Here is a 72,089-nt window from a genome sequence, read left to right on the forward strand (position 1 = left end):
CAACGACCTATACTTGACATAGCTATTGTCCAATTAATAGCTTGTCAATCGGTCGCGAACTAATTTAAGGACTAAATGATAAAACCTCCTTTATCCACTAAATTAGTCCTAAGGACTTCATCACAATACACAGGAGTTCCTATTTGAAGATGCAACACTTGTGATGAAAAGAGTGCCATAATAGATTTTATTATTCATTAAATAAAACATATACATTATTCTTACAATAAAAATTGGCTTTGGGACACAATTCCCAACAACTCCCACTTGAACTAAAGCCAATTTGTACAGTATCTAATACCCATCTTCGATTTGTGATAATCGAACTCCTTTACAGAAAGGGCTTTAGTGAATGGGTCAGCTAGGTTCTCCTTTCCATCGATCTTTTGAAGATTGACGTCACCTCGTTCCACGATCTCTCGTACAAGGTGGTAGCGACGCAGAATGTGCTTGGTTCTATGGTGGGACTTTGGCTCCTTTGCTTGTGCAATGGCTCCAGTATTGTCACAATACAAAAAAACTGGACCGTTGATTGAGGGAGCAACACCAAGTTGATTTACAAACTTCTTGATCCAAACAGCTTCCTTTGCCGCATCTGATGCAGCAACATACTCTGCTTCGCATACGGAATCGGCTACTGAATGCTGCTTGGAACTTTTCCAGCAGACTGCTCCTCCATTCAGGGTAAACACAAATCCTGACATACTCTTACTATCATCATGGTCTGACTGAAAACTAGAGTCTGTAAACCCCACAAGTTTTAAGTCGGATTCTCCATAGATTAACCATTGGCCCTTAGTATTTCTCAAATACTTAAGGATGGTTTTCACCACCTTCCAATGGTTCTCACCCGGATTAGACTGATACCTACTCGCTACTGCTAGTGAGTAAGCAACGTCCGGTCTTGTACATGTCATGGCGTACATGATAGAACCTACTGCAGAAGCATATGGGATTCTACTCATACGCTCTCTTTCTTCGGAAGTTGTCGGACAATCTTTCTTAGAGAGAGAAATTCCTTGGCCTATCGGAAGATAGCCCTTCTTGGAATGCTCCATGTTGAACCGCTTCAACATAGTGTCGATGTACGTGGATTGGGATAATCCAAGCAACCTCTTAGATCTATCTCTATAGATTTTCATCCCTAGGATGTAGGATGCTTCTCCCAGATCCTTCATGGAGAACTGTGATGACAGCCAGAGTTTCACATTTTGTAATGCAGGAATGTCATTCCCAATTAAGAGAATGTCATCCACATACAAGACAAGGAATGTGATCACTGAACCGTTAGCCCACTTGTAAACACAAGGTTCTTCTTCGTTCTTAACGAAGCCATACGTTTTGATAGTTTTATCGAAACGTATGTTCCAACTTCGAGAAGCTTGCTTAAGTCCATAAATGGACTTTTGTAGCTTGCATACTTTGGACTCGTCTGTGGATATGAAACCCTCAGGTTGTATCATATACACCTCTTCTTCCAGCTCTCCATTTAGAAAAGCTGTTTTCACATCCATTTGCCAGATTTCATAATCCATATATGCTGCTATAGCTAGCATGATCCGAATAGATTTTAGCATTGCCACAGGGGAAAAAGTCTCGTCATAATCGATACCATAACGTTGACGATACCCCTTGGCAACCAGACGGGCTTTATAGGTCTCCACCTTTCCGTCTGCGCCTCTCTTTCTTTTGAAGATCCATTTGCACCCTATGGGTTTTATCCCTTCGGGTGGATCAACTAGTGTCCATACACTATTGATTTCCATGGACTCCATTTCGGATTTCATGGCATTAAGCCACAACTCAGAGTCAGACCTCTGCATAGCATCCATATAGGTGATCGGATCCTCATTGTTCTCATCGAGCTCAATAGGATCCGCGTCATGGACCAAGAAACCGTAGTATCTATCCACTTGACGCGGTACTCTACCGGATCGCCTTAATGGTGCTTCTACATTGGGCTCCGGGTTTGATCTAATCAAAACCGATTCTGTGGGTTCAGTAGATTGTGTTAAATCTTCCACCTGCTGAACTTCACTAAGTTCAACCTTAGAGGCAACAATTCCTTCATCAAGGAATTCCTTTTCCAAAAATGTTGCCTTAAGTCCTACGAACACCTTTTGTTCATTAGGAAGGTAAAAGTAATAACCCCTAGTTTGCTTGGGGTACCCTACAAAATAACACTTATCGGACCTAGGACCCAGTTTGTCAGTTTGAGAACGTTTAACATAAGCCGGACATCCCCAAACCCTAAGGTATGAAAGTGTCGGCTTACGCCCAGTCCATATCTCATATGGAGTCTTCTCAACAGACTTACTTGGAACCTTATTTAGTATTATACACGCAGACTCTAAAGCATAACCCCAAAAAGATAGAGGCAGACTAGTAAACCCCATCATGGATCGAACCATGTCTAACAGAGTTCGATTCCTCCTTTCGGATACACCATTATGCTGAGGTGTTCCTGGAGGGGTCCATTGTGAGAGAATCCCATTCTCCTCTAGATAAGTCAAGAAATCACCGGAAAGGTATTCTCCTCCTCGGTCTGACCGAAGGATCTTAATACTCTTTCCAGTCTGTTTTTCTACTTCATTACGAAATCGTTTGAACATTTCAAATGATTCCGACTTATGCTTCATCAGATAGACATACCCATACCTGGATAGGTCATCTGTGAAGGTTATGAAGTAGGCATAATCACCTTTGGCACTTACGTTCATAGGTCCACATACATCAGTATGTATGAGGCCAAGAACATCGCTGGCTCGTTCACCCTTTCCAGAAAAAGGTGACTTGGTCATTTTACCCAGTAGACAGGATTCACAAGTTGGCAATGATTCACAATCATTGATTTCTAAAATGCCTTGTTGGGCTAACCTGTTTATCCTGTTTTTGTTTATATGACCAAGCCGGCAATGCCATAAATAGGTTTCATTGACTTTATCTAATTTAGGGTGTTTATTAGATGTGTACATTACATTCACAGGCAATGATAGAGTATAAATGCCATATTTCATTTGTCCACTGAGAATTTTAGTATCATTCAAAATGATATCACAAAATCTTTCATTTATATAAAAGGTATAACCATTCTTGGCCAAAAAGCCTACAGAGATGACATTCATCAAGAATGCTGGACAAAGTGACAATCATCTAACATAACTACTCCAGACTCAAAAAACAACTCAATGACTCCTAAAGCTAGGACTGGAACAGATCTTCCATCACCAACATTTAGGAATCGATCGCCGTTCTTGAATCTTCTACTTACTTGAAGTCCCTGCAAAGAATTGCAAATATTAATTGGACTTCCGGTATCCAATACCCAGGTAGTAGAATCATAAACAGAAAAATTACAAGGTGTTATCATATAATTACCTTGTGCAGCAACTGTTTGCTGCATTTTCTTCTTTGGCCTGTTTGGATCAAGGGATGCTAAATAAGCCGGACAGTTCCGCTTCCAGTGACCCTGCTTCTTGCAGAAGAAGCATTCTGCCTTACTCTGATCAGATTTCTGCTTCATAGTCTGTTTGGGCTTAGAGACCCCAGCACGAGCTTTCTGCACCTTCTTCTTCTTTCCTTTCTTAAAGGAAGAAAGTCCTGCAGAAGTCCCACCTACCACATTCACCGACTCCTTTTTGAGTTGGTGATCCTTCTCATAGGTCTGCAGTAAACCTAGCAAACCATGATAGGATACTTCAGGTTTAGTCATTCTATAATGACTAAGGAAGGTCAGGTAGGACTTGGGAAGTGAATTCAAAATGGCATCCTTGCCCAATTGCTCGTGCAAAGGAAAGCCAAGTTTACTTAGGCGATCGATTTGTTCGACCATGTACAATACATGATCGGTGACCGATGCCCCTTCCCTCATGCGGGCATTGAATATAGCGCAGGAGGTCTTATGTCGTTCAACATCATCAGGTGTGCCGAAAGACTCCTTCAACATTTGAAGGATTTCCACTGGCTGCGCTTCCTCGAATTTACGACTAAACTCGTCATTCATCGAGGCCCTCATGATGCAACGCACTGTAGTGCGATCGTTGAGCCACTTCTGATAAGCATCTCTGATTGCACGTGGTGCATTGGCTGCAGGTTCCTCAGGTACAGGATCCGATATCACATACAGGATCCGCTCATGCTCTAATACTATTTTCATCTTTCGATACCAGCTATCGAAGTTAGGTCCATTAAGCTTATCATTGTCTAATAGTGTTCGGAGGGATAATGAGTTAGCCATATCTGAAAGGAAAAACCAGAGCTAATTAGTATATGATTTATTTTAATTCTAAAGACTTGGACTTCAGTCTAAAGATTTCTCCCACTATTTTAGTCAAATTTTTAACCTCTACCTTTAATTCGAGGAATTACTTTAATTCCTTAGCGGGTACTAGAATCCACATGGACTGTATACAGGCCCGAGGAAAGCTCGGCCAACCCATATGCATCTAAGGGTAGGTACATTACCAATTATTTCTCTAAATAATTTCTAGTATTTTATTTTGCCCCAGGTGGTAATCAGTAGGCGGAGGCCTCCACTGAAAATCCTGGTCAGATCCAACCATTAATGAACTAACTCGATGACACTACCTAATGTATGATCAGGCCCGAGGAAAGCTCGGCCAACCTAATCACTATCAGATAGCTCAAAGAGCTATCATATAATGAAGGATAATTCCAATATTCAGATGAACACCAGACGGAAGCGTCCTGCATGTCCAACTGAAATACTGGACCAATTATCATCCATTTTAATAGGAGGCTATGACCTAGTTATCTATATAACTATATCATTTTAAGGACCTAATAATTTAGAGGATTTTAGAGAGACCGATAATTCTATATCCTCCCACTGACTGCACTGAGTCATATAGAGAACATAGAATTTCATTGGTCTATGGACATCTAAATCAGTCATACTGATTTCCTTATTGACATGGGTGAGTACCAAGTCTCAAGATATCTAAATCAAAGCTTGAACGACCACATTGGCCAGGTAAGAGAGATCACGGGAGGGTTCCGCCATTAACCGTCTTTCCTAGACACCAACAGAGTTGGTCAGGAAAGAGGTAGCCCCAATTAATAACCGTAGATCCAACTTGCCTTAGACACCAAATAGTATGTCAAGTTGATTTAGATAGTCATTGAGAACTCAGGCTCGACCACTGAGCCACAATCAGATCCAATTGAAGTGTTTGGACATGATCAACTATACTATTGAGTTTGATCAAATTAGAAAAATGAATTTAGTCTAATACAACTATTGATTCCAATTCAATTCTAACATTAGGTCTAACCTAATCAACTAATCTGATTGTGCTAACCCATGCCCCAAAACCCATGTTCAAATTTAAATTTTAATTCGAATTTCAAATTTTGAATTTTAAATCTTTATTTGAAATTCAAATTTTAAATTTTAAATTCAACATTTAATTCTTTATTAAATGTATTATGATCATGGATTCAAGATGTCAATTTATTCCAAATATAAATTGTTGCTGGTGGTCCAAACCGAGAACGATTGGCACAGTGGTGTGAACGGGGTTCCGTTTGAGTTGCCTTGGTTGGTGTTGATTGCGCTCCACCTTCCACCGGAAAACCTGCGAGCAAGCCTCGCACCACCACTGGGGTAGTGGGGGCCCTCCGACGATCAAGTCAGAGGAGATTGGAGGAGAAGGAGAGATAATAGTAGCAAGTAGAAGAATGCTCTGGAAGTTCTTGCTTACCTCCCCCCTTCTCCCCCCAGCCGCATATATACCAGGCTGGGGGGTCCTTCTGGGGGGTTGGTCATCGTGTGGCACGATGGAGTTGCCACTGACATGGCCGTTACAGGGCGTCGTGGGGCAGCGCTGGGTACGGCCATGACAGGGCGTAGTGGAGCTCTGCTTTGTACGGCTGTTACAGGAGATCGTGGAGCAGCGCCGGATACGACCGTTGCAGGGAGTAGTGGAGCAGAGGGTCGCGGCGTGCTTCAGAGGAACAGCCTGTCGTTGTCGAGAGATTGCCGACTCGGGGTCGGATTGCTGGATCAAGGGGCAGCCGACTCGGGGTCGGGCTGCGAAGCCGAAGATGTCCGACTCGGGGTCGGGTTACTGGATCAAGGGGCAGCCGACTCGGGGTCGGGCTGCGAAGCCGAAGATATCCGACTCGGGGTCGGGTTACTGGATCAAGGGGCAGCCGACTCGGGGTCGGACTGCGAAGCCGAAGATATCCGACTCGGGGTCGGGTTACTGGATCAAGGGGCAGCTGTAGTCTTCTTGGGCGCGCGTGCCGGTCACGTGGGGCATGGTGGCTGAGTTCCCCCGTAACAGTAGCCCCCCACTTCCGAGCCTGGAACCAGAAGGGGAACGGGTGAAGGAAGTGATGCTTCGAGATTGCCGCCATCCCTCAGAGAGGCGCGCGCGCTTCGAGCTCCCCGCCTTCTTTATGGCGTATGGCGGTTGTTGCTGACCTGGCAGTCTGAGGATTTCGGCGGACATCCTTCCTTAATGGCGTCGATTCGCCTTTGGGGCGCGAGCGACCCTTCGGCAGCCAGGCGTCCTCTGGCGTCACCGAGGCGTCACCCACCTTTCCGCCTATTTAACCGGGGGTCCTCCTCCGTCCGCCTTTCTCTTTACAGACATCTTCGAGTTTCTCCTTTGCGCTGCCGTCATCGCCGTCGGACTGTTCGCTTGCTCCTCCTTTGACGCTCTCGGAGCCGTTCTTCCTTCTCTTCCGGTGAGTTGCCTCATTCTTTAATTTAGGGCTCTCCATACTCTCCTTTTGTATTAGTGTACTCCAGTCGTTCCGGTCCTTTCCCCCTTCTTGACCCTGTCCTGACCGTAGATTCACTGACCATTAGGGATGGGCGAAGTGAGAGCAGACCGCATTAAGTCGGAGTTGGTCGCCGAAGACCTAGATAGGTTCGTGGCTCGATACCACCTTCCCGAGGCCTGCAATGTTACACTCCCGGGGCCTGAGGAGAGGATGTCCCATCCTCCTCCGGGGAAGGTTGCCATCAATGAGGGCATTCTTCAGGCCGGGTTCCGCTTTCCCCCCTCAGACTTAGTCGTTCAGGTGCTTCGGGGTTTAAGAGTGGCGCCGACGCAACTGGTGCCGAACTCATGGCGCGCCCTGACGGCCTTTCAGGTTCTCTGCCGCATGCACGAGGTTCCCGCCACCCTGAATGTCTTTTGGGAATGCTACGGCCTGAGCGGCCACCCCCAGGATAAAGGGTGGTGGTGCTTTGCGGCGCGGCGAGGGTGCGGCCTCGTCAAGGAGGCTCCTACCTCCATTCACGGCTGGAAGGGGCGCTTCTTTTTCGTTGACGCAGATCCCTCTTGGGGAATCAGGGCAACCTGGGAGACGCCGATGAAGTCCCCGATTGGCCTATCGAGGTTGTCGAGGGAGGAATCCGATGGCGTCGCCGTCTTGAAGGAGTTGGTTGCCGAGGGCCGGCTCCCCCCGGTGGCTCGCCTTATTTCCGAGGATACCTTGGTGAACGTCGGTCTGAGCTCGGTCCCCACTGACCGTGAGCCCGCCACCATTTCTTTTTTAGCTCTTTTCTCCTCTTTCGTTTCGTTCTTTCCTTCAGTTTCTCAACCTCCGACCACCTCGTCCTTTTTGCAGAGATCGACGACGTCATGCGGTCGGACAAGGCAACGGCTGTTGGTAGGACGTCCCTACTGGAAGCAGTCCGGAGGAAGAAACGAGCTCCTCCGAGCGGGGCCCCACCGGCGAAGAAGTCCCGCCGGCAGGCGACTCCGACGCCGACAGACGGGTCCGGACCCACCGATCAGGGGGACGCCGCGGGCGCGGACCGGGAGTTGACGCTGTATCAGCCCTCCGATGCCGAGACTACCATTTCTCCGGAGGCATCACCCGGGCGCGCCCGAGATGGACGGGTCGGACGTGATCGGTCCCCAGCCCAGCCTTCGACTCGGTCGGCTCCGGATGATACGAGGAGGGACGCGCCGAGGCCCCGGCCGAGCGGGACCCTGTCAATTCCAGGGGCGGTCCCCGCCCCGAGCATGGTCAGCATGACTCTTCCCCAAGCGATGGGTAAGGGTAAGGCTGCAGAATCACCGTCCGACTCCGGAGAGAAGTCGGGGTCGGCCTTCACTTTCGCCGGCCCCCGAAACCTCATCGAGACGGTACTGCTGGAGAAGGACCGCAGGCAGGTCCGGAAGATGAGGGTCCCTGACGTTGGGGCTGCCAGCTGCGTCTGTCTCATGTCGGTGAGTGTTCTTTCGGTCGCTTTCATCATTTATAGGCTCTGTTGATCCCCGCCTGACGCCCTCGTTTTTCCTATCTCTTAGCTCGCCCAGTACATGATCCGCCTGGAGGAGTGCTACGAGGAACAGGCGAGGCTTCTGGCGAGGGCCGAGAGCCAACTGAAGGCAGTAGAGGAGGGAGGTCAGGCTGCGGCGGGGAGGACGACCAGGGACCTCGAGACAAGGCTCCAGGTGGCCGAAGAGCGGGCACTCGGCTTCGCCACCCTCGAGAAGCAACTGTTGGAGGCTCGGGAGCAACTCAAGGTTGCCTCGGGTCTCGAGGGCGAGATCAAGAAGGCGGAGGAGCGGGCCGAGAAGCAGTCCCGGAAGGCTGCCGACTACCGGGAGAGGTGGGAGAAGGCCCAGCGGTCAGCCGACAACGCCCGCAACCGAACCCGATCTCTTGAAGCCAAGCTGGGCGAATTGGAGTCGGCCTTGGAGAAGTCCCGCGCGAGCGACCAGGAGCTTCATTCGCGCCTGGAGGAGGCTGAGGCTGCTCGCATCGCTGCCGAGGCGAAGCACAAGGAGGCCCAAACTGATCTGCTGAGGGTCTCCTCCGAGGCGGATGACCGGATTGTGGCGAAGGTCTTGGAGGCAAAAGCTCAGATTATGGAGCGAGCAGAGGCGGCGCTGGCCGAGAAGAGTGCGGAGATCGGGCGTCAGGCGGTACAGGCTTATCGTCAGTCCGCCGAGTTCACCCGTGACATGTCGGGGGCGGTACAGGCCTATCGTCAGTCTGACGAGTTCGTCCGTGACATGTCGGACGCGGGGTCCGACTCCTTTGTCTTAGGCTTCGAGGAAGGCCTGGCAAGGGTGTCGGCTAAGTACCCCGAAATTGACCTGAGTGGGATCTCCCTTCTCGACTCCCCTCCGGCGCCATTGCCTGTTGATTCTCCAACCGTCTCCCTACCCCTTGCAGACGTGCCGGGCGTTCCCGACCCGGGGGTTCCTCCAAGCTGACCCTCTGTACTTTTCTTTGTGTGTTGGCGTTTTGCCAAGTTGTATGGGTCTCGGCCCTGAAACAATGAAAGTTAATGCAAATAGAGTTTCTTCATTTCACTTTCGTCCTTCTTCTTTCTAACTCTTGGTAGCGTCTCGCTGACTCCCGACTCTTGAAATTCTTCTGGCGCTAGGCCAGGTATCTGAGGGTTAGGCCTCAGAAAATTCTTCCGGCACTAAGCCAGGCATCCGAGGGTTGGGCCTCGGAAAATTCTTCCGGCACTAAGCCAGGCATCCGAGGGTTAGGCCTCGGAAAATTCTTCCGGCGCTAAGCCAGGCATCCGAGGGTTAGGCCTCAGGAAATTCTTCCGGCACTAAGCCAGGCATCCGAGGGTTAGGCCTCAGGAAATTCTTCCGACGCTAAGCCAGGCATCCGAGGGTTAGGCCTCAGGAAATTCTTCCGGCACTAAGCCAGGCATCCGAGGGTTAGGCCTCAGAAAATTCTTCCGGCACTAAGCCAGGCATCCGAGGGTTAGGCCTCAGGAAATTCTTCCGGCGCTAAGCCAGGCATCCGAGGGTTAGGCCTCAGGAAATTCTTCCGGCGCTAGGCCAGGCATCCGAGGGTTAGGCCTCAGGAAATTCTTCCGGCGCTAAGCCAGACATCCGAGGGTTAGGCCTCAGGAAATTCTTCCGGCACTAAGCCAGGCATCCGAGGGTTAGGCCTCAGAAAATTCTTCCGGCACTAAGCCAGGCATCCGAGGGTTAGGCCTCAGGAAATTCTTCCGAGGGTTAGGCCTCAGGAAATTCTTCCGGCGCTAAGCCAGGCATCCGAGGGTTAGGCCTCAGGAAATTCTTCCGGCGCTAAGCCAGGCATCCGAGGGTTAGGCCTCAGGAAATTCTTCCGGCACTAAGCCAGGCATCCGAGGGTTAGGCCTCAGGAAATTCTTCCGGCGCTAAGCCAGGCATCCGAGGGTTAGGCCTCAGGAAATTCTTCCGGCGCTAAGCCAGGCATCCGAGGGTTAGGCCTTAGGAAATTCTTCTGGCGCTAAGCCAGGCATCCGAGGGTTAGGCCTCAGGAAATTCTTCCGGCCCTAAGCCAGGCATCCGAGGGTTAGGCCTCAGGAAATTCTTCCGGCGCTAAGCCAGGCATCCGAGGGTTAGGCCTCAGGAAATTCTTCCGGCGCTAAGCCAGGCATCCGAGGGTTAGGCCTCAGGAAATTCCGCTCGTTGGTCGGCCAAGGCTGGCGCAAGCCGAGGCGACCGGTCGGGGCTTCAGGCTAGTCTGCTCCCGGGATGATCATCGGGTTAGCCTGGCATCCGAGGGCCGAGCCTCGGGAGATTCCGCTCGTTGGTCGGCCAAGGCTGGCGCAAGCCGAGGCGACCGGTCGGGGCTTCAGGCTAGTCTGCTCCCGGGATGACCATCGGGTTAGCCTGGCATCCGAGGGCCGAGCCTCGGGAGATTCCGCTCGTTGGTCGGCCAAGGCTGGCGCAAGCCGAGGCGACCGGTCGGGGCTTCAGGCTAGTCTGCTCCCGGGATGACCATCGGGTTAGCCTGGCATCCGAGGGCCGAGCCTCGGGAAATTCCGCTCGTTGGTCGGCCAAGGCTGGCGCAAGCCGAGGCGACCGGTCGGGGCTTCAGGCTAGTCTGCTCCCGGGATGATCATCGGGTTAGCCTGGCATCCGAGGGCCGAGCCTCGGGAGATTCCGCTCGTTGGTCGGCCAAGGCTGGCGCAAGCCGAGGCGACCGGTCGGGGCTTCAGGCTAGTCTGCTCTCGGGATGATCATCGGGTTAGCCTGGCATCCGAGGGCCGAGCCTCGGGAGATTCCGCTCGTTGGTCGACCAAGGCTGGCGCAAGCCGAGGCGACCGGTCGGGGCTTCAGGCTAGTCTGCTCCCGGGATGACCATCGGGTTAGCCTGGCATCCGAGGGCCGAGCCTCGGAAAATTCCGCTCGTTAGTCGGCCAAGGCTGGCGCAAGCCGAGGCGACCGGTCGGGGCTTCAGGCTAGTCTGCTCCCGGGATGATCATCAGGTTAGCCTGGCATCCGAGGGCCGAGCCTCGGGAAATTCCGCTCGTTGGTCGGCCAAGGCTGGGGCAAGCCGAGGCGACCGGTCGGGGCTTCAGGCTAGTCTGCTCCCGGGATGATCATCGGGTTAGCCTGGCATCCGAGGACCGAGCCTCGAGAAATTCCGCTCACTGGTCGTGCGCCTGTCGCTTGCCGCCCGACGGGATTTCTCCGTGGCCAGCTGCGATCGTGTTTCTCCTCCTCTCCAAGCGTCGCCTGGGGAACACCAGATGGGCATTAAATGCTAATTAAGGGGTTACCTGGGAAATCGGATCGCCAGTTGCTGCTTGCGAGGAGTGTCAGTTAAGCGGCCGCGATACGCGCGTTCTTCGAGGCGGATGCGGCCTGGGCGCGAGCGGAGATACGTGGACCTAGGGGTACAGGCCACCCAGAGTGTCCTGCACAAAGAATGCGATTAAGGAGAATGACGCTTAGGAAATCGCGGAAAGATACGCCTCGAGAGCCGGATCTGCTCCGGATTCAATGCGCCCGCATTTATTGGAGCCACCCGCATCGGAACGACCGGGGGGCCGCAGTTTGGCTATAAATATAGGTGTAGGTGCGATGGAGCCTGCCAAGCCGGAGTTGTTCAGGTTGCCATGGATCGTGGGCCTCCTCTCCGGTGCATGGTTGAGAGACCCCTACCGAAGGAACGGGAGGCGCGCCCTTCGCGACTTCCGCCCACTAGCCGTTTCATCTGGGATCAACAAGGAGGTTCTCCCCGGCGGAACTCCGCTCTAGGCGTTTCATCCGGGATCACGTCTCCCCTCCTTGAAGTTCGGCCTCCCGATTGAGCTCCGCACCAGGCGCTTGATCCGGGACCGCGCCTCCATATGCTCTTCCCCCTTGTATTCCTTCTCTCCCCTAACACTGGGGAGGACCAGAATATTCCTTGGAGGTGGCGTTCCCCTGGAGGCAGCGGGAGCTTCGTCTGCGGCGGCTCCTCGTCTTTTTCGTGAGGCGTGGATGGCGCCTCTGGGTAGGAGCAGTGTGGACTTCTCCTTCGTCCACTTCTTCTTCATCCGCGCCGGCTCTTCGTCTTCTTCGTGAGACGCCGATGGCGCCTCCGGTTGGAAGCACCCACTTCCGGCGGGATTGCAGCCGCTTCGGATGGAGGTTTCGGGATCCCAGATCTTCAGCTCCTCAGAGTCTCCGCCTCTTTTTTACTTTCTTTACACCCTAATTCTCCTCTGGGAATTCCTTGTAATCACACGAGCACGCCATTGTAACCAGAAATTATTGAAATAAAAAGTGTTATACATTTTTGAACTGTCTTTCTGGCATTGTCGTTCTACTGGTAATACATCCGCAGGTTAGCGGAATTCCAGCTCCTTGAAATTTCTCGACCATCTAGGGCCTTCAACTGGTAGGAGCCAGGTCGGTTTACCCAGCGAACCCTATACGGGCCTTCCCAATTTGGCGCTAGCTTTCCACCTTCCGCAGGTTGAGATGCTTTAGCTCGCCTTAGCACCAGATCTCCAGCTCTGAAAAGCTTCGGTCGGACCTTGGAGTTGTAATATCGGGCCACCCTCCGCTGATACATCGCCATCCGAACCTGCGCCATTTCCCTCGCTTCTTCCAAGAGATCCAGGTTTCCTCGGAGTTGCTCCGAATTGGCCTCGGGTCGGTGCGCGGCCACCCGAGGTGAGGGGAGTCCGAGCTCCACGGGGACAACGGCTTCCGTGCCATAGGTTAGGCTGAAAGGCGTCTCCCCGGTAGGGGTCCAATGCGTGGTCCGATACGCCCAAAGGACATTCTCGAGTTCTTCGACCCAAGCTTGCCCCGTCCGACCGATTCGCACTTTGATTCCTTGGAGGATTGTCCGATTTGTGACCTCGGCCTCGCCGTTGGTTTGGGGATGCGACACAGATGTGAACCGATGCTCGATCTCGAACTCCTCGCAGAAGTCACGGAAATGCTTGTTGTCGAACTGTCGGCCATTATCCGAGATGAGGACCCGAGGTACCCCAAATCGGACAATGATGTTCTTCTTCATGAACTTCCGGACTTGCGCCTCCGTGATAGTGGCCAGCGGCTCTGCCTCCACCCACTTGGTGAAGTAGTCGATTGCAACAATCAAAAATTTTCGCTGAGCTGAAGCGACGGGGAATGGTCCGAGGATATCCATTCCCCACTGGGCGAAGGGCCAGGGTGCAGTGATTGGTGCCAAGGGGACAGAAGGGACTCTCTGGACGTTGGCGTGGCGCTGGCAGGCATCGCATTTCCGTACATGATCCTTTGAGTCCTCCAACAAGGTAGGCCAATAATAGCCTTGCCTCATGATCTTGTGCGCCAAGGACCTAGCCCCCAAGTGTGATCCGTAAACGCCTTCGTGGACTTCGCCGAGGACGTAGGCCGCTTCCGAGGGGCGGAGGCACTTTAAGAGGGGGGCGGTGAACGAGGTCCGATACAGCCTTCCTTCATAGAGTACGTAGTGGGCGGACTTCATAACAAGTCGCCGAGCTTGATCTTCGTCTTCAGGGAGGATCTCTTCGGCGAGGTAGGCGACAAGCGGGTCCATCCAAGACGGCTCTGGATCAATCGCCATCACCGCTCCAGCCTCGCCGATGCTCGGGGTATCCAGGGTCTCCAGGTAGATCGCCCTCGACAAGTTGTGCGCGTCTGCGCTCACTAAGCGGGACAACCTGTCGGCCCTGGCATTTTCACTTCTTGGGACCTGCTGGATGTCGACACTGCCGAGGTCGGGAATGAGTGCTTGCACCTTCCGGACGTAATTCTGCATGGTCGGGTTCCGGGCTTCGAACTCCCCACGGACCTGCCCGACCACCAGCTGGGAGTCGGTGAAGACCTTCAGGCGCCGGATGCCGAGCTCCTTGGTGAGTTTGAGTCCCGTGACTAGGGCCTCGTACTCCGCCTCGTTGTTGGTCACTGGAAATCCGAACCTCAAGGCATACTCGGCTATCACTCCATCAGGGCTGGTGAGGACCAGCCCGGCCCCTCCACCTTCGGGGTTCGACGACCCATCGATGTGAAGCGTCCAAATCGGGAGGTCGAGGCTGGGTGTTTCCGGCGACCTAGGTTCCGCCTCCTGCACCGTGCACTCAGCGAGGAAATCCGCGAGCGCCTGGGCCTTGAGGGCGGGTCGGGGCTGGTAGCGGATGTCGAACTCACCAAGTTCTACTGCCCACTTCACCAGCCGTCCCGCATTCTCAGGATTGCTGAGGATCTGCCGCAGCGGTTGATCGGTCAAGAGGGTGACAGAATGGGCCTGGAAATAGGGGCGAAGCCTCCTGGTCGCGGTCAGCAGCGCGAAGGCGATCTTTTCAGCCTTCGTATACCGCGTCTCGGCATCCCGTAGGACCCGGCTGATGTAGTACACAGGCTTCTGGAGCTTCGCCTCTTTCCGAACCAGTACCGCACTGACTGCGGTTGGGGAGACCGCCAGATAGAGGTAGAGCATCTCCCCTTCTTGCGGCTTGGACAGCAGGGGAGGAGACGCCAAGTATTCCTTGAGCTGGTCGAATGCTGCTTGACATTCGGCCGTCCAGAGAAAGTCTTTCGGGCGTTTCAACACCTTGAAGAAAGGTTGGCAGCGTTCGGCCGATTTTGCCACAAATCGTCCGAGCGCGGCGACCCTCCCAGCGAGCTCCTGAACCTCCTTCACTTTGGTCGGAGGGGACATATCTTGGATGGCCTTGATTTTGTCCGGGTTGGCTTCGATCCCCCGCTGGTTGACAATGAGACCGAGGAACCTCCCGGCCGAAGCGCCAAAGGCGCACTTCGCTGGGTTCAGCTTCATGCGAAACTTCCGCAGGGTGGCGAAAGTCTCCTCCAGATCCGCGATGTGCTGGTCTGCATGGCGGCTCTTCACCAGCATATCGTCCACGTACACCTCCATGTTCCGGCCGATTTGCTCTTTGAAGATTTTGTTGACGAGGCGCTGGTAAGTGGCGCCAGCATTCTTCAGACCGAAGGGCATTACCTTGTAACAGTACAGCCCCCGGTCTGTTATAAAGGCAGTTTTCTCCTCGTCCTGTGGAGCCATCATTATCTGGTTGTAGCCGGAGAAGGCATCCATGAAAGACAGCAGCTGATATCCGGAAGTCGCGTCGACCAGTTGGTCTATCCGCGGAAGCGGAAAGCTATCCTTGGGGCATGCCTTGTTCAGGTCGGTGTAGTCGACGCACATCCTCCACTTTCCGCTCGCCTTCCGGACAAGTACGACATTTGCCAGCCATTCGGGGTAGCTGACCTCCCTTATGAATCCTGCCTCCAAGAGCTTGTCTACCTCCTGGTCGACCACTCGGATCCGATCCGGGGCACAGTGTCTCTTCTTCTGCTTTACTGGTCGGTGGGTTGGGTCGACGTTGAGGGCGTGAGAAATGACCTCCGGGTCGATCCCAGGTACATCGGCCGCCGACCAGGCAAATACATCGGCGTTGGCTCGGAGGAATTCCACCAACCGAGCCCGAGCTCCCGGGTCGAGATTGGTGCCGACCCGGACCGTCCGGTCCGGGCGACCTTCCTCGAGGGGAACTTCGATCACACCTTCGGCCGGCTCCCCGTGCCGCAAGGCCACCTCGTCTCTGGCGTCGAGGGACTCGACGCTTAAGGCTTCTACGGGCTTCTTCCCTTTGAGAGTTGCTAGGAAACATTGCCTTGCGGTCGGTTGGTCACCTCGGACCTCTCCAATCCCGGCCGCCGTGGAGAACCGCATGAGCAAGTGGTACGTAGAGACCACCGCGCGAAGGGCGTTCAGTCCGGGTCGTCCGAGGATAGCGTTGTAGGCCGAGGGAACGCGGACGACCAAGAACCCGAGCAGCACCGTGGCTTCTGCGGGTGCAACGCCCGCAGTCACAGGCAGCTCAACGACACCTTCGGCCGAGATAGCGTCACCAGTGAATCCTATGAGGGGGGTGGATGTTTTGTGCAACAATTGTCTGGACAAGCTCATCTTTTGGAAGGCCTCGTAAAACAAAATATCAGCTGAGCTTCCACTATCCACAAGAACACGCCTTACATCATAGTTTGCCATAGTGAGGGAGATCACCATGGCGTCATCGTGGGGGGTCTGAACCCCCTTTACATCTTCATCACAAAAAGTGATTACATTACCGACCCTCTGCCTCTTTGCGACGGCTGCCCCTGACGCTTCAGTCGAGCCCCCTGCGTTCCTCTCGGGCCGGGGGCAGCCCCCAGTGATAGTGTGGATCACGCCCGCGACGGGTCGATTCTGCTCCCGAGGCTCCTGAGGGGCCGGGTCGGCCGGACGCGGGTCTACGGGGGGACGTCGGTCGTTCACATATCGACCGAGACGCCCTCGGCGGATGAGAGCCTCGATCTCGTCCCGAAGCTGGAAGCAGTCTTCGGTGTCGTGGCCGTGGTCCCGGTGGTACTCACAGTACGCCCGAGAGGGCCTCCTCCCAGGAATCTTCTTCATCTGTCTCGGGACCGGGAGGTCTTCCCGCCCCTTGATTTCCATGAGGATCTGGGCCCGGGGAGTCAGGAGAGGAGTGTACCGGTTGAAACGTCGGGGCGGAGAACGAGGGCGTAGGGCGCCGTGGTTCCTCGCCGGCGACAGGCTTCTGCGCCGACGTTGAGGCGTCGGGCTCCTCCTCTGGCGTGCCTCTTTTCGCCTTTTCTTCCCGAGCTTTGGAGGGATCTCGGCGGCCTCCTTGCTCCGGTGGGCGGCCGCCTCCTCGGCGTCCGCATACTGGTTCGCCCGGGACAACAGCTCCTGGAAGCTCCGCGGCAGGCGTTTGTCCAGGGAGAAGGTGAGTCTGCCCTTTCGGAAGCCACGCTTCAGGGCTGAAAGAGCCACCTCCTGGCTTAGGTTCCGGACTTCCAGCGTAGCCTTGTTGAAGCGGGTAAGATAATCCCGCAAGCTTTCTCCCTCGTTTTGCCGGACATCAAAGAGGGAGTCGGAGACCAGTCGCCGCCGGCTACTGACGGCGAAATGGGTGATGAAGAGGCGAGTAAACTGGTCGAAGGACTGGATTGAGTTAGCCTCCAAACCGGCGAACCACGCCCTTGCCGGGCCACGGAGGGTCGCCGGGAAGGCCTTGCAGAGGAGTGAATCTGATGCTCCGTGGAGGAGCATAAGGGTCCTGAAACTCTCGACGTGATCCCGCGGGTCCGCCGCCCCGTCATAGGGCTCGATCGCCGGCATTTTAAACCCCGGCGGATTCGGGGTCCGCAGGATCCTCGAGGCAAGCGCCGGCTGGGAGGAGATCTCCAAGTCGGCGAAGAGATCTTTGGAGTGGCCCTTCAGGACCTGGAGTTGTCGGTGGAGATCGTCCACCCGCCGGTCCAGGGAGCGCGACCGATGGGTGGGAGACAAGGAGCACCGAGAGGGGGACCGACTGGAGCGCGGGTTCCTTGAGGACTGGGGGGTCTGGGAACGCGCCCGGGCCCGCCTCTCGTACCCCGCGCAGCTCCGATGGGAAGGTCCCGGCAGAATGGACCGTGCTCGAGAATCTTCCTCGCGCCGGCGCTCCTCCCCATGGGAGAGGAAGGAGCGCGGGTTGAGGAGGACAGGTGAGCGCTCAGGGAGCAGCGGCTCCTGGGCCCGCTGCGGCGCCCGAGACATCACACCCTGCAGGTTCTGCACTGCCTCCGCGAGGGTGCGAACCTGCTGGGCTAACTGGTCGAACTGAGCGGCTTCGACCATCTGAATGGGGGGTGGAACGGTGGAGTGTTGCTGAGAATGTGTTGGAGACGCAGCGGCCTCCCGGCCGGAGGCGCGAGAGGCCCCGCGACCGGAGGCATTGGAAGCTCCACGACCACCTCGCCGTGCCATTACGATCGCTCTGAGATTCGGGCCCTCCTTCTAGCGCCAACTGTTGCTGGTGGTCCAAACCGAGAACGATTGGCACAGCGATGTGAACGGGGTTCCGTTTGAGTTGCCTTGGTTGGTGTTGATTGCGCTCCACCTTCCACCGGGAAACCTGCGAGCAAGCCTCGCACCACCACTGGGGTAGTGGGGGCCCTCCGACGATCAAGTCAGAGGAGATTGGAGGAGAAGGAGAGATAATAGTAGCAAGTAGGAGAATGCTCTGGAAGTTCTTGCTTACCTCCCCCCTTCTCCCCCCAGCCGCATATATACCAGGCTGGGGGGTCCTTCTAGGGGGTTGGTCATCGTGTGGCACGATGGAGTTGCCACTGACATGGCCGTTACAGGGCATCGTGGGGCAGCGCTGGGTACGGCCATGACAGGGCGTAGTGGAGCTCCGCTTTGTACGGCTGTTACAGGAGATCGTGGAGCAGCGCCGAATACGACCGTTGCAGGGAGTAGTGGAGCAGAGGGTCGCGGCGTGCTTCAGAGGAACAGCCTGTCGTTGTCGAGAGATTGCCGACTCAGGGTCGGATTGCTGGATCAAGGGGCAGCCGACTCGGGGTCGGGCTGCGAAGCCGAAGATGTCCGACTCGGGGTCGGATTACTGGATCAAGGGGCAGCCGACTCGGGGTCGGGCTGCGAAGCCGAAGATATCCGACTCGGGGTCGGGTTACTGGATCAAGGGGCAGCCGACTCGGGGTCGGGCTGCGAAGCCGAAGATATCCGACTCGGGGTCGGGTTACTGGATCAAGGGGCAGCTGTAGTTTTCTTGGGCGCGCGTGCCGGTCACGTGGGGCGTGGTGGCTGAGTTCCCCCGTAACATAAATAATTTATATTTAAACTTTGTGGTCATAATAAATTTAAAACTGAAATTTCATAAACATCAATTATGCATAATTTCACAAAAATAAACTATTTACTTTATGATACAAATTAATCTCAATTTTGTGCTAGGACAACCTTTTCACTATAAGGGGTTAACCTTATAGCAGGACAACCTTATAATTCAGCACAAGATTGATATTTTATCAATAAATCTAGATCTAATCTAAATTTAAAAAATTAAATCATGCATAATTCTAGATATTATAGGCCAATTCCATCGGCCAACCTGGCTCTGATACCAATTGAAGGAAAAATCTCCCGCAAAATCCGATAAAATCGGATGCCAGGTCAGAAAATCAGTTTTAAAATTTTATCTATTTATTTATTACAGGTATAAATAAATAACATAACTATATTATGTTTACCATACCTCGGTCCCGTAGCGGAAGATTGATCGAGGTACTCTGGAACAGAATCTGGTACAGGGCCAAGTGCTGGATCAGATACTGGATCGGATGCTAGATCTGGTACTGGATCGGGAACTGGATCTGGAACTGCATCTGGTGCCGGATCTGGTACTGGTGGATCTGGTGCTATGCGAGGCCCGGATGTACGGACCCTCTACTTCACACGCACGCCAAGAAATGCAGGAAGGTAGGATGATGTCTGTATAGTGCAAAAACTCTTTTGCAAATAAACCCCTGGAAGAAAAAAATTTCAAAAATTCTTTCTTCCCCTTTTTTTTTCTTTTCTTTCTTTTCCTCTTTCTTCCCGTTTCCTTTTCCTCCCTTTTCAAGCTACTCAAAAGATCACGAATCTCCCCTCTCCCCAGATAAAATCTCTAGCAAAGAATGAAGAGAACCCCAGCCTATTTATAGGCAAAGAAAAGGCTGAACCAGGGAAGAGAAAACGCCAAACGATTCATGATTTAATTAAATTTTTTGAACCGTTTGATTTCATTTAAATCAGCACTACATTAAAGAGTTTTGAAAACCGAAGAGACACGTCTCTTCGGATCTTCAAATGGTTGCAGGATGAGGAAGATCAAGCGGTCAATTTATGTGTTTCGAAGAAGGGAAAAAACGTGGTTCACAGGAGAACGTTTCAGCAGAAAAGTGGTTCACAGGCTTGTGTGGACCGAAGAAGAAACACAGGAAACGAGTCATTTAATTCAGGAGGGCATCTAAGTAAATTCCCAATTCAAATTGATTTTTCTTAAATGGTTTAATTCAAATGGGCTGAATTAAAATGGGCTTGGGTCCATTATTGGTTCTAAACCAAATTGAAGACCAATTTGAAAGATTTTGGATCCGAAAAAATTCCACATGAATCTGATTCATGCGAACTCCAATTAGTTCAATTTTCAGATCAATCCGAGTCACACTTGGACTAGAATAAATATGGAATAAATCGTCATAAAGCCCAATTATATTTATTTGAATTCAATTCAAAGCCATACTCAACAAATGAGCCCAAATCAATTTCAATTACATTAATTGAAACTTGATTAAGCCAGAATACAGACATAATCAAATACACATCCATGAAATTCAGTATGTACCTCATGTTCAGTGCTAGCTGAACATAGACAAAACCAAATCTCACATGACCCACAATTTAATTCTCAATTAAATTGGATCAAGTCCTTCCTACTTAACTTGACTTGTGTGCGTGACTCCGATAGGTTCGAACACTAAGCCGGTAGTACATGAACCACTTCATGCACTAATCGAGGTGACCATCTAGCAATGATACCCGACGTCCGGATAGGTCGAATATGCAAAACAACATTCAAGAATCCATTCATATGGTTACCGCATAATTCATCCTTTTGACCAACGATGCTCAAGATGACCTAAAGTGAACTGTCATACTTTGGTCCGGTCATCCATATTGTATTTCAATTAATTAAATTCAAGTGACCAATCACTTGGTTTACCCTGGCCAAGGTTTTACTAAATTGAAACACAGCGAAACATCAACTCCTATAATCTGGAGCGGTCAATCCCTTCTTGACTCATACACAGACTTCGCGAGTACTTGACTGCACCCAGCAACTTTTCAATATCTGAATTAGAAATTCAGATCGTTCAGTGCCAAAGTACAGTGAGTTGCTTGCAAGTCACCGTGATAGTCTCAGGTCTAAGGGATACTTATGCCCATATGCTTTGTGAGCTAACTCCTGACAGTGGAGTGCTCAACAGGTGAGTCACTGTTCAGCGACGATGTACTCCTACATCTCACCTATATGCCATACCAGTGTCTCCACACTCCTTGGTTAAGAGGACAACCAACTAAATGGCATACAACGACCTATACTTGACATAGCTATTGTCCAATTAATAGCTTGTCAATCGGTCGCGAACTAATTTAAGGACTAAATGATAAAACCTCCTTTATCCACTAAATTAGTCCTAAGGACTTCATCACAATACACAGGAGTTCCTATTTGAAGATGCAACACTTGTGATGAAAAGAGTGCCATAATAGATTTTATTATTCATTAAATAAAACATATACATTATTCTTACAATAAAAATTGGCTTTGGGACACAATTCCCAACACAGTGGCGGCTTGAAAGAAAAGTGTTTTCGAAACGACAAATCTAGGGTTAAAAAGTCGGATCCCGACTGCGAGTCGACTCCACTGAGTCGCGAGTCGACTCGACCTCGAGTCGACTCCAGAATATGCGCGAGTCGACTCTCCTTATGCGCCTGTGGACCTCGAGTCGACTCCCGACAGTATGCGAGTCGACTCCCCCTTAGGAGCCGGCTCTGAAACTTACTCGAGTCGTCTCTAACTTTGGCACGCACCTAAAACTCATGCTATAATCGTGCCGAATGACGGAAAATCACTTAATTAAGATCTGATTTGATGATCATTGGAAAGAAACTCTATTTTTAACCACATTGTAATCATCAAAATCAAGGTATCTAGTGGAACCACTAGGATGGATCAATCACTCCTAATCCCCTCCTAAGCACACTAAACCTCTCTTCACTTAGGGGTTTTGTAAAAATATCTGCTAATTGATTATCAGTACAAACAAATTGGAGTGTCACATCACCATTCAATACATGATCTCTTATGAAGTGATGTCTTATCTCAATGTGTTTAGTTCTTGAATGTTGAATTGGATTTTTAGTTAGGTTTATGGCACTTGTATTATCACAATTAATGGGAATTTTATCTTGTTTAATGCCATAATCTTCTAATTGTTGTTTAATCAATAAGATTTGAGCACAACAACTCCCGGCTGCAACATATTCAGCTTCTGCAGTGGATAATGCAACCGAGTTTTGTTTCTTGCTAAACCATGAGATAAGGTTTTCTCCTAGAAATTGACACGACCCGCTGGTACTTTTTCTATCAAGCTTACATCCAGCGAAGTCTGAATCTGTGTACCCTATTAAGTTTAGGCTAGATTCTTTAGAGTACCATAGCCCTATGTTCTTAGTTCCTATTAAGTATTTAAAAATTCTCTTAACTGCAACTAGATGTGATTCTTTAGGATTAGCCTGATATCTAGCACACATGCACACACTAAACATAATATCAGGTCTACTTGCAGTAAGATACAGTAAAGATCCTATCATACCTCTATAAAGTTTTTGATCTACAGATTTACCTGATTCATCTTGGTCTAACTTGCATGATGAGTGGGGGTGCTGATTGACTTGTTTCCCTCCATGTCAAACTTCTTGAGCATCTCCTTGATATATTTGGCTTGATTGATGAAGATGCCTCCTTCAGACTGTTTGATTTGAAGCCCAAGAAAGTAGTTCAGCTCTCCCATCATGCTCATCTCAAACTCACTCTGCATCAAATCAGCAAATTCCTCGCAGAGGCGATTGTTAGTAGCATCGAAAATGATATCATCAACATAAATCTGTACTAATAACATATCCTTATTTTGCTTTTTCAGAAATAGTGTTGTATCTACATTTCTCCTAGAGAATTCATGTTCTAATAGGAATTTGCTAAGCCTCTCATACCATGCTCTAGGTGCTTGTTTTAAACCATAAAGTGCTTTATTTAGCTTATATACATGATTGGGGTATTGATGATTTTCAAAACCAGGAGGTTGTTCTACATATACCTCCTCATTAATATACCCATTTAAAAATGCACTTTTTACATCCATTTGAAATAGTTTGAAGTCCTTAGAGCATGCATATGCTAATAGTAGTCTAATCGCCTCAAGTCTAGCTACGGGAGCAAAGGTTTCATCAAAATCTATACCTTCTTCTTGATTATACCCCTTTGCTACTAGTCTAGCCTTATTCCTTATAACAATTCCATTTTCATCAAGTTTATTTTTATAAATCCATTTAGTACCAATAATTGGATATTCAGAAGGTCTCTCTACTAGATTCCACACTTTGTTTCTAGTAAATTGGTTTAGTTCTTCTTGCATTGCATTTATCCAATTTACATCATTTTCGGCTTCTTCTATATGTTTGGGCTCAAAGTGTGAAACAAAAGCTAGATGGTTATTCAAATTCCTAAGGGATGCTCTAGTCCTAACGGGTTGAGATGGATCATCTAGAATTAGTTCCTTAGGATGCCAATGAGCATACCTCCAAGCTTTAGTTAGCCCATGATCCATAATAGCCTCTTGGCTTGATGATTCTCCTTCAATCAACTTTTGATTATCATCTTGTAATCCCATCTCATCTATCTTTTCTTCAAGTATTTCCATATCATCATCAAAATTAACCTTCTTACTAGACGAGATGTCACTAGAGTCATCAAAAACAACATGTATAGATTCTTCTATAACTAAGGTTCTTTTATTAAAGACTCTATAGGCTTTACTAGTTGTAGAATAACCTAAGAATATTCCTTCATCAGATTTAGGGTCAAATTTCCCTAGATTATCTTTTCCATTATTATGCACAAAACACCTACATTCAAAACATGAAAATAATTAACCTTTGGTTTTCTGTTTTTCCACAGTTCATAAGGTGTTTTCTTTATAATGGGTCTCAATAGAACTCTATTTAGTATGTGACAAGAGGTATTAATGGCTTCTCCCCAAAAGTACTTAGGGAGGTTACTTTCACATAACATAGTTCTAGCCATTTCCTCTAGTGTTCTATTCTTCCTTTCCACCACTCCATTTTGTTGTGGTGTCCTAGGTGCTGAGAAATTATGGGTTATCCCCTTCTTACTACAAAATTTATTAAATGACTGATTTTCGAATTCGGTACCATGGTCACTTCTAATGGCTATGACTGAAGACTCTCTAGCATTTGTTACTTCCTTATGGAACTTCTTAAACATAGAAAATGCTTGATCCTTATGCACTAGGAACATGACCCATGTGTACCTAGAGTAATCATCTACTATAACTAGACCATATTTATTTCCACCTAGGCTTGTTGTTCTAGTTGGACCAAATAGGTCCATGTGTAATAATTCTAGAGGCCTAGAGGTAGAGACACATTTTATGGATTTAAAAGAGTTCCTAGATTGTTTGCCAAATTGATATGCTTCACATATTTTGTTCTTTTCAAATTTTAATTTTGGCAAACCTATCACGGAGTCTCTTTTAACTAGTTTAGTTATTGTGTCCATGCTTGCATGACCTAACTTACGGTGCCATAACCAACTAGCATCATTATCTTTAGTTTCATTTACAACTAAACATTGGTTATGTTTTGCAAGATCTTCTAGGTCTACAACATATACATTTCCACGTCTAATCCCTTTAAAAACTAAACTATTATCATTAGGGTTTGTTATAATGCATAGTGATGGCTTAAACATAACATCATACCCTTTATCACATAATTGACTAATGCTTAATAAGTTATGCTTAAGACCATCAACATATCTAACATTATCAATAAAAGTAGAAGGGGTGATTTGAACTTTACCAATACCAATGATGTGACCTTGGTTGTTGTCTCCAAAAGTCACAGCACCTCCCTTCTTAGCTTCAAGGGTGAAAAATTGATCTTTGTCACCCGTCATGTGCCTTGAGCAGCCACTATCCAAGTACCAGCAGTTTTTGTTGACCTTGGCTGCAAGACACTCCTACACAAGCAAATCATGTCATCTTAGGTACCCAAGTTTTCTTGGGTCCTTCATGGTTAGTCAAGTTGGTTCCTTTTGGAACCCATACCCTTTTAATTTTCTTTTTTGTTTTATTTTTCCTAAAATTACACACATTCGCTTTATGACCTATAGTACCACAGCAAAAGCAAGTTATTTTCTTAGTTTTAGTTTCCCCAGCTTTAACAAAGAAGTTACTAAGAAGTTTTTGTTTATTTCTTGGTTTATACCCTAAACCCGCTTTATTAAATACGGCTCGTTGACTTTTAAGTATCATGTTTAATTTTTCAGAACTATATGTAAATTTTTCAACTAAGGGTTTGTATTTGTTAAGTTCTTTAGTTAGAGTTTGATTTTCTGCTTTTAGGTCATTAAGTTCTTTTGTGAGATCCTTATTTAAGATTTGTTTATGATTTTTAAGTTCTGAAAGTTCCTTAGTTAGTTTTTCATTATCTTTAGTTAAGGTACTAGTCTTTTGAGTTAAAAGTTGGTTGCTTGTCTTAAGTTCTATATTTTCTTTGATGATTAAATCCTTATCCTTAACTAATTTATCGTATTTATGTAGGTATGATTGATTAGCTATTTTTAGTTCTTTATTCTTAAGATTTATGGCCTTATATTCTACCATTAATTCATTAAATGCATCATAAAGTTCATCAAAAGAAAAATCAGGATGCGTATCGGAAGTTACCTCGTTTTCATTGGCCATAAAGCAGAAATTGGCCTTCTCTTCTTGTTCATCATCTGATGAGGAGGATGATGAGTCGGAGTCGGATAGTGTTGTGACAAGAGCCTTCTTCTTCTTGTACTTACTCCCCTTCTTCAGTAAGGGGCACTCAGCTCTTATGTGACCCGGCTTCTTGCACTCGTAACACCCAATCTCCTCATTTTCCCTTTCCTTACCTTTGTCCTTGCGGTAGGAATTTGAGGGGCCTCTCCTTTGATGATAGGACTTCTTGTGGTTGATGAATTTCTTGAACTTGCGCACAAGAAGAGCCTCACCATCATCTTCCTCATTCTCTTCTTCGTCACTGCTGCTACTGCAAGACAAGTCCTTGTTAGATGAAGTAGACTTAAGAGCTATTACCTTTTTCTTGTGGGAGGACTCCTCTTCGCTGTGTTGCTTCATGGTTAGCTCGTGAGTCATTAGGAATCCAAGGAGCTCTTCAAGTGGAAGCTTGTTCAAGTCTTTAGCTTCTTGGATTGCCGTCACCTTGGCTTCCCATGACCTTGGTAGGCAGCGAAGTATTTTTCTGACAAGATCACTGTTAGTATAGCTCTTGCCAAGGCTTTTTAGGCCATTGACAATGTCAGTAAACCTAGTGAACATGCTAGTGATTGTCTCATTAGAATCCATTTTAAATAGTTCATACTTATGAACCAATATATTAATTTTGGATTCTTTAACTTGATTCGTGCCCTCATGGGTCACTTCAAGTCTATCCCAAATCTCTTTTGCAGAGTTGCAAGTAGAGACCCTATTGAATTCATTTCTATCCAAGGCACAATAAAACACATTCATAGTTTTAGAGTTTAGTTGTGCCTTCCTCATGTCATGTTCATCCCAATCCTTTTCTAGTTTGGGTACCTTGATACCCTCTACATATATGGATGGGATGTATGGGCCATTTACTACAATGGTCCACATCTCATAGTCTTGGGCTTGGATGAATATTCTCATCCTAGCCTTCCAGTATGAGTAGTCGGATCCATTAAAGAAAGGAGGTCTTTGGGTGGACTGACCCTCAATGTGGGAAGATCCAAATGGGGTTGTCATTTGATCTTTTAACTCTTGGGTGGAAGAGTTTAGGCTCTGATACCACTTGTTGCCCAGATAGACAACCCAAGAGGGGGGGTGAATTGGGTTTTAAAATAATTTGAATAATTAAAACGATGTGGTTGACTAATTAAAAACTATTACAAGTTATTTAATTAATGCTAAGTGCTGTGAGTGATGTGAGGGGAAGAATAAGAGAGACAATCCAACACAAACACAAGGTTTTATAGTGGTTCGGAGCTAACCCTTGCTCCTACGTCCACTCCCCAAGTCTCACTTGGGAATTCACTATAACCCCCTTGGATTACAGCCGGTTGTTTTTCAAGCTCACAACCAAACTTGTTGTTTTACGAGCTCACAACGAACTCGGTCGGTTTTCCCAGGCTCACCGACTAGAACCGCCCCGATTGTTTTCCCGGGATCACAATCAAACCCTTACACACGTTGGTTTTAACTCGGCTCACCAACCAACCTCAATCCCCTTGATTCAATCTCCGATTGAACCAAGTAAATACAAATTGTAGAAAGAAAACAGAAAATAAGCTTCTCAAAAAGCAGATGAAAACAATATGAACAATAAATGAAGTTAAGAAGCCTCAAACGCTTTTAGATTGGAGATGAGGAATGGCTTCTTAAACTTCTGGTCTCCTCTTGAAAGAGTAGTCGACTTGAATGCAGGAGAAGGAGGCTTTAATTGCTGGGAAGATGTAGTTGGAAGCAGTAAATGCAGATCTTCCTCTTTTTCGTTGAAGAGCACGTTGCAGAGCTTGAATGCTTGATTAGTTGGAGTGGAATAGTTGTTCTCTGCCTTGCTACAGTCCTCTGTGGCTATTTAAGCCAACCCCCACGGAAACTAGCCGTTAGAGTGCTTTTTCTGCCCGTTCTGAACACTCTGCGCAGCCTGACAATATGACCGTTGGTGGGTTGGAGTCGACTCGCGCGATCAGGAGTCGACTCGGCTGTAGCGGGAGTCGACTCAAGCTTTTCCGGAGTCGACTCGGCAACTGTTCCAAATTTAAATTAAAGTTGCCTTCACGACTGGGAGTCGACTCGTCTTGACCTGGAGTCGACTCGTCAACTTCTGAAGCTGACTTGGCAATTTTGGAGTCGGCTCATCCACTGAAGTCCGTAGATCCAATTTTGAATTTTGTCCACTCGAGTCGACTCGACTGTCCTGGGAGTCGACTCGAATCTCAGAGCCCGAACTCCCGATCCTCTGTCTTTTGGCTCGTCCAGTCTTGGAGTCGACTCGAACTTCCTTGGAGTCGACTCGGCTCTCAGTTTCCGAAAGATGGTCTTCTGCCTTTTGACGTGAAGCTGTCTTGGAGTCGACTCGAGCTGTCTGGGAGTCGACTCGAATCTCAGAGGCAGTAACTTGGTTTTCTGTCTGTCTTGGGGTCGCGGTGTCTTGGAGTCGACTCGCGTATTGCGGGAGTCGACTCGAATCTCAGAGTCCATAAAATGCTCTCTGACTTTTTCTTTGTGTACCGCTGAGAGTCGACTCTTGCTTTCTCTGGAGTCGACTTGCCACCTATCGGAGTCGACTCGCGTTCCACTGGAGTCGACTCGAATCTCAGACCCGAAAACTGTTCTCTGACTTTTCTGCCTGTGACTGCTTGGAGTCGACTCTTACTTTCTTGGAGTCGACTCGGTGAACATCGGAGTCGACTCGCGCACTTCGGGAGTCGACTCGCTGACAGGTTCTGAGTTGAAGCTTTCTGTCCTTCTGTCTGTTCTCAGTCAGAGTCGACTCGTACTTATCTGGAGTCGACTCGAGCTCGTGCCAGTGAACTTGATACGCTTGGAGTCGACTCGTGATACTCGGGAGTCGACTCGAGTCTCAGACATTGGTTCAAACAGACTCCTTAACTTATCCAAAAATTATGAACCAAGTCTTGGGACACTTAGACAGGATTTTCACTGAAACACTCAATTGAATTCATTAGTAATCAAAAGATATACTCAAATGCTTTGAGCTCATCAAAATCAAATGGGGTTTTAATCAATCACTTCACAAAAACTTTGCTCACAATCTTCACTCCATACAAACTTTGCTCGTTTCTGGGTCAGACGAGTCAAAGGAGTAGCGATCCGAGAGAATCCTTCCACAAATCTTCTATAATAACTAGCCAAACCCAAGAAGCTTCTGATTTCAGTGACATTTGTAGGACGAGGCCAATCCACCACTGCTTCTATTTTCTTTGGGTCCACTGACACCCCTTCTTTAGAGATTACATGACCAAGAAATGCAATACTATCCAGCCAGAAATCACATTTGCTCAGTTTGGCATATAATCTATTCTTCTGAAGAATCTGTAATACCACTCTCAAGTGATCTTCATGTTCTTCTTTGCTCTTAGAATAGATCAGTATATCATCAATGAAAACATTAACAAACTGATCCAAATACTGCTTAAAAATCCTGTTCATCAGATCCATAAAAGCAGCTGGCGCATTGGTTAGTCCAAATGGCATAACTAAAAATTCATAGTGCCCATACCTGGTTCGAAATGCAGTCTTCGGCACATCATCTGCTAGGATTTTCAATTGATGATACCCAGATCGCAAATCTATCTTGGAGAAGACTTGGGCACCTTGTAGCTGATCAAATAAATCATCAATCCGGGGCAGAGGGTATTTGTTCTTCACTGTCACCTTGTTCAACTCTCGGTAATCAATATACAGCCGCATACTTCCATCCTTCTTCTTGACAAATAGTACAGGAGCTCCCCATGGTGAAACACTCGGGCGGATGAATTTCTTCTCTAGAAGTTTCTGTAGCTAACCTTCAACTCTCTCAGCTCTGCCGGGGCCATCCGATAAGGAGCCTTCGAGATAGGCCCAACACCCGGTAATAGATCGATTCGAAAATCAATCTCCCGATCAGGAGGTAATCCAGGTAGATCATCAGGGAATACTTCTGGATACTCTCTCACAATAGGGATATCCTCTAGCCTTTTTTCTCTTGTAGTGTCTACTACACAAGCTAGGTAGGCCTGACACCCCTTTCTGAGGGCCTTCCTTGCACTCATTGCAGAGATAATGTGCAAAGAGGGATTCTTAGTGGGTGCATCACCCTGATAGAAGATTTTCTGTTCACCAGGTATCTAAAACACTACCCTCTTGCCAAAGCAATCAATGTGAGCATGATATTCAGACAGCCAATTCATACCAAGGATGACATCAAAATCATACATGTCTAACAGTACTAAATCAGCCAAAATTTTTCTGTTCTCTATCTGAATTATGCAGTTTTTATGAACAGAATCCACCACTACTGTCTTCTTGAGAGGGGTAGCAACAAGTAAAGGCTCATCTAACTTATCAAACATAAGATGCAAGGATGCAGAGAACTTGGAGGATATAAAGGAATGTGTAGCGCCAGAATCAAATAGTACTGAAGCATCAACAGAGTTGATGGGAATCATACCTGCCACAACTCTGTCACTGGCACTAGCATCCTGTCGTGTCAGTGCGTACACCCGTGCAGCTCCTCTCTGCATCTGATCAGTTGGTCTAGAAGGTCCAGATTCAACTTTCTTTTTGTTCGGGCAATCTCTGGCTATGTGTCCTGGCTGCCCACATATAAAGCAGGCTCCCATCCTCATCAAGCAAGGACCAGAATGCATTTTGTCACAGTAATAACAAGCCTTAAATTTCTTCTTCTTGTTAGGAGGGCCTTCAAAGTTTCTTGGTCGGTTCATTAGATTCCTTGACGTCTCGGCCCTTTTCTGCTCACCTCTTTCCTTCCCTGATTTCTTCAGATCTGCTTCTACCTTCAGTGCTCTCTCCAGGGCCTCTCCGTAGCTGGTAAAAATCAGAACTGACAACCGGGATCGAATTTCATCCCTCAAGCCTTGCTCAAATCTATTAGCCTTGCTTCTCTCAATCTCTATCATCTGAGGGCAGAACCAACCCAGCTTAGTAAATTTGTTGGCATATTCTAGCACAGTCATATCATCTGTCTGCCTCAGAGATAAAAATTCATTTTCTTTAGATATTCTGACTGACTCAGGAAAATACTGGTCATAAAACATCTTCTTGAATTCCTCCCATGTCGGTAGCTCGTCCTCACCCTCGAGTGCAGCTTCAATAGTCGTCCACCAGAACTCTGCATTCCCCTTCAGCATAGGGATAGCCAATCTGACCTTTACTTCTTCGAGATATTGCAGGGCTTTGAACATCTTCTCTACCTCCCGAATCCAGGTCTCAGCAACCAGAGGGTCAGCTCCACCGTCAAACATAGGTGGGTTGAGCCTACGGAATCGCTCATAGTAGGACTCCATGGACTGTGCAGGTCGGACAGTGGCCTGCACCTGCTGCTGCATCTGCATCTGCACCTGCTGCTGCATCTGCATCTGCTGTTGCATCTGCTGCTGCATCTGTTGCTGCATTTGCTGCTGCATCTGAAGGAGCTGAGTCATCACCTGACTTGCTCCTGCAAAATCGGCCTGGGTGGCAGCTGGGTTAGGAGTTTGCTCGGCTGCCTGCCTGGCAACTCCTCTCCCTCTTGCTCCTCTCCTCCGAGCTGCAATATTTGCCAAGACTTCATTCTCTCTGTTCCTCATTTTCACCTAAAAAAAAATATTAGCATAATTCAATTAACTAATTTTCTTTATTTTGAATATGCCGAATTTAATTTAACGAGACTTAACTACCCATTTCCCTTACTAAATTTTTTTTTTTACCCTTTATTAAACCTATTGCTCGGATACCACTAAATGTCACGCCCCAAATCCGGATCATGACACGGCCGTGCTATTGCTATCTTATGCACACAATAACACGAAGCCACATAAAATTTCATAATAAAAATAAATAGTTTCATTTACTAATGTCATAACATTGTTCATGAAGTTGGAACAGTACAGAGCTTCTAAAATCTGATTATTACATAATATTTTCAATTACCCCAACCCTGAATAACATCAAGCTCCCTGCTCCTAGTGGTCTTAATCATCTGTAGGAAAAAAAGTAGATAAAAAGGTATGAGCTACACAGCTCAGTAAGTAACCAGGTACTATCTTATTGGATCAAGTACAATTATGCCAATGCAGTGATTAAAAAAAGCCAACAGTTGATGTAAAATAAAACATTTTATAGATGATATACACAAATCAGGTCATAAAGCAATGCATGTTCTATCTATAAAAGTTCATAATCATGATAATGCAAGTCATATAAAAATATTGCCATTTATCCATACTTTATAAAACATACTCTCAGACGGATGTGCTGCTATGGTCACTATAATCCCGTGACAGGGCCTGTTAATCTTAGTCGACTAATTCTGTTATTCGTTACCAACTTTAACCCGTTGGCAGAGGGCCTGTTATTCTTTGGATGCTAGCTCCAGGGTGTCGACTGGCCTCTATTTCTAGAGGTGGTCATAGCTATCTAAGAGTTCATAAATCATATTCTTTTTCTTTCATAAATCATAATCATCATAAATAGGTTTGAAAATGATAAATAGCATTATATAATTTAAAATGCATAAACATGCCCCAAATATCATTTTTCATACAGTCTAACATAATCATAATTTCATAACTCATACACCATCAAATATTCATGAAGGATGCTCTTTAATCAAATTCATGAATTACATGCAATCATATACTTGATCCTAATTTTGAGAAAAATATATCATAACCAATACATTTTTATAATTGTAAATAAACAGTAATTTAAAAACTTTAAGATCAGTGCCAAGGTTACTTACAGCAATATGCTTTCCAATTTCTTACGTCCGGGTGACAAATCCTTGATCACCTAAATAAATCACATAGGGGTCACATTATTCTCTATTTATTTCATAATTTTCTAATTTATCATAACATGAATTTACTTGGTTGGATCTCAAGTCCAATTTATTTAATTTAGAGCCCTTGGCCTCGATTTAGAACCAGATTGGGTTCATGTAGGTCAATTGGGTCTTTAATTAAAGAATTGGGCTCGGTTCTTAATTGGGTCTAGCCCTTTCGGATCAATTTAGTCTTCTGATTAGGTTATTGGGCTCAATTTCAAGTCCAATTAGATTTAATTTTGGTCCAGGGTCAATGTGGCTGATTTAGGCTTGAGTCAGGGTCAACCCGAAGTCAATTTGGTCTCAATTTAGTTAAACTGATTTTGAATTGGTCTTGATTCATATTCAATTTGGGTCTGCCGAGACTAACTCAGCTTGATTGGGTTCAGACCAACTCAATTGGGCTTAATTTGGTTCGGATTTAACCCAATTCACAGTTTGGGTTCGTTCAGACTTAGCCCATTCTGATTGGGCTCGGGTTTAGACAAATTTGGCTAAACCCATTTTTCTTTTCTTTTATTTGGGCCTAACAGGTTCGGACCCGAACTCGGATCCGACCCGTTAAGTCGGACCCGTTGAGGGTCTTTTTCTTTTTTTTCTTCTTTTTTTTCCTTTCCTTTCCTGTTCTTTTTCTTTTCTTTTTCTTCTTTTCTTCTTTTTCTTTTCTCCCTTCTTCCTTCCCGAACCTTCTTCTCCCTTTTTTTTTTTCTTTCTTTTTCTTCTCCTCCTCTTCTCTTCTCCCGATTTCTCCTTCCCCCTTTCTTCCTATTTCTTCTCCCGTGGAGGGAGGAGGGCGAGCTCGGGAGGCTTGGGAGGAACGGGCAGCGGCCGATGGCGCCCGGCGGCCGGCCTGCGGCGCCCACGGCCACACCCGCGGCCGTGCCCGTGGTCGTGCTCGGGGGCGCATCGGCGGCCCGCGGCCGCGTCTGCGTCTGCATCCCGCTGCCGGCGACCCGCGTCCCACGGCCGACGACCTGCGGCCCACGACCGAGGCCGGCGCCCGCGGTTGCGGATCAACCACCAGTAAGTCTCTCTCTCTCTCTCTCTCTTTTTTTTTTATCTCCTCCCCCTTCCTTCTCCCGTGAAGGGGGATCGGCTCGGGAGAGGGCCGGCTTGAGGCCGGCGGCACCAGTTGCGCCTATGGCAGCCTCGGTAGCCGCGGTCTGCCTCCCCTTCTTCATCTCTCTTTCTTCCCTCTTCTTCCCTTCCCGTTTTAATTTTTATTTTGTTCTAAATCTACTCTACAAAGCATAATTTGTAGAGAACAGGAATTAGAGCTTACCTGATCTGAAGGTGGTCGTCCGCCTCCTACTCCGGCGATGCGGCCTTTTGCTCCAGCGGCGCGGGTCCAACACCAGGTCCTGCCAACCGTGAAGGGTTGTGAGAGAGAGATAGTGGAGAAAAGGGAAGAGGGTGATGAAAGTCTCCACCGATCGGGGCTTCTTGTAGCCTCTGATTGCAGGAGAAGGCGGATGGTTGTAACCGCCCGCCATCAGGCGTTACGAACGCCTGCACGATGGTATAATGCCCCCCCCCCCCCCCCTCCGTTTCTCTTGGGAGTGGGGCGGTTATCACACCATATAAGTGATGTAGTGGTATCAGATTTAATGTAATGACAGAGTGGCCTCATAGTCGCAAAAAATAGTTCTATTTGCAGTGTAGGCACAGTGGTGATAGAGAAGCTGCATAAAGGTTGGTGCTGATTTGGCTGAGATAGGAGTGATGAAACAGTAGCAGCAATAACAAGGTTGGGGATAGCGTTACAAGTAGGGATGGTGGAATTACGTGATTGTAAAGACTAGAATAACAATATACTGTGCAATAGAGGTATTGGGGGGGATGGATGAGAAAAAAATTCATCATCTCAATATCAGATTCCGTACCGATGACATACTAGTACAGTATCGGTATGGTATGGTACAGAATTTTTTGACATACTAAGTATCAATATATCATTCATACTAAATATTGGTACCGAACCAGTATGGTATATTTTATATCATTTATGGTAGTAATGTGGACGAGACTATGAGACAATGATGGCTGTCGGCGTGGTCATGAGCTGCAGAGAGGATGGTATGACAGTAGGACTGGTTCAAACTAAAACATGCCTCTGCAGGCCCAGCCTGGCCCCGGACTTTTATTCAAGGGCAGACTCAAAGCTTGAAGTAAAACTGATTGGGCTTTTACTTGTTCGGTTTCATCTTGGGGTTGCAGCTACTCACATAGAAGAAGGCAAAGGGAAGAACAAAAGGTGAGAGAGGGAGGAAGTAACTTCAAGCAACGGTTAGTGTTGGAGGTATTTTTTATTAATATTCTCATATAAATGCATTAATTCAAGAAACAAGATTGCAAGCAATAATTTAATCAAATACTATCACTATATACCTGTTAAAATGACCACTGTAGCAGCTAATAATTTATTCAAATGATCTGATCAAAGCTAGATAAATAACAAATATTGTTGTATTATAATACTCAATAATGAATTAATGATAACCATATAAAGTTGTTATCTTTTACTGTAATGATAGCTTCCATTGATTTTAACATTATACGTGATTATATCTTGCACATAAATTGCACATAGTTAAACAGGAAAATAGAGCCAGATGACTCTAGAAATATTTATTAAAAAAAAAAATCATTAGGGAGACAATGGCTAGCACTTCAAAAATAGAAGAAAATAAGAGACACTAGATTGTTTCGTTGATAAAGTCTTTTGTAATCATACCAAGTAACTTCATACCAAATCCTGTCTTCACTGGGATTTAAGAGATTAAGGGTTTTGCGAGAAGCCTAACCCCGCTTTATATAGCCATTGCCTACAAGCCTTTGCTACCAAATAAAATAAGAAGGATACTACAATGAAAGAAAAGAACTCAAAATCTCCTTTCTGACAAAGAAATCATCTTACGAGAATTGAAGTTTTGCTACAAAGGCTTCTTATAGAAGCTTCTCTCGATAGTAGAGATGGGACTAAGATCTTCTCACCATTTCTTTTTTGACAAAAACTATCTCATCAGTCTCTTCATATCTTAATTTTATCTATTTCTAATCTAATCAACGCCATCTATGAAATATTCGTCCTTTATACTCCGAAATGCATCTCATGTGTTGAGCTTCAATGAGACGTTCATAACTTTAGTTTAAGCTCCTTATACAAAGAAGTATACAAAAAATTGTACAAAGAATGCTTGATCAAGCAGGCAGATAAACATCTACACAAAGGTTGAAGAAGTCTACCAAGTGGCTCTCTGCCTATACGACCGAGTGTAGAATACTTAGCACAAAAAAAACATATTAATGCATATGCTATTGGTGTCTCTTTTGAAGGGAAGTTCCTGCTTCAACTTTTCCTACCAAAAAGAAAAACATTATGGAAATGTGGGGAAGGGTCCTTGCTGTAGTTTGGAAGCTACATTAATTTGTTAGTAACTAGGCATTAATAATTTCTATTGTAGCCTGCATAAAGGTTTCAACAATTTATAACAGCTTTAGCAGAAATATTTTCTCAAGACTGCATAGATTAGTGAGTTCTTTTAAATTGTTTGGCAAAAGAACGGATGAAACCTAGTTTGCATTATCTCTCTATTTGTATTTTCTATTGGGCTGGCTGCTTTACAAAATTTTTGAGTAAATACATCCACTTGCATTGGCCATCAAAATGTCATTAAGTAAAACAAGAGAGTTTTTTCATAACTCCGAACCAATATGGTCTGTCACATAGAAAGCCATCCAGTTTGCGGCTCTATATCACATGAAATAATGCTCGATTTGGGTCGTTCGACATTGTTTGTGTATCAAATAGAAAACTAAAGCATCTAAACTATATTTGTTTATCAAGCAAACTAATGAGCAACCATTGGCCCAAAACTAGAGGCAAGCCAATCTAGCCTCGACCTCGCCAGGAACTAGCCTAACGTTCGAGCCTGATGCTTGGGCCAAATCCCTGCACGGAATCTGACCCCAATAACTATATCCTTCAAGGTCTCAACACATGACCCAAATTAAGCGGCCAAGCCATTTGCTTAACCCATGATAAGTACGGAAAACAATTCATTGTCTTTTCCCATAAGTCACTTACTTAACCCAAGCCACGTAACCCCTGGCACCTAAGGCCCGAGTTCATCCAACGGCACACCACACCTCCCCATGCATGCGAGGAAATCCGGTGCGGAGGAGCGGATGATGTGAAGAGGCAAAAGGAAAATTTTCCGCACCCAAGAACATTCCCAGAAAATGTAGACCGGCCAAATCCTTTTGCATACCCTCGCTCTCTTAATTAGTGGACTTCAAGAGGGCCCGCATCAAGGAGGCACCTCTATAGTTTATGAAGCATAAAAAAATAGGGTCATTATTTTAAACCCACTAATGCAGCCCAAACTTGCTACTGTTGTTGCTGCATCATTGATAATTTGATCAAATTGCAGGTTAGGTATACCTGCAATTCTTTTTTGCAACGTGGACTAATAATAAAAGATTAGCCATCCATGAGTGCAGCTTGAACCCTGTGTTTGGTTGAAGTCATGAGATAGAGAGAATGAATGGGATTGAAAAGATGGATGGCCATCACCTATTATTTGGTTTAAAAAATTATAATTATAAGGATAGATGAAAAGGATGGAGGATGGTCATAAGACTTGGTCATGTTCCAAACTAGATGTTTTATTAATTTAGCACTAACATTTTCTCCCTTTATTGGCCGACACATCAATGAAAATTAGAACCCTCACTCCCTCATAGTTGTTCTAGTGCGTGTGTAAAATAAACCTTTGTATTATTTTAAGCTTTTAATTTATACAATATATATATATATATACTTACAAATATAAGTTATTTTATAATTCTCTTTCGAATATCACTTCTTACATATACATGCTTTCCATATTATACTGCTTTTAAAATGATTCCTTTTATTGCTAGATTCCTTATTAAAAGTATTAGAAAATAACCTTTTAAGTGTAAATGGACATTATTACCTTTCTACATGCATTAACGCTCTTGAGAAAATTTACTATTTAATTTATATTATAAAAAGCTAAAATTTTGTATAATTTTTTTAGAAGTATTACTATAAAAAGATAATGAAATTATTCCATAATTAAAGCAAGCCATTTCGTAACACCATTAAAAGAATAAATGTACCCTAAGCTGGAAGGATATTATTACTTTCGTTTTGATATAGTTAAAAGAGAAGAAAGGGCTCTTCCTCACCAACGAGATCCTATTCCTTCCTTTTTGTAAGCCCCCACTGCTCACGAGATCCTCTCCTCCCACCTTCCATTCCCTAGTCCCTCTTTCCCCAACCTTCTTAACTCCAGTGTTCTTTCCTCTCTCTCTCTCTCTCTCTCTCTCTCTCTCTCTCTCTCTCTCTCTGCAAATACGAGTTCAAAACGAAAGAAAGTGAAGCTTTGCTTCCAGTAATTTGATTCTGCTGAGAATTTTAATATCCGAGGAAGCTGAGATTGGGATTGGGAATGGATCCAGCGGAGCCGGCGGGGAAGACAACCTTTCGGCAAATCAAGAAGAGCAGGAAGAACTCGGAGGCGGCCGCAGCAGCGGCGGGGAGCTCGTCGGGCGGCGCTGTGCTTCTCTTCTTCCTCCTTGCCATCCTCTTCGGCGCCTTTATTTCAACCTTTTGCTGGATGAACAGCGAGGTGAGTCCCCTCTCTACTTGCTTTGCGCCTCCTCCATCACTACAAATTTTGGCTGGCTTCTTTTTCTCCCCTGATATAGAAGGGATTTTAATTATATAAAGAAAGATGAAGAATTCTCGCCTGTCATTTCTATTTTCTTGGTCATGGAATCCTCTACGATCGGGAAAGTCGGATGGCGGCAATTAATTGCGGAAATAAAAACGTCGTAAAGGAAGGTGGCGTGAATTTTGATGCAATGATTGCTAGAACTAACATTGTCTCGTTACGGTCCCCGCCGTCGGTGGAATCTGGTTCGCGTTCTCTTATCTCTTTGGTACTTTTTATCTTCCACAGAAAAATAAAAACGTAAGAATTATTCTTGGAAAGCTCGAGTCCTTTCATTTTATATATAAGAGGCTCAGTCACGTAGAAAAGTTACAAACGAACGTGTCCAGGGAAAAGAAACTGCGAACCTACTGGTTTCGGACACGTGTCGGGCACAAATTGCATTCAGTTGGGGAAACGCCTGGAATGATCTCTGAGGATAAGGGTGGCAATCGGATCGGATCGGATGGAGTCACATACAGGTCAAATCAGAAAATCATAAATCTGAACCCGACCTGTTTATTAAACAGATCAAAAATTACAATCTGAACCTGACCTGTTTATTAAATAGGTAATCCGATCCGACCCGTTTAACCTGTTTAATAAACAGGTAACCTGTTTACCCGACCTGTTTAATCTGTTTGCCCAACCTGATCCGTTTAACCTGTTTAGACCTGCTTAACCTGCCCAACCCAACCTGTTTAACCTGCCCAACCCGACCTGTTTAGACCTGTTTAGATCCGTTTAACCTGTTTAGACCTGTTTAACCTGTTTAACCCGTTTAACCTGTTTAGACCTGTTTAACCTGCCCAACAGTTAAACGGGTCAGACATCTAAAACCCGTATCCGACCCAATTAATAAACAGGTTAAACGGGTCGACCTGTTTACGACCCAAACCTGTTTAGGCCAAATCCAAACCTGTTTATGGCGGGTCGAACACGGGTCAGATGGGTGGATCGGGCCATATTTTGCCACCCCTAATGACGGATCGGTAGAAAATAATTAAGTGGGACCCACATAATTTGCGTGCGTTGGCCGTTGCCACGTGTTTCTATCGGTGTCTGGTGTCCGAGCACGGAAAGCCGAGTGCCGTTGGAGCGAAGGATCTTCTTAAGATTAGCTGGCCGGATGAGTTAGACTCTGGACTTTCTTTTCACGGATTTTGGTGGAATTCTGATCGTTTTAGTCGCGGTGTCATCTGGTTGGATGTCATTGTCATCAAACGTTTGTGGGTGAAAAATGTGGGAGCAGAAACTTCAACAACGCTCCAAGAAAGAGTGCTAGCAAGCTGGTCCCCAATGATCTAGTGGCTATGCACTGGTCCCTCCATTTATGTAGCTAATGAATACTTCAAACACTAGTGCAAATAATATATCTAGAACTAGGGACCATAGAAGTGTCCCTAAGGTAGTCTAATTCCTATCAGGTGCACAGGCTAATTAGACAATACTATAGATATGTCATGGAACCTACTAGCGGAGTTCCACCGGACAATGACAAAAAAGCTGGTTAGCACTCTTTCCATCTTGTCTTGACGTATCGCGAAACCCACTGGCTGTCTGGATGTGCTTGAAGAGAGTAGTAATAAGCCAACTGGCTTAAAGATATGTGCATGCATGCCTTTGACATTAAATCAGTCAAAAAAATAATGATATGCCTTGATCTTTAAGAACTTTTTTCCACCGTCATACTATTGTTCAAAAATAGATTGGATAAGAGTGTAATGCCAGAATAGCACCGAGCTGCGATATGGGTATAGTATTGGACTACAGTAGTAATCTAAGTTATACCAACTTTTATGGTAAGCTACTGATAAAACTAAGCTAATACAGATACATTGAATTGATTGTCGAAATATTCTTAATTTAAAGTACAATTCTGATATTTATACTAAAATACAATAACTATCCACTATGATATTTGCCACCTGTGCTCTTTGCTCATGACGGTTTTGGTAACTGATGCTGCTTGTTTCTGCTACTACACAACCATCAGGATTTGTATTAACTGTTGGGCTATCTCATATTTTGTTGGTCTTAACTTATCATCAACTTCCCCTTAGCCTATACTTTCACATTGGCCGTCTCTCTTCAAGCATCCTATTGTATGGTCATTTTGGAACACCTCGATCCATCTGTCTTGTATTATAGTTGATCATGACTATCTTGATCTTTCAGCCTACTTATCAACATTGTGGCCAAACTTTCTTCCTTCAGTTTGTGCCTTCACACTTGATAGAATTTATCATGGTCATACACTATTAAGCTTCACAAGAATTATGTGACTTCCATCTATTTTGACTTCATTTAAATTAGTCCATGAGACACTTGCTCATGCCTATTATTTGGGGTTGTTGGGATATGGTATAAACATAATGCATGTTCGTTTATCCTTTTTGACCTAGCTTGAGTTTATAGGGGTTCGGACAACTTCCTATTGGGTTGTTGAGCGTTGTCATCACTTGCCATAATTTATGCCTTGCTTGAGCTCAACTCCAATAGTATTAGCTTAACTTGTTGGCACTCATCACTAGCTAGGAAAGGTCTCATATTCAAGCCTAAATAAAGGCGAGTAATCATCACATTTCTTCAAAAAGTTTGTGAGCTTGACCTCCTGACACTTTGCCCATCATATAATATAGGCATGCTGTCTGTGATTCTAAGTAGTAATGAACATAGGTTGCAAGCTAATATTTAGGCAGAATCTTTTCTGAACACTATTGATAATAGAAACATGCGTGCATTTTTTTTACTTTACACAAAATAAATGCATGAAAATGAAGTCATTTTAATCTTTAGCAATGAGGGACATGTAGTTCTTGGGCTGAAATTTGGCCCAAACTACCCAAACTCTGGTTATTAAATTATTGGGTGGGCTCGGGCCAAGGCATGTTGAGTTCAAGGTGGGCTAAGCCGATCTTAGGCCTACCCTACATAGTTCAAGATGACTTTGAGACTCTAGAACTCACCTTTTCTCTCATCCCAAAACTACACAGTTAAGTCCAGTTCTGTGTGAGCATGTGAGTGTAAATATAGAGTCTCGCGGCCCATGTCAAGTGATTCATATATATCTATGAAATATCTATTTGTCAAAAACAAGCTGCATGAATTGTAAAAGGAGAGATCAGATATGCCTAATAGGTTTATCGGAAAAAAAAAACAAAAGAAAAATCTTATAGGTAAGTAATTATTTTGTCTGAACAAATATGGCATGGGTAGTAGACTAACTAATCTTGCCCCACATGGAGCCACTCTATTTCCAATATAATTGGTGATAATTGAGATAAGAAAAAGGGAATTAATTAACCTCCTCCAAAGTGAAGCATGTGTGGATGCAATGCTTATGCTTAATGAAAAAAATTGTGTTCTTTGTTCTTTTATAGATCAAACCCTGTTTTCTTTTCTTTAATTACATACTTGCAGTCCTTTGGAAGCATCACGGCCACTATCACCATGGCTCAGAATCTCATCATACCCCCAACCGCCACCCACACCCAAACCCCTCCAACCCCAAAGCCCAAAGCAAAGCCCAAAGCAAAGCCACCCGCAATCCCCTTCACCTGCCCCGCCGGCAACGGGACCGCAACCCGCATCTGCCCTTCGCCACCACTCCCACCTCTCCCCGACTCCTCCCTTTCCCCCTCTCCCTCCTGCCCGGACTATTTCCGGTGGATCCATGAAGACCTCCGGCCATGGAAGTCGACCGGCATCACCCAAGAAATGGTCGAAAGAGCCCGAGAAACCGCCCACTTCCGGCTTGTCATCCTCCACGGCCGTGTCTACATGGAGCGCTACCGCCGCTCCTTCCAAACCAGGGACGTCTTCACTCTCTGGGGCATCCTCCAGCTCCTCCGCCGCTACCCGGACCGCATCCCCGATCTCGAACTCATGTTCAACACCCACGACTGGCCCGTCGTCCAGGCCGGCCGGAATGCGTTGGCGCCGCCACCATTGTTCCATTACTGCGCCGATGACTCCGCGCTCGATATCGTCTTCCCCGACTGGACCTTCTGGGGTTGGTAATTCATTCTGCCGACGCTTTAGCTTCTTGGTTTTCATGCTGCATCGCTTTAGATTGAAATGGTTTGGTTGATGAGAGTTTTGTGGGTGAAATTTCGAAGGCCGGAGATCAATCTAAAGCCGTGGGAGCTGCTGAATAGGGAGCTGAAAGAGGGGAATGAGAGGGTGAGGTGGATGGATAGAGAGCCCTACGCCTACTGGAAGGGAAACCCGGCGGTCGCTGCCACCCGGAAGGATCTTCTTAAATGCAATGTATCTGAAGCTCATGACTGGAATGCTCGGATCTACGCACTGGTATATATCTTTGAATGCTTTCTGTTCAAAGTGCAAGTGTATGACAATTTGGAGTTGGACTGCTGACTGATAGTAATGAGTTTGTAGAATTGGCGCAAAGAGACTCAGATAGGGTACAAGGAGTCGGACTTGGGCAGTCAATGCATTCATAGGTAATTCATCACTTTGTTTTCCTATTTCCAACTTGTCTACTGCAAACTAATGGAGAGTTGAATCCAAACTAATGGATGTTAGGTACAAGATTTATATTGAGGGGGCTGCTTGGTCAGTGAGTGAGAAATATATTCTAGCATGCAACTCGCTCACACTACTGGTGAAGCCCAGGTACTATGACTTCTTTACGAGGAGTCTGATGCCGCTGCAGCACTACTGGCCGGTGCGGAGCGATGACAAGTGCAGGTCCATCAAATTTGCAGTTGATTGGGGCAATTCCCACAAGCAAAAGGTATGCTTCGAACATTTGCATTCTAGGATTCCAAGCATACCCACATTAAGAAAAATCAGTAAGCAAAATCATGTTGGCTCCTAGCCTTGTATAATTCATTCTTCTGACTTGAAATCAAGGGACACGCTATGAGGCCTGAGCCTATTAACAGAAGAAAGCTCTGTATGCTGGCGTGCCATGTGGTATGATCAACTGGTGCTCTATACCACAACCCTTCTGTGAATTGCTCCTACTCTTGATTTGCATGAATCTCCTTGTTCCACATGGCATGCCAGTGGTGCAAGGTTCTGCTATAAGGTGGAAATAATGTTTACAGTTGACGTTAATGTGATGCAGCTAGCTGATATGATTCAATTGCAAAAATTGATGCCAATGGACTAGTTTACTGGTTTTGTTGGAAGTAGATCATTTGTCTGGCATGTAATTCTCAGAATCTAGTTGTATTGCATTCACTACTACAGAAAAGGAAAAGAAAATTGAGGGCATTTACCATGGGAAAGATAAATTTTATTTTTCATTTAAACATAGTTTAGTTTACAAGTTCTTAGAGACAACATAATTTATTGCTTAGGGGGACCATGGATTGGATTGAAACAAGTCTAGGGAAAAATGTTTTTACACAAGTTGAGGTGGTGACTGTTCATAGGATTGTAAAAATCTGATTCACAGCCTTATTGCATGGTGCTTACAAGTTATCAATCAAAGAAAACTAGAAACTAGACTTCATTCAGATTTTCCAAAAAAGATGAAGAATAGTTGTCTTATTTTTAGGTCTTTCTAGCAAAACAAGCAAATAGGAGACCTTTTCAAGAGGAAAGTAAGTTTCTTGTGCTTTTCTCCTTGCAACCAAGCAAACCTTAAGTAGAAATTTTCTTCTAATTTGCAGTGGAGATAATTTGTAGCTTACAGAACCTTGAAAGACCTCTGATGTGTCTACATGATGTTGCATTATGTGTTCTACCAATTTCAATTACTCATGCATGGTGCACTTTGATGCATCAGAAAAGAGATTATTGATGTACAACAGCATTTGGATTTAAGTCACCAAGATTCCATGTTTGTGTTCACACATATCATGAATTCCATGGATTGAATGGTAACATTGTACCTAGAGTTAACCATTATTTTGGTTGCCAGAGGACATAGCCACATTCCAAAATGTAGAGCACCATTTAGTTGTAAGTGGAAAAGATTGCATGCCATTTAATATCTCTCCTTTAGGCAAAACCATAATTTATACAAGGTAAACTATTTATTTATTTATTTATTGAAAGAATAACATTTGAAGTGCCCTATCACCTTTTTAAGAAATGAAAAGAAGAATTATTTATGTCCTAACCTTAGGAAAACTCCCGAGCTTCAAATCCATAACTGCATTTAGAGGAGAGCGCAATTTTGAGGCTGTTGTGAAATTTGCATTAAGTTATACAAGACTTGCTCAGCCAATGCACTTGTTAGTTTTAACTAACTCATATGATAAACATGTATCTCGAGGAAAAGTTTGAAAATATGGCACCATTATGGATTAGGAGGTCCAACACTCATAATAGATCTGGGGGGATGGAATAATATTTATTCAATTCTTATCATGTATATTTGCATTTGTAATTATATGTTTAGACTTTCATGTTTATATTGCTTTGTTTGATGAACCACAAGTTTGGATGTCAGAGGATCTTATTGGTTGATAAAATGTCAGCAGTAGGCATAGAATACATCAGGGGAGGGTTTGAATTAAAAACAGGAGAGGAGAAGTGAGAGGCATTGGGCATTCCACTGGAATGATTTATTCCACTGTTTGAATGTGTTTCATCTTATCCCAAAAATACTGGGATGAGGGGTTTGAAGGTTCCCTTGATCTTTCAAAGTACTCTTTTTCACTTATTTTAGAGCAAAATTTCCATCACAAGCAAGTAATCCTCAAGTGCAGGCGGATCTCTCTCCATCTCTCCCCAAAAAATAAAAAAAGAAAGAGAGAGAGGAAAAACCTCCAAGATCCTAACATGCTTGGAAACTTCCCAATTCTAGTGGAAAGGTACAGAGAAAGAAGGCAAAAAGGGTACGATGCTGATAAATCAAGTTAGTAAATTTTCTACTTTCAAAATTCCAAAATACTTATAATCAACTTTTCAGATGGATCTGGATATCTGGAAACGGTTAGGAATGGACAAATAACAATATCCACAATTTCTTGCCCTTCTCACTTCCTTCTCTACTTCAGAAGAAAAATCACATGGATAAGGTTATTGGGTATTTAAATAGGCCCTTTAAGATTAGTTCAACAGCATGGGCTTCCAAAAATTGTGGGTCACTTGTAGTTAGGCCATTTTCGCAAAGAAGGTAGCTTTATCTCTAGCTTATAGGCTACTAGAATGCGATTATTGTTGCTCAATAAATATAAGATTAATAAAAAAAAATTTATGTAGAATGGCCCTTGATATTTGAATTTTACTCAATAACAAGAAAGAAAGAGAATGCCTTCAGTACTAGTATTGTTTAAGGATAATATTCTAGCTGTTTCTTTTCGGGTTAGGGGAAGCTTCCGTCATGTCAGAGCTAGAGTCCATGCAAGCAATGGGAGTCATGCTACCGAGGTTGTCACGCAATCCATGGGGCCCAAGAGATCAACCCCAAAGCACAACTCTCAATCAAGGAGCCTACAACAAAACTTCTTCTAGCCAGGAAAAGGAAACTTGCTTCCTTGGAGCGGCCTCCCTTCCCGATTATTGCTAAAGCCATGGGCGTGGAGGAAGTAACTCAATCAGAGCTAAATGAATCCACTCTTCTGCTCCCCTCAATTCTGTTTGCAACTCTCTTGGAGTGGGGAAGGAGGTGTGGACTGGAGTTCTCTAACCATGAGGCAAACCTTGTGATCCAGATCATGCTTACTTTGGAGAAGAAAAGCCAATGAATGCCTCCAAGTGATTGGTCTCTAATATGATTATCATCCTATAGTAGACTAGCTTTATTTTTTGTTATTGAATCTCTTCTTATCTCCCTATGCTAATTCTATCCTGGAATGTATGAGGTTGTAATGATCATTTGGAATGTAGTGCCATATACAATATTGTTCGAACTCGTAGACGTGTACTCCTGACCTTGCAATAATCCTATGTATACATTCTTTTAATTCCTTCTTGAGATCCTTGGGGGGCAATATCCTGGATGTTTGGAAATTTGTTGATACCTCAGGTTTGTTTGGGGGCATCATTATTGGCTGGTGCATGAGTATCTTTTCTAAAGTCGGTGATGAAAGGAGCTTTCTCTTTCATTGTTGAGTTCTTTTTTCATCCTCTCCAGATGAGCTGGTCTTTTACGATAGTTTATGAATGGCAGAGACCTCAGTCCTTCCTTTTGGGACAAATTAATGGACATTAGAAACCAGTTTCCTAAAGCATGGCTCCTTGGAGGTGATTTCAACATAACCAAGTCGGTCTTTAATAAAAGGTGTAGGTCTCAATGCTGGACAAACTCGCTCTCTTTTGCCAACTTCATCTCTACTCTAAATTTAATAGATTTGGACCTCAAGGGGCATAACTTCACTTGGAGCAATCTCAGGGAGAAACTACAGATGGCAAGAGTTGATGGGTATTTTCTCTCTCTTGCTGACTGGAATCCTTTCCCTTTACTTATGTAACAATCCAGGACCTTACCAAAATGGATAGCTGGAAGGTATTGTTTGGGATCTTTGATCCTATATAAGTATCCAAGATCTACCTAGTGCATAGCTAATGTGGGATCAAACACAGGCCTGCACGGATGCTTATAAACTTCCTCCATTTAAGCCCTCACGTACTCACTAGGTTAAGAGTCTAAATCTATTTAAATCCAACCACAAATCAATACAAATCGCAAACACCACGATCAGCTCATAGTCAACCTAAATGGGCCTATGCTGCAGTGGCCCCTAGTTCACATGGGTCATAGGTTGAATTTGATCTAATGCCATTTGTGACAATCCAAGTATTTGTAAGGATCCGTGCAGATGTGTGTTTAGACCCACATCAGTTATGCACTTGTTAGATTTTGGGCACTTACATAGCGCTAAGGAACCTAAATGATACCTTTCAACTCACCTTTTTGGATAAGATCATGGGTCATTGCAAATGATATCAGAGCGAGCCTGATCAATGGCTTATGTGTACTGAGAGATATTGCAGCACAAGCCTATTTGGTTGACCATGGGCTGATTATGGAGTTTCTAATATGATTTCTACTACTTGTGATTGGATTTGGATCCTTAGCCTGATGAGGATGCTAGAAGGCTTAAATGGAGAAAATATGTGAGGACCTAAGTGGGTGTGTGTTTAGTCCCACATCGATTGTGTACTGAGTATATCTTGGATACTTATATAGAGCCAAGGAACCTAATAACACTTTCTAGCTAGCCGTTTGGGGTAAGGTCCTAGATTGTTACAAATTATTTAGGGCTTCATCTTAACGATAAGAAGCTTTGTAGGTGAGAGTGGTTACTTCTTGAAAAAATCAATCTAAGACTTGCATCATGGAAATGGATATTGTTATATCTGGGTGGTTAATGAACGCTCCTTAATGCTATTGTCATTGCCCTACTCTTGTATTACATGGCTATTTTCAAGTCCCATGATCAGTGAGAGATCGAATAGACCAGCTTCAAGGAGCCTTCCTATGGAATGGCAAGAATAAGATCAGTAGGTTCCACTATCTTACTAGTTGGAATATTGTAAGGAGAAATCAGGAGGAGGTTTGAGAGTTAAAAAATTAGTGGACCTCAATACCTCCTTATTGTAAAAATGCATCTAGAAATACCTTGACAATGATGAAGGCTATTAGTGAAACATCATCCATGCCACCTACTATTCTTGTAGGAAATTGGGCCCAAGGGTAAGTAAGAGTTTATGTAATGACCTAGGATCTTACCTAAAAAGGCTGGTTAGAAGGTATTATTTATGCTCTTTCGTCTTGTATAAGTACCCATGATCTTGCTAGCACACAACTAATGTATGACTCGGCACAAGCTGCATGGGTCTTCGCATACTGCGAGTTCTCATGGATCCTCGGTACGCTAAGGGTCTAGATCCAGTCAAATCCAATCACAAACACCATATTGGCCTGTGGTCAATCCTAAAAGAGTTCATGCTGCAGTATCCCCTAGTCCATATGGGCTATGGGTTGGGTCAGGTTTGATACCATTTGTAACAATTCAGCACCTCACTCAAAAGGGCTAGCTGGACAGTACTATTTGGGTTTATCGGTCCTATATAAATATCTAAGATCTCCTCACCTTACAAAGCAACAAACCATATGAGACTAAACACATGCTCGTACGAGTCCTCACAATCTAATTGGAATTTCACCAATTTGAAAAGGCACTAATACATCTTTGGATACTTTTTAGAACTACCTAAGTTTTAAACTTGGTAAATAGTAAGCAAATCTAGTTCTAGGTCGATAGGTGGGTGAGCTTTACCCCACTAAGAAAATATCGACTCATTTGTACAATCAATATTGCAAACACAATTGACCAATAGCTAGCTTCCAGAATTGGAGTCATAGAAATTGGAGCTTAGAGCTGCTCAGGCCTTTAACGTTTCAGGATAAGGATTATTTAAGGGATTGCACTTGGCCTTGACTCTCTCACGCCAACTCAATGGACAGACTATGCTAGAAAACAACCGAGGACAAAACCTCTCAATATTGCACTCGTCCTTGGCTTCTCTCATACCATCTAACTAAATGGCAGAATGTTGGAAAATTACTAAGGACCAAAACTTCTCAGTTTGTTCCTAATACAAATTCATCAATGCGGAGGATTGACCTGCCCCTTTGCAAGGCTCTATGGAAATCTGAAACCCCCCAAAAGGTCAGGGTTTTGATGTGATTAGCTTTGAAAGAGTGCCTACACACGAGCACTCGAGCAGTGCTGGAAAAAAAGATAACCAAAAGATGTAGTTTATGTGTTTTGCAATTCTAGTTCGGAAACCATTAATGAGATCTTATTCCACAGCCCCTTTTGCAAAGAGCATTTCACATTTTTTTATGCTTTGTGTAAAGATTAAAAACTGAGCTTCAACATTGAAATCCCTAGGGACTAGCTGGAGGCAGAAGAGAATCATTAAAGAGCATAGAACTTGGGTCCAGCTAGTCCTAGCTGTGTGCAGGAAACTGTGGAAGGAACAGGCAGATATTTCTAAAGAAAGCAAGGTTTCTGGCATCATTAATCTACTCAATCTCACAGCTGTTCATCTCGTTGGGCACTCATTGTTCCTCTAATTCCTCCCTGACTCACTGTAATTTTATTAGTGCTTTAGATAGATTTAGAGTTTTCTTTGACTTGTGGTCTTCTTTTGGACCTGCTTGTACTTCTGTTAAACTTTAACCCTTCCTCCTTAATTTCCAAAATAAAAAAATCCAGAACATCATCATATATCTCAATGGGCCCCAAATACTGATACGCCTGTTGGTTGGGGCCAACTTAGTCTATCCAACATAGAACAAAACAAATTTCTGAAATGATTGGTTTGACATAACCTAGAACTTTGCTTCAGTAGGGCTAAAAGCAAATGGATTAGCCAGCCTTAATATTGTGAAATTCACAAATTACTCTAATAGCACTTAACCTGTAATTAACTCAGACTTCCTACAGCATCTCAATAGGGTTCAAACCTGCTGTATCCAAATAGAGGAGATGTATCTACTGCTAGAGGAAGCCTCTGTTGGTTTGCTATTATCATGTACATGCATTATACTAACAGCAATATTCTTTGGTTGATATAGTTTTTAATATCTACATTTCTCATCTCTACAAATCCTGAGCAGGCACAGGCTATAGGAAAGGAGGCTAGCAACTTCATCCAGGAGAAGCTGAAGATGGAATATGTCTATGATTACATGCTCCATCTGTTAACTGAATACTCAAAGCTCTTGAGATACAAGCCTACTAGACCTCGCAAAGCCATTGAGTTGTGCTCCAAGTCCATGGCTTGCCCTGCAAAGGCCCTTGAGAAGAAGTTCATGATGGAGTCCATGGTGAAGTCTCCTCATGATTCAGCCCCCTGCAAGCTCCCTCCACCCTTCAAGCCAGTGGAGCTCAAGATGTTAGAAAGGAGGAAAGCTGCTGCCATAAAGCAAGTGGAGATGTGGGAGCAAAGAGCTTAGGAGAGCTAAGAGAATAAGCCAATGCAATAAAGCAAGTGTTAACCTTGTGCATAGTCCCATATAGGATGGACCATTAAATGTAACATTTACAGCCGAGGAGCCCATTTATATTCAGTCTACCTATCTACGTAGATAAGTATGGGGTTCCTTCTATTTTTTGTTTTAATTTAATTTAATTTATTTCTTTTTTTTGGATCTCAAGCATTTTGATAGCTTCAGCTTCTTGCAATTTGGTTCTCTATAAATTGGTCTAGTGGGCCTTGAGGTTTCACAGGATGTTTTTGCTTTGGGCAATTGGCATTGACAAAGTCCAGGAGATATGCATCCCAAAATGTGATTCTTGGCTGCTAAGGCATGGCATTTTGATGAATAATATGAAAGGAAGCCTTTAGAGTTTTGGAGCAGTCAACAGAGCCGCCAAGAAATTATTGTTTGAATGGCTGAAGCAGGGTTTGAAACAATGTCGGTATGTTCAAAGACAGGAGGCCATTATATTCCCAATTGGCTATGACTGCCCAACCTGCCGATTTTTTTAACTGATATGTATTGTTACTTGTACACCACGTGCATGCGGACTTAAAATTGATTCGATGTCAACATATAGAAAGAAATAAACTAGATCTTGCAGTACAAAATACTGTATGGCTTGAAAGCATTAGTCAGAAGAAGTATGACGTTAATACAATTTTCAACAAACAGAATTAGAATGACCAGAAGAAGAAATTTGGCATGGCCAACGAATCACTGGCAACATTCTTATTACCAATGAGCTGATTTGGAATTTTCATCTTCCTTGTGGTGCTGCCAAGGTCTGCTTTGCTTCAAAGTAGATCTTTAGAAAGCGGCATGAATCGGCAATTTCTCTCGAGTTTTTAGTAGTTTGGTATAGTTATTGTTCCCAAAGTTTTGAGTTTCTAGTAGCTTGGCAGAGCGAACACAGTTCGTAATGCGCTTCGGTCTCTTCACGCCATTTTGCTATGGGTTGAGGGTGACCAAGTGATCACTATTCATTGGCCCAATAGTTATCCACAACCTGATGGTGACTGCACTCTGTAGTTGCTTAGTATGGGAATTGTGGACGTTCCTAGGAAGCCATCCACTTCAGGCACATTTGTAAAGAAGGTACCCATCAGGCTAACTGGGCAGCCTACTTTCTGTAGTTCATGTAGCTGACAATTGAAATCCATGACCTAATTGCTCTTGATTTTTGTGAATTTAATCTGTCAAAGTAGATTCAAACCTTTACCGCATGTTTCAAGTAAACCTAAAAACAGAAATAAACTTTGATATAGTAATTTCCTCCAGTGAGGGAAAATTGTAAGATGTCAATAGAAGAATCTTTATGAAATTGTAGTGAGAAAAATTAGTGTAGATCTACAATTCATCCTGTGAGGACTCGTGCGGGCATGTGTGTAGTCCCACATCGGTGATTCATTGAAGAGATCTTGGGTACTTATACAGGGCTAAAAAACTCAAAAATTACCTTATAGCTAGCTATTTTGGGTGAGGCCCTGAGTTGTTACAAATAGTATCAGAGCGGACTAGGCCCATGGCCCATTTGGATTAGAGAATACTACAGCATGAGCTTATTGAGGCTGACCACAAGCCAATAGTGGTGCTTGTGATTAGATTTGAATGGATTTGGATTTTTAGAACCCGTGCACGTGTGTATTTAGTTCCACATTGGTTATTCGCTGGATAGATCTTGGGTACTTATACAAAATTAAGGAACCCAAACAATACCTTTTAGCTAACCTTTTTGGATGAAGTTCTGAATTGTTAGAAATAGTATCAGAGCGAATTCGGCCCATAGCCTATGTAAACTAGGGAATACTACAGCACAGGTTCATAGAGGCCGACCACACGACGATCGTGGTGCTTGTGATTAGATTTGAATAAATTTAAATCTTTAGCCTGACGAAGACGTTAGAGCTTAAACAGAGAAAATATTTGAGAACCCGTGCAGGCGTGTATTTAGTCCCACATCGGTTATTTGCCGAGAAGATCTTAGGTACTTATATAGGACTAAAAAACTCAAAAATTACCTTCCGAATAGCCATTTGGATGAGATCTTGGGTTATTACAAATAGTATCGAGTAGACCCGGCTCATGACTCATGTAGATTAGGAAATACTGCAGCACGAGCTCATTGAGGCTGACCACGAGTCAATAGTGGTGCTTGTGATTAGATTTGAATGAATTTGGACCTTTAAAACCTGTGCGGGCATGTATCTAGCCTTTTTGAGTGAGATCCTGGGTTGTTACCCATTTTAAAATAATTGTTTCATAATCTTCCATTATATAATTCTTAATCAATTTCACATAGATATGTTTATATATTTATATGTAGACACTCACACACACACACTTCAATATTTTCTTCTTCCTGGATTGCTTACTATTCTTTCTTTTTTGACAACAATTTTTTCCTCTATTTGAAAAATTATCCAATATCTCTTGCTTATACTTTCCTTGTACCAGAATTCTGCTTCGATTCTTCCATGCTAGATATTGGGCTCTTCAAGTGCTATTTAGAGCGGTGTCTGCTATATGGCACAATTTTTTTTCAGGGAAAAAAGTGTGCATGCCTTGGTAATCAATTTATAGCATGCTATCCAGTGTTGCTGGGAAACACGGAAGCATAAGCTTCCCTTTTCCATTTAGTGGAGAAAGGGAGAAAAAATTCCTATATGTGCTGAACCGAGGAAAAGTTTAAAATCTTTGTATACTTCCCTCTCTATGCTTGAAGTCCTGGGATGTGTAGGTTGGGAAAGCAGACAGCTTTATTAATGAATATGATGCACTACACTGGCATTGGCAGCTTGGGTCCAGTGTAGTGCTGAGCCTTGAATAACATAGAGCCATAGAGCCAAAGCACCAGGCACAAGGCCTAAAGACTTCAAGGCATCTTAGTAAAAACTCCCATGATAGTCTGGTAAAAGACTGCATGCATCCAGCCTGACATTCCTTACAATTTAAGTTGGTAGTTATTGATGGTTGCTCAAAATATGGCCAGGAGTTGTCAACAACCACCACCCAAGGTGAGTGACGATTGGTTCCTTTGCTTGGAAGTGAGTAAATGCAAATGGAGAGCTCCAATCTTAGGAATTAGCGGGTGGAAGTGGAGCACTAAAATGTGGTTTCAGACTTGCACACAGTTTCCTTGCCACTGGAACAATGAACCCATAGATTTACTCCAATGTTCAATGTCTTCTGCTTCATTCCTGCTTCTGACTTCTTAAAATAAAGAGAATAGTTTCATTTAGTTTGAATTTTTAAATCTGGACTTAAATTATGTGGTGGTTGGTGCTCTCCAAACTTAGAAGAAAAAAATTAGGCTAATTCTTGTTTGATGTCATTTTCTCTGAAAAGAAAAGAAAGTTTTATGCGACCAGCCCGACTTTGTTAAGATGGTTGCTTCTAAAGGAGCAATTATCTTATAAGAGAATGAGATCAAGTATTATGTGGTGGCAATTTTTCTTATTATTTTTAACTAATAAATTATTAATTGGTAGGTCATATTGCATTATGATTTCACCAGGTGAAAGGAACAAGCTACCTACTCCATTTCTTTTCATTTAATCCACTGATCAGGAACCAGGATGGTGTTGGTTTTATGGGGTGTGGGGAAGAAATCTACCAAGTCCAGAGAACAACCATTAAAAATAAAGAGCTCTGCTGTTGAGAAGCAGTCATATAAAGGAAGCACATGAGCAAGTGTCGATTTCTAAGGACAGGAGAGCGGGGGTCCCCCAACTCATTCTGCAAGCTTTCTGTAAAAGATGGAGACCAATTCCAGCTTGTCTACCAATCCGTTGGTCAAAGGGCCCCAAACTTTCTGGGGTTTTTGTTTGAAGGCCATCCAATCCATGTCATCAGTCTAGACTTTAGTCCAATTCACCCTTTCAAAACATCTCCATTCTATTTACTATCATTTTTGCTTGGAAGCATTGCACTGAAGTACTCTCTTAAGGGCAAACAACCTCTGGACCTTGGCATTAAAACATTAAAATAACATATTCTCAAAAAAAAAAAAAACTGAGTGGTCAAAATCACATAGGAAATGTATGGGAGGGATTTTCCTGCAATACCGTACAATATTTGGCACTTGCCCTTGTCTGAACCATGAATCCATTTTGATTTGTTCTAAGAAACACCTACCACTTACATACATCAATGGAAGAGAACTGATCACATGGGGACTGTAACCAGCTCCTATCCTATTTGAGAAGTTGTTTAGGACAAGGCGCATCGATCGATGCAAAGCTTAGATTCAATCTGTTAAATTGTATATAATTTCGAGACCGACGACATGTGTCTATGCAATGGCACTTAGGAAATGACATTTTTTCTGATCCCTCCATGTTGTTTGGGTCTATCCTTCACCATCTTGCTAGAACCTATCCCAACTAACCGTTATGATCAATATTATAAGTTTGAGAGTAGCAGCAGCATGTGGATTTTGTTTCTCATCACCTGCAGACTAATTTAAGAAAGATCGCCACCCTCGCATGCTTCATTCAAAGGGATTGTTCGCATGCAGTTGTCTCTTAATTGGTGCTTTCCTTGGTGGATGGGGAGTAATCTATCTTAGTGAGATTTCCACTAACATTTCTTTAAAGTACAGATTGATCCAGACCATATAGCTTTGGATATCTTAAGAGTTAAGAGAGAGAGAGCGAGAGCAGTTTCTCCTACTTCCTTGTTGCAAGTATGATTTTGTATGGTAGACTAAAACAGTAAAAATTTATATAATTACAACCAAGATCTTTATTCTGTCACTCCTACTTCACTTGGAGTTCTTTTATTCTGTATCATTTATCCTGAAACTGCTTTTTTTTCTCTTTTTTTCTTTTGGAGATCAATGGTGGGAGTACCAAATGGCAGGCCGTAGTCCCATTGAATATTATCAGTGCAATGTTAACACATAAAGAACAACTTTTCATTACAATCTATCTTGTGTGGATGCCATTGTTACAATTAATGTCGTTTGATTGAAGGCAATAGCAAATCCATAACTTCATGATTAACTAGTAGGCTTTAGATGGATCAGTCAATATGCAATATCAAGTGTAGTTCTTCCTCAAAAAAAAAAAAAAGTGTGGCATTTGGCTCTTAACCTTCAGACATGAATTTAATCATCTATAGATGAGATGTGATAGCAAGGAGGCTTAAAGGCTGAAATTGTCATTATTTATTTTAGGCTTGGGATTAAGAGTTGAATTATTCTATATACATGGAATTGTAATTATTTAACTTCCGCTGACTTGGTAAATTAAGGCTGCCATTATTTTTAATAAACTTTTGACCATAGTTTGACATAAGACCAGATAATTAATATCAAAGTGTTAGGATATTTAATAATTAAATGTTGATCAGAACGAGGAAGGATGAAGAGCCCAGTGAGATTAGGAAGACTGTCGATTCTGCAATCCCAAAATCTTCAAGATTTTTTATTTGAAAATCACCTATTCTTTATTTTTGCTTCCCAAAAATTTCACCTATTTTTCCATGGATTCTGGTATTTCAAAGGCTCTGCTGAGCTAGAGAGCAACGAAACCAGCCGTCTTCTCTTTTCCTTGGCTTTCTCCATTCAAGGACCTCCACTCTCATGCGAAATGTGACATGGACAAGTTGATCACTGCTCTTGCTGGTACATCACATCAACCACGTCATTCATCAGAAAACAATAAAGCATAGAAGCAATAGTAAATTGCTTGATAACTATAACATGGGCTGATATCTATGTTCGGACACTCCTATTGTGATAGTGTTTTTCTGGAATTCTAATGCCACCTAGCAACTTAAGAGAAAATATAATAAACATATTAGATATAAAAAATGATATGATGATGCAGGATAGATGTCTTTGATACCAAATTGATGCAGAAAGAAGAAAAGAAGAAGGCAAGAAGAGAGAATAATTGAATATTTTATATTCTTGAATTTTAATAATACAAACTCAAAATTTAATAAGAATATGCATAAAAATAAAATATGAAAATCTTCATAAAATTTTAATTTTAGAATCCACATATAAATATTTTTTTACTTTTTAAATAAAATAAAATTTTTAATTTTTATATTTGTATCCAATAAAATTTGTTTAGATTTCTTATTTAGACGGTTCTTTGTCACATATAGATAAGACCTGTAATTGGTATGCTCGGTGTTAATATATATTACAAAATATAGCTGATGTAGTGTTTACAATTGACTTCGTGTTTTAGTATCCGAGCCCTTTAAAATTGAATTTTAACTTTGATAGTACCACTATACTCTAAGGGCTACAATCTGAAAATATTTGTTATGTCGATCCTCGGCTGATAGAAAGCATTATATTGTAGTCCCATACATATCATGATCTCATATGATATACCAAAGTCATGATCTATGCTAGCTCAGTCCATTTATAAAAACCTAGTTGCCCAAAGTTCATCTTGTGTTATCTTTCAAGATTCCTGAGTGAGAATTTTAACTCCTATCTAGCTTTTCTTTTCCTTTTTCTTTTTTATTTTTTATAACTTAAGGTCTAATAAGCAATTTCTAAGCTGTTATTTAACAAATGTAAGGAGAAACCAACAAACACAAAGTGACAAAACTAACACATATATTATATTATGAAGATATAATATGGATGGTGACCCACCTGGCGTTCAAATGACTCTTCCCCATGGAAAGTTCAATTCAAAATTTTGGGTTTACCGTTTCCTTGTTCTTATCTCATTGAACCCAACGGTGAAACTGCGAGGCAAAAGTTATTTACCTCCTTCCCTCGCCCACCATTTAATTCGGCAACCAATAAAACATTCGGTAGTCTCCTTTCCTCCCTGCCACTATATATATATATATATATATATATATATATATATATATATATATATATATATATATATATATATATTTGTTTTAAACCCAAAGCTCTTACTCCTCTTAGTCCCCCTCCTATGTCCTGGACTCTTATTTTTTTGTCTCAAGAGTGATGTTGATTTCTGAGAAGTTTGGAAGGTAGAGAGCGGAGAATATGATGAGATTTCCAGCGTTTTTGTTGCTTCTCCTTCTTTCTTTCGATTCGAAATCTCTGTTTGTGCCGTCTGAATCCGTTACAGATGATGAGAGTATGCTCTTTCTCTTCTCCCTTGCTCTTTTTGATTCTTTTCTGGTAGACTTCTGCAACAGTGTATGGTTGCACTTGTAGCTACGAGATTTGAAACTTTTGTTGGGATTTTTTTTTTGGTCATCTTGGCTCTGGATCTCTTTTGTTTGACTTTCTGGGAAGATTTGTAATTTGGTTACATGTTTGTGGCTTCAAGGTCATATCTTGAGATGATTCTATGAACTGGATTGTTTTGTTTTTTTTTTCTATTTTCTCTTTTACAGTTTCAGCATTGCAAGCTTTCAAGATGGCCGTATATGATGACCCTCTGTCGAGATTATCTGATTGGAACATCCAAAATGGAAATCCATGTGGCTGGTTTGGCATCTCATGCTCGGATTCTCGCGTGGTTGCCTTGTAAGAAACACTTGGATTTTTTTTTGTTGTTGTTGTTTTTTTTTTTTTTTTTGAACACTGCTACTGAACCAGTTATTCTATATAAATGTCAGGATATCATAGATTATAAGATTAAGTGCACTCATAGATGCATGTTTGTGCCTACTGTGTTTGATTGAAAGTAGACTTTCGAGTGTGCAATAATAACCTACTAAGACATTATGTGAAACCGTTGGTGTTCGTGGATTAGGTATCAATTCTACTTAAACTTTATATGCTTGTGGCATGACACATATCACGCTAGATGTTGCTTGAACTTTTGATTATTTTGAATTTTAGAAGTTTTAAAAGTAACATATTTGACCTGGGTTCTGCAGAAACCTTTCCAATTCATCGTTGACTGGATTCATCACACCGCAGCTTGGCTCTCTAAATTCTTTGCAGAAACTGTATGTGTTTTGTTTATTGTTACATACTGGTTTCTGATAAATTATGTCTGAAGATTTCTTCAGTGGAAGAAATTATGATGATGCATGCCTATTTTGCAGAATTTTGAGTAATAATTCTTTTCATGGATTGATACCTAAACAACTTAGCATGTTGAAAAGCCTTACTGAGTTAGATTTGAGTTTCAATCATCTATCTGGACCAATTCCTCCTGAGATTGGAAAGTTGACTAGAATTGTGAAAATGTAAGAAGCAGACTGTATCCTGACAATTTTAGTTACTTAATTTTTGTATTATTTTATTGTTTGCTAATGTCTTTGTTACTGGTGTTATTCTTAGAAATATTCGGTCTAATGGGCTGATTGGTACTTTGCCCCCCGAGCTTGGTAAGCTGGTGAGGCTTGTTGAGCTATGGTTAGATAGAAACAAGCTTAATGGAGACATTCTTGGAAGCAGCAATTTAAATAAGTAAGTGATGCTTACTCATATTCTAATATTTTTATATTTGTTCTGTTATGTTTCGATTTACAACCTAAGGCTGGAATTGGACCACATGAAATTGATGATACTCCAACTCAATTGCCCAAGCAATTAATTTTTACAAATTAAGAGAGTTAGCACCACAATATAGTGAAAATATTCTGACTTTATCTTATAAGATTCCTTTATTAGTTTTGCATGATTGCTATGTCTATTTATCCTTGAAATGTTTGTGAATTTTGTGAGGGATATAGGTGGAGATAGCAGCAAAGTTAGATTTCTTAATGCCCTACAAATTGGTTATGAGGGTTACTGATAAGCATGTCAACGTTTTTTGGAGAAATGTATTTGATGAAGCCAAAATTCTTCTCAAACAATGGAAGCCAAAGACCTCCTTAGCTACAGACCATAATGAAATAAGTAGAACAAAAAAAAAAGGATAGCAATAAAATCTTTTAATGTCTGCAAACTCATCTACTTTTATGAGATAACAGAGATAAGTAGTTATGTGCTTGTGATAGTTGAAGTGTCAAAACTTCAAAACTTTGAAAGTGGCCTCTTGGACAACCGACAGGCTTGAACATTTATGGGGATGCAATGGACTTAAATGCTTATTATGATTGAGAATGATGCTCATAACGGGGAGACTGTCATGGAAAACTGGCAGTGATAATGACAGTTTATCCAACATCAGCTAGGAGAGCAGGATCACTTAAAAATCAGTGAAGACTTGCATGCTGTTGATTTGTCAAACCATGCCAGGTTTATATGCACCAAAATCTGCAATTTACACACTAATACTCATGCTTATTTTGAAAGAAAGAGGCATCTGAAACTTTGATGGAAAAAGATATATTCCTAGTTCAGTTGGATAACAAGCATGAAAAACAAACCTCCCTTAAAGGCCAGCTTGCGCATTGATTGGAGAGAGGGCCATGATCACCATTTACAACCAGTGGAAATCATAATGATACAACTGTGGTGATAGCCTAGGACCTTTGCAGTGGGTAAAGAGAGGTCAAAGATCAGGTAAGAGTAAACAAGAGAAAGAGAAGCCTGCTTGGCATGATCATTACCCTTGCAATTCTCTATTTATAGAGGTTGAACAGCTGAAAAAAATGGAATCCTAGTAGGATAGATTTATCCCTTGGAGGTGGTTGATTACGTACACATGTCAGCAAATCTAGTTTATACCACCCATTACAATCAATTATTTCTGATAATGAATTAGCCTAAAATATCCATCATATCTTGTCAAATATTCTCTAGCTTATTCACTATTTTTTATCATATCTTATAGAACCTTCATAATTTTTTCAAATTTTAACAGAAAACAAACTAAGAAGCCCTGTCTATAATGGTGTTTACGAACAAGAATATTAAAAAGTTACTAGAGGCAGATTTCTGGATTGCTGTGATTGTTGTCTGATCTATTACTTCTCTGCGGAACATACAAGGGGTATGACAAGGCACCACAACAACAAGAAGTTTCCTAAAGGATATGGAGGTGTGCAAATATAGGTCTAGCAATTGTTCTGCTTATGAGACCGTTCACTGTAAATATGCAAATAGGAGCAATTGACCACCTTTGTTATTACTGAAGTCAAAAGAAAGGCAGATAAGAGAAAACATTTGTTGTTACTTCCACTTAATGATCATGTCTGGTGGTTTAAATAGTCAGTGCATCATTGTGGAACACTTATATTTTCTATTCATCATTGCATATATTCCCAATGACAGTAGGGTGCTCGATCATGCTAATGAGGCCTGCAATGTGTATCATAAGTATGATATTATATAAACTAATATGTTTAAGAAAGTCTTGCAAATTTCTTTTAAAAGTTTTCTTTAATGGAATATGGAACCCTTTTCACAGGAAAATTTCAATAAGATGCTTGTTGCAGATTATGTTTGCAATGTTATATTAAGGAAGATGGCTTTCTTTATTTCAAAATGTTGGATAATGTTTTGCATTTAAATTTACTATCTTGGATATTATTAAAGAAAGATATTATTTGGCATTTATTTTCACCTAGGATTAAATGCTTTGTGTTCTTTTCCTAATTCAGGTCTGCCTCCCACACTAATGGCACTGGCTTATGCGGATTGCATCGGTTAGAAGTTGGAGACTTCTCAAACAACTTTTTTGTTGGGAACATACCCTTATGCTTGAAGTATCTTCCAGGTACAAAGTTTTCTGTTAATACCATTCAGTCAATTTGTCCTAGCTGAACTTGATTTGCTTTATTTTTCACAGAACAAGCTTCCAAGGAAACTGCCTCCAAGTTGAACACTCCGTCTCACAACGCTCTGCTCAACAATGTAGGCTACACCCCTTCATAAAGCTCTTTCCTTCTTTCCTTTTATTTTATTCTTTTCTTTTATTTTTTCTTTTTTGGGAGAAGTTTCACAAAGTACTTTTTTTTAAAATATTTTTTTCCAAAATACAGGCAGAGATCCCTGCTTTTAGACTCTAAATGGTTCATCTTGTTGTGAAATCACTCATTTTATATGTGAATCTTTTTTGCAAATTTACAAACATTACCTGTATTACTCAAGGTTCTCATCTTGGTCAAGATCTCTGTTTATATCAATATATGTAAAATCTCGGACCTTATTATCTCGGTAATATGAACTGATATAACCCGAGATAATGGCCGATATAATATACACATATTGGCAGATATTTTCTCATCTTTTATTAACTATTTAACATTGTATGTTCATAGTTTCTTTACTAGTTTTGGATAATAATCATTAATTTAGACATTAGGGATCTGTGCTGGGGACGATGATGACAGTTGTTGGAATAATTGAGGGTGGCGAAGCAGGGATGATGTGTGGGGATGGGAAAAAGGAAGGAAAAGATAACAGATAGGGAAGAAAAAAGGGATTTAGAGAGATATAGGGAGAAGATAGAGAAAGGAAAGGAACAGTGGAGCGACAGGAGGCAAAGAAGCGATTACCAGTGGTGGACTGAGAAGGTAGTCTAGAGGGTGATAATTTGATAACCCAACAGAAGGCCAAACATTTATCAGATCAGTTCTGAAGCTGATGGTCAGGTGGTGGGCATCGATGGTGGGGCAGCCTGATCAAGTGGTGAAGGGATAGGTTGGGAAAGGGAATAGAAGAGGAGATTAGAGATAGTCCGAAGAGAATAGGGATTCCTAACTTAAATTAACTAATCTAGCTAGTATGATAATCGATCTTGCTTTTACTATATTGGCTCCATCTTCTGGTAATTTAAGTGGTAAAAATATCAATGGAGATTCCAGAACATCTCGGTTATTGAATTTTTGCTGGACTTTTCATCTCACGCCCAGAGAAACAGATATCTCGGTTGAACTTGGTATTGGGCACTGACCAAGATACTAGCATGTCGGGTTTTTAAAAAACCTTGGTATTACTCACGTTGATATACTTAAATTGGCACTTGACTTAACCATCATTTTGTTCCAACCTAGGTTATTTCCATTTTCCATATCATCATCCATTTTATTCTTGTCTTGCACTCTATTTCCCATATTTTTTACTGTTCAATGCTTCCATTCCTGCATATCTTCCATTATTTCAAATCCCTTTTTCCTTCATAAATCTTGTCTATAAGTGGTTATGAAAAGTGATAATGACCGATACTAAAATACATGGGTCCTTCGATAGGGGTAATGCAGAATAGAACAGATCATGAGAAACACAGTTATCCAACAGTGTGATCTCAACTAGACATGCTGTCAGGTATCAGTCTATCAATATTAATAGCAGACACAAGTGCTGATGCCAAGTTACTACTGTAGAAATCTTGCCCCTAGTTTTGTGTCTTTTAACTGATCTAAGGACGAAAGAAACCAGAAGCCAAATCCTGCCTCAATTGCCTTAAGGATTGAATTCATGGTTTTAAATGTTGCATGCTGATGTTGTGTTTTGCTAGTGCTTAGCATGCATGAGCATGTATGCACCAGCATGCGATCCACGCCATGTGCTGGTCTAGTCTGGCATGGTATGTCATAAGCCATGTCAACCGGCATTGCATTTAATCCCTTGACTAAGCTTCGTGCAATGCTTATCCATCTTGGGTATTTTATATTACATCAGACATCTCATTCTAACTTAAGCAGCATCCATTACACATGGGAAAGGGAACCTATCATCTCATCAATGCCTCAAAAATCATCTCATACATGAAATCAAGGCCTTGTTAAGGTATTACATCTTGCTGTTAATCTATAAAAGACCCTTGATCATAAGTAACGTAAACTACTTAACTATATAGTTAACAACATGCATTCTTCTTACATGATATGTAACCAAACATACAATTTTTAAAATTCCAAGCCAAAGTAAAGAAAGAGGAAGAACATTAATGGGTCAGTTAAGATAAAACCATTAAATAATGTTAGCACAAAGCTCAAATACATATGCACGGATTTCATTATTCTAATAAAACCATAGAATTGTAAAGTTTATAGTCTAGTACATGCATTGTTCTTGTGTGATAAATAACAGAGGTACAACTACCATAAATACACATCCTACCAAAATAAATTGTTGTGGCTTGTGAGCAAAATTTGATTTCTCCCTTCTGATTTCCTATTTGATCTCTTTACTTTATTTTCTTGCTGGTGTACTGGTAAGATCTGACAAGTAACATGCTGCCTTTTTGCAGCTCTAATGGCATAATCTTTAGAGTGACACCCTCATTATAAGATTGTTCAATGTGCATCACACAAGAACTATGCATCTAGTCAGGTAAAGAAATGCTAGTGGAAAGTTAACAATCTAAAACATTGGTTCAGCCACTCCAAAAGCATGTCTATGGAAGGTTCATCAAGGAAGAGTGTTCAAGGTTGTAAACTTCCTTTTAGCTTTTGGTCAGATTTTGTATGCTGAAAATTTTCTAGTGGTATTGTATGCCACAAAATGGAAAAATGATGTAGGCTGTAATTTGCATTTACCATCAACTAGAAATTATTTTACTACATTTTGCCATGCATCCTTTTGTTGTGCATAATAGAATGGAACGTGTTGTACACATCAGCCATGAAACTGTGAACTAGAACTCTAGAATCATTTTGTTTTACTGGGGCACTAGCATGAAATGACGTTCATTTGCAAATCTCCCCCAAACAGTCTATGCATTAAGAGAAATGAAGGAAAAATGTTATGCAGCCATGAGGCCCGTGACATCCCGTGACATTCTAAGGAGGTCTATGATAATCAACCATCTACCAACAATGTCACTCATATTGTGGTGAGCATATGTGTTTGGAAAGACCATAACAGTTTAATTAAGAATTCTGACATGCTAAAGTGTCGTTTTCCTGTAGCCATAGGTTTGAGTTCTAGCTGGAACTCCAAAAATAAAAATGAAGCTCTTCAGTTGCTGACACTACTACAAAAACGAGGTTAATTTTGAAGGTCTAACTTTAAAAAATAAAAAAATATGGGCAGTTTGTTGGTTTTTTTGTTTGTTATTCTTTTCCCTAAATTTAGAATGCCTTTTGTTGACCTTACACTTAATATTTTTCATGTATTGTGAAAATTAAAAGGATTTCCATATCTATTTTTTTTAGTAACTTTGAGAACTCTTTCTCTCTCTCTCTCATGTGTTTATGTGTGAAGAGGGGTTGGGGCCAGAGGAGATTTTTTTAGAGAGAAAGAAAAAGGTTTTAGTGTATTTTGGCCCTAATGGATAAAGAGTTTGTGAGATTTGAGGTTTGACTTAAGGTTTTAGCTAAAATCTCCTCTTTAGCTTTCAAGTTCCAGAAACCAAAGTGTATTCCTCTCAGATATATTTTGTGGACAAATAATGTTTTCTAGATGATAAATATGGATATGTTAATTTTTCTTATTTCTTTAGGTTGGTATCAGTAGTTTTCCATCAAACCAGATTTGTATGATAGCGTTTATGAACATGAATCATGGGCTTGTAACTTAATTCTATTTTTCATTCTTTTGATTATCTTGTCTGGTTTACAGTCCTAAAAACAATATAGCTCCAAAATAAATGCTAACAATATCTTTATTGACTGTGGTATTAGATTTTCATTTTATATTTTATTTCTAATGATTTTTATATCTAATATTTTATTTTTAATATTTCTTATTTATAAAACTCTATTTATTTTCCTTGCTGAAAATTTTAATAGTCTCCAAACCGTACGCACTTGAGATCCTAAAAGCTAATTAGTTGAAGTGTAACCAAAAGCTGGAGTTTAGTCCTTCATACATTGCGCTGTAGATAATAAAAATTAGCTATTCACCCATTTGGGCATCCATATTTTATTTATTCTAGCCATAGATAAGTTTTAGGGTTTTGCCATGAGATGCCTTTTCAAGGAGACAATAGCTTCAATACATTCCCTACTACCTGTCTCAATAATCTTGCCTGGAACAGCAAATATTGTGATCAATAACTCAATTTTTGGTTGTCCTATAGCTCACAAACATAATCAATTATTGATTACCAAGTACATGGATAGTGTCATGTGGGATTTGCTGTTCGCCATTATGGTTTTTAACCAATTAAGGATTTTTTGAGTCACCCTTATTATTACGATGGAGGTCTTGTCAGTATTACATACTTGATTAAGAAAAAAAAGGCCTTTTGGTTTCATGATAATTCAATTTTGTTCCTGTAACATCTAATTTTCGATTTTGAATTTTAGCAAAGGCTGTGCATAGGCCAATAGGGCAATCAGATAATGTTGTTAAAGTCCCCAACTTTGTAAAGGAAACAATATTCCCAGGTGCCCCGTTTTGGGTGTGTGTGGGGGTGGGGGGGTGGGGGGTGGGGGGTGGGGGGAAGGGGTGGTTGGAGGCAATAGACTGATGGATTTTGCATGGCTTAACATTATTCAGGTTGAGAGTTAGGTGGCTGAGAGAGTTGGTAGGTGAGGGATAGGTGTTGGGGTAGGGTAATGGGTGGCGGGGGTGGAGAACAAGAAGCATAGGAGATGCGGTTGTGCTAGTTGAGGTGGTGGTAGATTGTGTGAAGGGTTGGGGATTGGGTGGTGGTGGTGGTGGATGACAAGAGTTGGTGATACAGTGCTGGCTGTCCATTTGGTGATGTGAGTGGTAAAGTAAGATAAGAGGTTTGGAGGGCAATGGGCATGGAGGAAGGATTTAGGGGAAATGTCATGAGGGTTGAGATTAGGGTGGGTTAGGTGGGGATATGGGTGCTGGAAAGAGTGAGAGAGAGAGAGAGAGAGAGAGAGAGAGAGAGAGAGAGGAGCGGTGAGAGCTGAGAAGCCCACACTTGGGAGGAGGTGATAGTTGGTTTGGTACCTCTAAGCAACAAACCCTAATTTCCACTTTTCCCTATGGGTCCCTTTCCTTCTTCTTTTTTTTCTGGCGATTTTTTGCAAAATTTGAAATGCCTAGTTTCTCCAGGTTTTAAGAGAAGTTTCTTAAGATTATTTACCAAATGAGGAACAGAAAACTGAGTTTTAAAAATAAAAAATTACTTTCAGGCTGTTTTCCTTGCAAACAAAAGGCCAAAATGGGACTCTTGTATTAGATCTTTATTTTTTAAAAAAAAAACAAAAATATGCCCCTTAAAACCTCGTATCCACAAAATTGTGCTAATACTCTTTCCAAGCATGTGACTAGCAAACCTTAGAAGTCCAGCAAACTTCAGCAAACCCTAGGTACGTATCTTAAGTTATCTAAATAACTGTATTGTCATAAATCTGATATGAATCTGTGCACAAGTTTTGATTTTCTTGAAAAATTAGGACATAAGCATGGCTACAGAACTTAAATGGCGCACCAAAGGCTAATAGAATGCTTTTATATTTCAAACATAGTAGAGTGATGCTAACTGGACTTTGAGATATGAAATTACATGGCCCTGGAACCGAACATACACACTTTTCTGCTTGCCGGTGCCTACAGAGTGGCACGACACTGCAGTAGTTACGTCTGGAGTTGGATGCTTTTGACTCTAAGTAGTGTTTTCCAATCAAAAAATTTCTATACTTTTGATGCCCATAGATATGATGGTCCAAACATTTACGGATAGTATATAATGTGAGACTTTGGGTGGTGAAGCTCACATAGTAAGATTGCCTGAGGCATGTTTCAAGTTTCAGTAAAATTTCTATAGTTGGTACTAAAGTAATGACTGTCTGCAATGGATAGATCAAGATTGTAATGTCAAAGCACCATGTTTTAGTGCCCCTCAAGCTCATAGCAATATGATGGTAATGTCCCACCACCGGGGTTTGAACCCTGGACCTCCCCTAATAGCAAGCCATTAGGATAGGAGCGCCAACCAGCTGAGATAATAGCTGGTGCCTTATTCATTCCTTATTATTTAAGCTTTAGTTTACATATTGACCATATAACATTTGATAAGCTTTACATGGAAAACTTGTTATGCTGGGTCTTTCATGCAAGTATTGTATTACTGAGTTGCCTGAACAGATGTAATTATAACTGGCATGGGGGCTAATTACAAAGCACCTACCGAACAGTTTTATTGTAGAAGACAGCATTTGCAACGGCTAATAGAGGTCTTGAATAAAGTAAAAGTACACCTTGAATCTGACATTATGATACAGCATCTCAGATTCCATTTCTTGCATAAACTCTCTTCTATGTGATTCTATAATGAAAATGTGCTCTCTATTCATTTTAGGTAGCTCTGCAAATAGCCAGCAAGTTGCCAGTGACACAAACAATAGTCCCTATGAGGGGAAAAAAAACAAAAAGCCACGGGAACCAGTGTGGCTTCTGATTCTGGAAATTATAACAGGAGCTCTTGTGGTCCTTTTTCTAATAACCTGTACTAGTGCTGCTTTTAAGAGATGCAAAGCTAAATCGTCTGCTATTCTTCCATGGAAAAGAACCACAGACTGGAAGGACCAGAAAACAATATCAATTGGTAAGCAATACCATTGTGTTTATTGTTTTTACTTAGTGACAGTTCTGATTTTGGATGCTAATACAATGGGATCTATGTCACTGGTTGATGATATTGCTGCATACAGATGGTGAGTTACTGAAAAATGTATTAAGAATAAGCCGCCAGGAGCTTGAACTAGCTTGTGAAGATTTCAGCAACATAATTGGGTCATATCCGGATAGTGTAGTTTACAAAGGTACTGCGAAGGATGGGCCTGAAATTGCTGTTATATCACTTAGTATTTCAGAAGATCACTGGACAAGTTACCTTGAGCTTTACTTTCAGAATGAGGTAATTTGTCCACCAAATTCTGTTCTGAATTCCAGGGACCCACATAACTTAAGAATGTTAAATAGACACTGTATGTGCTTCAGGTGGCAGATCTGTCTAGGTTAAATCATGAAAACACAGCAAAGTTGCTAGGCTACTGCAAAGAGAGTGAGCCATTTTCAAGGATGCTTGTTTTTGAATATGCATCAAATGGGACACTGTATGAGCACCTGCACTGTGAGTCAGAATAATATTTTATTTCTTGTTGAGGGGATTGCTTATTTTGACATGCTATAGGAGCTCATGAATCTAATATGCACTTTTGTTGTAGATGGTGATGGATGCCAGCTATCCTGGTTCAGACGAATGAAAATTGCTGTAGGTATTGCTCATGGACTAAAATATCTACATACTGAATTGCAGCCTCCATTCACAATGTCTGAGTTAACCTCCAGTGCAGTTTATCTGACTGAAGATTTCTCTCCAAAGGTATCTATCATGTCTGGCATGTCGGAGATTGTTAGATGCAGTTGCTGGTTTAATCTGTCATGGTTTAGAAAATAAAAGATCAGTATAAGTGCATGCATGCTAATAGGCTGGTCCATATTTGGTATGCTTCTCATCTTAAAAGATCTGGATCAGCATCTAGAACTTGGACCTGAATCAGCCATTATTCTGAAGGATTTGGTCTGGCATAAGCCAATACTGGCTTGGACTTGAGTTGGTTCTTAATGTCTGAACCAAAAACACTCATATTCTAAAGAATTTTGTTCTGGCATAAGGCCAATACTGGCTTGAGTTCAAGTTGGTTGAATGTTTGGACTTGAAACAGTCATTATTCTAAATGATTTGTTCTGGCATTGTACTTGTTTGTGCTTGAGCAGGTTCTGAACATCTGCAACCATGACTTCCCCTTCCTTTTTCTTCATTTCTTTTTCCCTGCTTTGATCAACCTGATCAACTTAAACTTGTATCACATAGACAGGATGGCATTTAAGAGTCATTTCTTTTTCATTTTTATTTTTTGATTTGTTTTTCTTTTACAAGAATCGTATTTCTTATGGGCTGTGGCTTTTTCTGTCTTGCTCAGCACCTGGCTAACTTGAACAATTGTGCATGTATGCTGTCTACCCTTGTCTACACATTTGGAAGAAAACTTGACATATGAATGCTAAACTACCAAAAAAGTTTGATTGGGTTTCCAATAGAATCCAACTTATAAAGGATCTAACCTTATTTTATTGGTGGCTTTACATCTAATCAACATTAAGTTCATTGAGACTGTTAGGACAATATTCTTGTGAACCAATGTAGATAGAAAGATTTACTTGCAGTTCATCTACTTCCAGTTTTTCTATCATCAACAGCAATACAATTCTTTGCTTGAAATTAAATTCCATCAGACTATTTACTGTCATCTACATGAATGATAGCTGGTAACGAGGTCGTAGAGAACTGATCAGTTCCTTGCATTGTGGCCATTCCTATACTTTATTATGTTGGATGTTATTGTCATACTTCACTGTTGTTTATCTACTTTCATTTCCTTTCATGCATTGTGGAAAGAAACTTTTTGAATATTAATCATGGAAAGAAATAATCTTAACTCTACCTTCATCTGTGCAGTTGGTTGATTTGAAAGGTGGAAAATAATGCTTCCATATTCAAGAGCAGACTCTGGTTACATCATTAATGGAGGGCCTTTTCATGGACCTATGATTTCCTTAGAGAGACGGCATATGGATGTCCAGGGAAATACATTTGCTTTTGGAGTACTGCTGCTAGAGCTAATAAGCGGGAGACCTCCGTTTTGCAAAGACAGAGGGTGCTTGGTAGATTGGGTAAGCAACATGTATCAGATTTTTTTTTAAAAAAGAATCACCAGATCAAGTTTAAACCCTATTGAAATTATCATCCCATGAAATGTTTTCATTTCCTCCTTTCATGCAGAAGATAAGTGTCATGACAGTGTACAACTTGATGAATTTATTGATGAATATCCATCATGGAGTTCAAGTTCAGTTTACCATCCATCTTGGCCACCCTGAATGTGTTTTGTCCCAAAATAGCAGAATTCATCGAGTTCTGCACTGTCAAAACTTCTCTCTTTGAAATTAACCAATGAAACTGATGATACTATTTCTCATACAAAATTCTCAAATAGGGATAGCTTGAATATGAGATGGCCATGCATGGGAACCTGTTGATTTTAACAAGATGAGAAGCTGCACTGATCAGTTTGAAATCATGTTTCGTAGAAAATGGTTCGGTGAACTATTATACTATTGAATGGTAGTGTCCTTTAGTGAAGTTTAAAATGTAATGCGTCCTATTGCAATCAATCTGCTATATATTCCATTATGCTGCGGGTAGGAGGTATATCTATACATCATTTGTACAAGTGCAGTTATCAAAGTCGATAGAACGTCCAAATAATAAATGTTTGCTCATGCATTTCCATGTCACAGTGTTTGACTGGCACATCACAAAACTTGTGTCATAGACATGATTTCTTGTATTTGTTATATGCATATGTGCACAAGGTAGGCCAATATTATTGACTTAGGGGTCGCATTGCCTGCTAAAATTTGTAGTTCTAAATCTCATGAAGTTATCATAGCAAAGTTTGAAACCCTTGATTTTGGTTGTGGGTTTGTTTCACTTTTTCAAGTTTTGGTTAAACTAGTTTAAATTTGGGTTTTCAGTTATTTTGGCTGAAGAATAAGAAAAGAGGATGAAAACATTATGGAGAATAAAAAAAAATAAAATTAGCGAATGAAACAAATATGACACAGCCTTGAAGAATAATGCATCATTTGAAATCAATAAAATGTGTTCTGTATTTTGAGCTTAAAGACCGAAAGTTTGAAGAGATAATAAAAAATTTGGAAAAAACAATGAAGTGTTAAAGAACTACTATTTGATAGCCTGACAATTTACAAGTCTAATAGTAGTAAAATATATTAGTATGAAGTTTCATAACCATAACGAGCTCCATATAATAATTACCCTCATGCTAAGTACCAATGGCGGTGTACAAATTATCATCTACTAGGTAATGAAGAAGACTACATCCAGATATATATAATCTAAATGTTTAAGGATTTAATCTAACATGTAGCTAATCCAAGTGTAAATCTGGAACTGTTTTCTCCTATTTCTCTTTAAAATTTATTTTGGTACCCAAAATATTCTGTTATATCTAGGAAACTCTACCTTCTTCTTAATTTATTAAAACCACAAAATGGTTTTAAATTTTAAAAAATCAAATTATGGTTAATGTTAAGAAAGAACTTGTTTCTCATAAGTTAGATTTGTCATCCATATTATTTTTAATTTTAAATAAATAAATGAAAATATGGCTGAAAATTGACTTTAGTCAAAATCATTCACATCATCAACAAAAATAGCATATATAATCAGTTTTCAGCAGAAACTGGTGGAGCCACAAAATTAGATGAAACCCCGGCAAAAGCTGACTGAAACCAAACACTTCAGAAAGTTTTGCATGCTTCTTGGCCAAAATTTCAATCCTTGCCTCTTGATGTATGTTTAAAATTTGAAGAAACCATGGCTTAATATGATGGCTGAATAACAGTACAATGGACATTACTTGGTTTCAGGTCCGTTCTAACCATACGAAGCTCCATATATAATTACCATATGCTAAGTACCAAGGCGGTGTACAAATTATCATCTGCTAGGTATGAAGAAGACTACAGTCAATATATATAATCTAAATGTTTAAGGATTTAATCTAACATGTAGCAATCCAAGTGTAAATCTGGAACTGTTTTCTCCTATTTCTCTTTAAAATTATTTTGGTACCCAAAATATTCTGTTATATCTAGGAAACTCTACCATTCTTCTTAATTTATAAACACCAAATGGTTTTAAATTTTAAAAAAAAATCAAGTATATGGTTAATGTTAAGAAAGAACTTGTTTCTCATAAGTTAGATTTGTCATCCATATTTTTTTTTAATTTTAAATAAATAAATGAAATAGGCTTGAAAATTGACTTTAGTCAAAATCATTCCACATCATCAACAAAATAGCAATTATACTCAGTTTCAGCAGAACTGGTGGAGCCGACAAAATTAGATGAAAATCCGGCAAAAGCTGACTGAAACCAAACACTTCAGAAGTTTGCATCTTCTTGGCCAAAATTTCAATCCTTGCCTCTTGATGTATGTTTAAAATTTGAAAGAAACCATGGCTTATATGATGGCTGAATAACAGTACAATGGACATTACTTTGGTTTCAGGTCCGTTCTAACCATACGAAGCTCCATATAATAATTACCATCATGCTAAGTACCAATGGCGGTGTACAAAT

The 72,089-nt window shown here is 42.6% G+C and overlaps 2 protein-coding genes and 1 pseudogene across 2 annotated transcripts; 2 read left to right on the top strand and 1 right to left on the bottom strand.

Moving 5' to 3' along the window:
• Nucleotides 1–29,476: 29,476 nt before the first annotated feature.
• On the bottom strand, nucleotides 29,477–31,279 carry LOC103699347. The gene is made up of 2 exons (XM_039121120.1): nucleotides 29,831–31,279; nucleotides 29,477–29,788 (listed from the first exon to the last, which is right to left on the bottom strand). Exons 1-2 carry the CDS (start codon nucleotides 31,277–31,279, stop codon nucleotides 29,477–29,479), a joined length of 1,761 nt encoding a protein of 586 aa, XP_038977048.1.
• Nucleotides 31,280–37,636: 6,357 nt separating this feature from the next.
• On the top strand, nucleotides 37,637–50,428 carry LOC103724368 (O-glucosyltransferase rumi homolog). Its single transcript, XM_017846947.3, has 6 exons — nucleotides 37,637–38,177; nucleotides 41,685–42,280; nucleotides 42,383–42,575; nucleotides 42,663–42,727; nucleotides 42,810–43,020; nucleotides 49,819–50,428. Exons 1-6 carry the CDS (start codon nucleotides 37,998–38,000, stop codon nucleotides 50,155–50,157), a joined length of 1,584 nt encoding a protein of 527 aa, XP_017702436.1. The 5' UTR covers nucleotides 37,637–37,997; the 3' UTR covers nucleotides 50,158–50,428.
• A 6,657-nt stretch (nucleotides 50,429–57,085) lies between these two features.
• The window catches only part of LOC120107708, a 19,034-nt pseudogene continuing 4,030 nt past the window's right edge, over nucleotides 57,086–72,089 (top strand).

This window comes from Phoenix dactylifera, unplaced genomic scaffold (assembly GCF_009389715.1).
Source record: "Phoenix dactylifera cultivar Barhee BC4 unplaced genomic scaffold, palm_55x_up_171113_PBpolish2nd_filt_p 000977F, whole genome shotgun sequence".
NCBI classification, from domain to species: domain Eukaryota; kingdom Viridiplantae; phylum Streptophyta; class Magnoliopsida; order Arecales; family Arecaceae; genus Phoenix; species Phoenix dactylifera.

Bases quoted from the DNA above. Each gene is read 5' to 3' on its own strand.
- LOC103699347 (XM_039121120.1), bottom strand. From the start codon at position 31,279: ATGAGGAACAGAGAGAATGAAGTCTTGGCAAATATTGCAGCTCGGAGG. The intron at 29,789-29,830 runs GTAGTGTTTTAG...ATCTTCTATCAG, and splicing joins TTGATTGCTTTGGCAAGAGG to GGTGATGCACCCACTAAGAA.
- LOC103724368 (XM_017846947.3), top strand. From the start codon at position 37,998: ATGGATCCAGCGGAGCCGGCGGGGAAGACAACCTTTCGGCAAATCAAG. The intron at 38,178-41,684 runs GTGAGTCCCCTC...ACATACTTGCAG, and splicing joins TTTGCTGGATGAACAGCGAG to TCCTTTGGAAGCATCACGGC. The intron at 42,576-42,662 runs GTATATATCTTT...ATGAGTTTGTAG, and splicing joins ATGCTCGGATCTACGCACTG to AATTGGCGCAAAGAGACTCA.